Source organism: Pteronotus mesoamericanus, unplaced genomic scaffold (assembly GCF_021234165.1).
Source record: "Pteronotus mesoamericanus isolate MK-2021 breed Mesoamerican mustached bat unplaced genomic scaffold, CSHL_Meso_final contig_105, whole genome shotgun sequence".
In the NCBI taxonomy this organism is placed as follows: domain Eukaryota; kingdom Metazoa; phylum Chordata; class Mammalia; order Chiroptera; family Mormoopidae; genus Pteronotus; species Pteronotus mesoamericanus.
Window position 1 is genome coordinate 1,012,403 of NW_026555006.1, and position 72,089 is coordinate 1,084,491.

Genomic DNA, 72,089 nt, shown 5'->3' on the forward strand with positions numbered 1-72,089 from the left:
TTTGTCATAGGCATTGAGAGTTTTTTGATTACTGCTTCAATTTCATTGCTAGTAATCAGTCTGTTTAGATTTTATAATTCTTCATAGTTCAGTCTTGGAAAGTTGTATGCTTCCAGAAATTTATCCATTTCTCCTAGGTTGTCCACTTGTTGGCAAATAATTGTTCATAGTATTTAATAATTATTTGTCTTTCTGCAATGTAGGTTGTAATTTTTCCCTTTTTAACTTTTGATTTTATTTATTTGGGCTCTCAGTTTTTTTTCTTGATAAATTTGGCTAAAGTTTTGTCATTTTTGTTTAATAATGTGTCAGTTTAAATAGACATCCAAATAAATGTACAGTAGTAATTGGCTGATATGCCTCTGACTTAAGAAACTATAGAGCTAACCTGTTTTTTTCACTCTATTTTTCTAGCAACATACATTGAAGAACTTGGATAATTTCTTTTTTAAAAAAAGATTTTATTTATTAATTTTTAGAGAGAGGGGACGGGAGGGAGAAATACAGGGAGAGAAACATGGATTTATGAGAGAAATATCAATTGGTTGTCTCTCGCAGGTGCCCCAACCTGGTATCAAACATGCAACCCAGACATGTACCCTGACCAGGGATCACACTGGCAATCTTTTGCTTTGCAGGACAACATTCAACCAACTGAGCCATGCTGGTCAGGATGGATCATTTCTTGTGTAGTGTTTTCCATGTCTACATTTTGCTGTTTGCATATCTGCCGAATCTTTTTCTTATATCCTACAAATTAGAGGATAAAATAGAGGTTTAATCAGATTCAAGGTTATTCTTTTTGTCTTTCTGTGATATTAGCAGCCATTGGTGTTCAGTGACTAGGCTATTAATATATTGTTACATTATTTAAGTAATCAGTTTATTGGCAACTATTCCAACACTGTGTATTTATTTTTAAATTAATATTTTATTGACTAAATTTCTTTACTTATTTCATATATATTATTGACTCATCTACTTTTTAATATAGTCTCATTTCCATTTGAATTTTTCTTAAATAATTTTCATATAGTCTATGGTAATGGTGAATTCTTTATGTCCTTGACTATTATTTTCTCTTACTTATAAGAAAGTATTTAGAATAGGTAAAATTGCAGGCTAAAAACACATTTATCCATTAGGATCTCATATATATTGTTTTTGTTCCTTCTAACACCTAGTGATATGCATAGATATTCACTGTTCATTTAATACTATGTTCACTTAAGAAAGTTATACCAACAAAACAATGAAAATTACTCATGATTTTGTGAATTTAAATTCATTTGCAGTAAATTCTTAGGGGAAATTATATATTTGAATAATTGTTGGCCCCATACATATCAAAATTTTTCCATAAAAATATCAGAAGAATTTTTAGCTTCCTACCTATTACTTATGATTCCTGGCTGAACAAAAATGGAGAAATGGTGAAATTCATTTAAGGAGGCAGGATGAGCAGAGTTAAATAATGTTAAAATTGAATCAAATCTTTGTAATTTTCAGTGAACAAAATAACGTAAGGATAAATTAAACTATGTGTACAACAATGTTACAACATGAGCTTGGAGAGAGCTGCACTGTGCTTTTTTAGGGTGGTAGAGATAGAGATGTCAACATAAAAATTGCCCTACGTGTTGCAGGAGGACAGTGGGGAATCTGAGAAGAACAGCTACGATTCTTTGTGTTACTAGCTGAAGTGCAGAGCAGAAGTCTGAAGATCAGGGCAGAAAAAGAGTCAGCCTTTGAGCACTTGAGATGAGACAAGTTAACCTTAGTGTATAAATATATAACTTGATAAAACATAGTTTGGGACTTAGATTGTTTTCCTTCTGAAAAGAGGATGAACCTTGGATGAATAAGCAGGCAGAAAGTGGAGACTTACAAGAGATAAAATATAAATGTATGCTGGAAAAGTGACAGATTAGTCATGACTAACCCTGTCCACTTACCTCTCATTGTCACATACAAACCAGAGATAAATATACTATAATATATCATCATGGAAAATATTATTATTATAATATCCCATATCAAGTCGTTGTAGACGGAAAACACAGGATCTGGAAGAGAGACTGAGTAAGGCATAAAAATTAGAAAATTAGTTAAGTGAGAGCTCGGAGAAGAGAACATTCTGGAACCAGTATTTAACATAACTTTACTTGGTCAGATAACTTATTCTTTAGAAGTTATATTTTAGTTCTAAAATACACTAATCCCATCAACCATAACAACTATATAAAATAGATCCTTTAATATTTTTTTGTTATCTTACTAATTTTGAGTTGATGTTATAACAAAATGAAAGTTAGATGAGTAGATTTTATGTTTGGGAGAGTTGTGGATATTGGGGGATGAAACAGATTGTCACAGACAGAACGGACATCCCTCAAAGAGACCCATTCTCCAATTCCTGGACCTGTAAATGTGTTACATTACATGAAAAAAGAGACTTTGCAGATAAAATTAAGGTTATGAAGCTTAAAATAAGGACATTACCCAGGAATATTTAGGTGGGGCAAATCTAATCATGGAAGCCCAAAAAAGCAGAGACTTTTCTCTGGCTGCAGTCAGAAATATGTGGCAGAAGAAGTAAGAGATTTCAAATGCTGAAATGGACTTGATCCACCATTGCTGATAGAGTATGATAAAAAGCATGTGAAGAAATCCAGGCAGCCTCTTGGCCCCCTGCTGACAATCAGCAAAGGAATGGGAGTAAAGTCCTATAACTGCAAGGAATTGATACTGTCCAACAAACTAAATAAATTTGGAGATAGAGGAGTGAGGCTTTGAGTATAATATATCCTGGTGTAAAATTCCTTTTCATCATGAACTGTGAAACTAAAAAACATTACCTGCTTTAAAATATAATGGTGCAATAAGCATAGGAAAACAGTTATAGACATTCTCAATGAAAGGTAAAGAAAATGAGAAGTAGTTATTACACTCAAGCAATTTCAGAATTCAACTGGGCAAAATCCATTAGGTTTCAAGTTCTAAGGATAATCCTTTGTGACTCATGGCTCTGACCTCTGGGCCTGGAGTCATTGTTTAATTTTCATAAAGGATGGTACATGGTAGTAGGCTGAGTAATGGTTTCCAAAGATATTCCACACCTAATGCATGGTACCTTATGTGGTAAAGGAGTATTTGCAGGTGTCATTAAGTTAAGGATCTTAAGATGGAGAGATTATTCTGAATTATTTGGCCAGGCCCAATGCAATCACTAGTACCCTTGTAAGAGGGAGGTAGTTTATTTTACACACAGAGGAGAGGATGTAAAGACAGAGCAGAGAGAGATTTAAAGATGTTATGCTACAGGTTTTGAAGATGGAAGAATGAGCCCTGAACCAAGAAATGTGAAGATGAAGCTCTAGAAACAGTAAAAAGCAAAGAAATGGATTTTTTGTAGACCATCTGGAGGATGCAGAGCCTTTGTGACACCTTGGATTTAGCTGAGTGGCACCTATCTTGCTCTGAGACATTAAGTTTGTGGTAATTCAATACAGTGGCCACAGGAAAGTAGTATGTGTTTGCAGCTTAGTAGTTTTGTTGTCCTCTTTCCTGTTATAAAATTTTGGAAGTTCAACAGTCTTATTTTATCGTTCTTGTCCCTTATAGCAGAAATTGGTAGTGTTTCTGCTGAAAAAACATTCTTAAGAGCCTTGATGTTTTCCTATGTATGGCATAGGGACAAACGCCATTAGATGAGAGATTACTCAACACATCTTTCCTGCAAAATATCATCTTTATTTCTGGTTTCTGCTGATATTGGTGAGGGTACCCATAAATCACACATCTAATATAATCTAATCATGCAACCCTCTGCATGATTGAATACTCTGATTTTTTGTTCCATCCAAGACTTCAGCAAAAGATTTCCCAAACACACCCTTTGTTTTCTCTATAAAGCATACTTCCCTGACAATGGTTCTCCTAATTTTAGCATCTTTTACGGTCAGAATTACTGAGAACTTCCTACATCATCAAGTCCTGGTTCCTTTCTGCTTAACAGTTGTTATGTCAACCTTTTTTTCTCTTACATTTTACTATAAGCAGCAAAAAGAAAGTAGACCACGTCTTCACATGGGAAATTACAAAACACTTTCAGAAGAATAAAAATAAAAACAGAATGTAACAAAGTGTATGGGAAGCATATAAAACAGCACTTAAAGGAAAAATTATAATTATAAATGTCTAGACTCAAAAAGAAGAAAAGTCTCAAATCTATAAGCTAAATTTACACCATAAGCACACTACATTCAAAGCAGATAGAAGGTAAGAAAATGACAAAAATTTAAGTAGAAATAAGTAAAATAGATAATAGAAAAAACAATAGAGAAAATCAATGAAACCAAGAATGAGTTACTTGAGAAGATAAACAAAATTAACAAACTTCATTAAGATAAAAAAGAAAAAGAGAAAAGACTCTAATTAGTAAAATTAAGGGTGAAAGTGGGGACATAATTTCCAAGATAACAAATAAAAAGGACTTTAAAGGAACATTCTGAAGAAATGGATACTAAAATTTTAGATAACTTAGAGGAAATTGACAAATTAATAGAAAGATCTAAACAGTGAAACTGACTCAGGAAGGAAAAGAACACGTGTATAGACCTATAACATGAAAAAAATTGAAGTAATATGTTTAAAAATTCTTTGCAAAGGAAAGCTCAGGCTCAAATGGCTTCACATGTAAATTCTACCAAACATTTAAAGAATTTATACTAATCAGTCACAAACGTTTTCAAAATATAAAAAAAGACAAAACTACTTCCCAAATGATTGGATGAAACCAGTATTACTCTTATATTAAAACCACACAAAGATATCACGGGAAAAAAATTGCAGACAAATATATCTTATAAATATAGACACAAAATCCTGAACCAGAAGAAATTATTTCTCAATTTAAAAAATAACAATAGCAAACAAAATTGTGCCTTATATAAAAAATAACATTTGCCATAACAATATGGGGCTTGTCTCAGGAAGGAAAGGTTAGTTTAACATCTGCAAATTAATGTACATAATACTACAATAAATAAAGAATCAAACAACATGATTATCTCAATAGATCAGAAAAAGCATGTGATAAAATGCAAGCCCTTTTCATGATAAAAACAATGAAAAAGTCAGGAACAGAAAAGAACTTTCAATTTGATTTCTTTTTTTTTTTAAAGTGTTCCATGAACACACCCACAGCTAACATCAAAGTATGTAGTGAAAGAGTTAATGATGTCCTTTTATGATCAGGAACGATACAAGGATGCCTGCTCTAACCACTTATTATATATTCAATGTTCACTGGATTCCCTACTTAGAGCAATTAGGCAAGAATAAGAAAGAACCAGTATCCAGATTGTAAAGGAAAAAAATAAAATCAATTCACAGATCATATAATGTTATATTGTAGAAAATCCTAAGGAATCCGTGCATAAACACACACAAAAAAAATTAGGACAAATAAGCCATGAATAACTGAATTTAGCAATGTTTCAGGATAAAAGATCAATATACAGAAATCTGTTGTACTTCTATAGTTACAGATTTTTACTTATTTATTTTTAGAGAGAGGAGAAGGGAGGGAGAAAGAGAGGGAAAGAAACATCAGTGTGTGGTTGCTTCTCACATGCCCTCTACTGGGGACCTGGCCTGGAACCCAAGGATGTGCCCTGGCTGGGAATCAAACCAGTAACCCTTTGCTTCACAGTCTGGCACTCAGTCCATGGAGCCACACCAGCCAGGCGTACTCCTATAGTTAGTAATGGTCAAGATAAATGTGAAATTCAGAAAACAGCATTAAAAAGGATAGCATTTGACACACAGAAGCAGGAGCAGTGACTCAGAGATCCAAAGGCTCATTTGTTGCAGGGACAGTGAACCAACTTCAAGGAACAGCATTTCACAGACATGCTAACTTGTCATTTAAAAGCAAGGCTCTTGGTTACAGGTTCTAGATGGTGGAGTAGGAAGATCTTGAGCTCATCTGCTCTCATTGACATCAAAACTACAACTAATATAGAAAAGCTATCTCTGAGAATGACATGAAAACTAGTAGAACAGATTTTATACACCTATGGTTATAAAGAAAAAGCCATATTGAGAGGGGTAGGAGGGAGGGGTACAGACTGAGTAGAGTCAGACCCACCCTAACCTCATTTCCTGTGGAATGCCCCACAAATGGGAGACATATCACAATCATGGAGGTCCCCACTGAAGAGAAAAGGGTTTGAGCCCTGGCCTTGAGGACCAGCACCAGAAAGAGGAGGCTGTAACACTTGGCTTTGAAAATAAGTGGGCCTTATGACTAGGAGAGCCAAACGGCTATAGAAAACAAAGGTTGTGTTCTTTCTGAGTCCCAATGAAAAGGAAGCAGTTTGAAAAGCACCTGGGTCATATATGAAATTGACACATTTACTAATTTTAGGGTGCATGCTGGAAGGACATGGATCTGTTAGAACTTTCTGCAGGGACGGAAGTACTGGCGGGTGCCATTTTTTCCCTTTCTTTACCCTCCTTCCACCTAGCTGGTCTGATGTCAGCAGGTGCTATTTATGACACTCTCCATTAATCTTGCTAACACTATTCACCTCACTCTGGCATTTTCCTCAGGTGCCACCCAGCAGGCACCTCTCCAAAACAGCTCCTGTGCTGTCATACCTGGTGGGCAGCCTTTGTTGTCAGCGGCACACAGCAGTGTGTCTGCAACAATCAAGGCTGGGGCTTGCAGCCAGCCACACTTAAAGCTTACCCTGTATATCAGCATGACCACAACACTTCCAGCTAGGCCTCACAGACAGGAGGGCCAGGGACCAGCCTCAAATGCCAGTGTGTTTTTAGCAGTTGTGGCCCAACTACAACAGCAGGACACACTTGTTCACACAGGAAACACCTCTGGAGCACTCAGCTCTGCTGACAAATGGGGAATCCACCACTGGACCCCACAGGACACTTTCTAAATAAGGCCACTTTTCTAAGACCTATAAATGTAGCCGATCTACATAAAACATAAAAACAAACAAGCAAAAGGAGGAGACAAAAGAATATGTTCCAAACAAACAAACAAACAAACAAACAAACAAACAAAGAACAAGAGAAAATCCCAGAAAAAGAATTAAACAAAACAGAGGTACCTGTCTACTAGATTAAGAGTTCAAAGTAATTTGTCATAAAAATGCTCATCAAACTAGGCAGACAAGTGGAGAACTTCAACAAGGAGATAAAAACTGTTTAAAAAAACCTATCAGAAATGAAGAATATAACAATTGAAATGAAAAATACACCAGAAGGAATCAACAGCAGATCAGATGAGAGAGAAAAATGGATCAGCAATCAGAAAAACAGGATAGTGGAAATCTCCCCAACTGGAAGATTAAAAAAAACAAACAAACAAAAGTTTGAGGATAGCATAAGGAACCTCTGGCATCACATCAAGCATACTAACATTTGCATCATAGGGACTTCAGAAGTAGAAAAGAGAGAAAAGTATAGAAAACCTACTTGAAGAAAAAAATGGCTGAAAACTTCCCTAACCTGGAGAAGGAAACAGCATGGAAGTCTAAAGAGAAAAGAGAGTCCCAAACAAGATCATCGCATAGAGACCCACATCAAGATACATCATAGATAAATAGTAATGGAAAAATAAACAATGAAAAAGACACATTATAATTAAAATGTTAAAAGTTAAAGATAAAGCAAAAATCTCACAAACAGAAAGAAAAAAGCAACTAGTCACATACAAGGGACTGCCCATACGACTATCAACTGATTTTTCAACAGAAATTTTGTAGGCCTGAAGGGAGGGGCACTATATATTCAATGTGATTAAAAGAAAGAATCTACAACCAAGAATACCCTACTCAACAAGGCTATCATTTAGAATTAAAGGAGGGGTAAAAAGTTTCCCACACAAGCAGAAGCTAAAGGAGTTCATTACCACTGAATCAACATTCTAAGAAATGTTAAAGGAAATTCTCTAAGCAGAAAAGAAAAGGCCAAAACTAGAAATAAGAATATATATATGAAAGAAAAAAGATCTCACTAGTAAAGGCAAACAGTTAATAAAGGTAGTAAACTAATAATTTATAAAGCTAGTATAAAAACAATTAACATGACAGTAAGTACATACCTACCATTACTTTATTTTTATATATTTTTATCCACACCTGAGAAACAAAGGGAGAGAGAGAAATAGATATAGAGAAACATCACTCAGTTGCCCTCTGTACGCACCCTTACTGGGGATGGAACCTGAAATCTAAATATGTGTCCTGACGAGGGATCAAAACTGCAACCTTTTTGTGTATAGGATGATGCTCCAACCAACTGAATCACTTGTCCAGGGCAATAATTACTTTAAATATAAATGGATGAATGCTGCCTACAAGAGACTTACTTCAGATTTAAAGACACATAGATTGAAAGTGAATGATAGAAAAAGATATTTCATGAAAACAAAAATGAAAAGAAAGCTGAGGTAGGAATACTTAGACCAAATACACTTTAAAACAAATACTGTAACAGGACACAAGGGTATGGCATAATAATAATGGGATAAATCCAACAAGAAGATATAACACTAGTAAACTCTATGCATCAAGAAAAGAGCACCAAAATACATGCAGAAAATATCAACAGACATAAGGGAGAGATTGACAGTAATAGAATAATAGTAGGGAACTTAAACACCCCACTTACAATGATAGATAGATCAGCCAGACAAAACAGACAAGGAAATATTGGCCTTAAGTGACCGTTAGACTAGATGGACTTAGTATATATGTAGAGAACATTTCATCCCCAAACAGAATATATGTTCTTTTTAAGTGAACGTAAATATTTTCCAGGATAGAACACATGTTGGGTCACAAAATAAGCCAATGAATTTAAGATGGATATCCTATCAAACATTTTTTCTTACCACTATGGTGTGAAAATAGAAATTAAATATAAGAGAAAAACTGGAAAGAATGCATGTGGAGGCTGAACAACATGCTAACAAACAACAAATGGGGCAACGAAGAAATTAAAGAGAAAATCAAAATATACCTTGAGACAATGGAAATTGAAACAACATTAGAAAATCGGTGGGATGCAGCAAAAGCCATTTCAAGGGGGGAGTTTATGGGAACACCAGCCTACCCAAAGAAACAAGAAAAGTCTTAATAACCTAGCCTTACACCTAAAGAATGTAGAAGAAAATTAACTAAAGCGCAATGTTAGTAGAAGGAAGGAAATAATAAAGATCAGAGCAAAAGTATATAAAATTGATGCTGGAGACCTCATTCTCCCTGATTTTAAACTATACTACAAAACTATAGTAATTAAAACAGTATGGTACTGGCACAAAAACAGGCACATAGGTCAATAGAACAGAATAAAGAGTCCAGAAATAAACCTGTGCTTATATAATCAATTAAATTTAGAAGAAAGGAGACACAACTATACAATGAGAAAAAGTTTCCATAAATGGTGCTGGGAAAACTGGACTACTTTCTTACATCATATCTAAAAATATATTCAGTGAATTAGATACTTAAATTTAAGACTTGACAACTTAAAACTAGAAGAAAACCTAGGCAGAAAATTCTTTGACATCAATCTTAGAAATAAGTTTTTGGTTGTGTCTCCTTGAGCAAGAATAACAAAATAAATAAATAAATAAATAGGACTACATTAAACCAAAAACATTTTGCACAGTAAAGAACCATCAACAAAACACAAAGGCAACCTACTGAATGGGAGAAGTTATTTCCAAATGGTATACCTCATAAGAGCTTGATATCCAAAATATGTAAAGAACTTACAAAATTCAGCATTAAAAATCCCACCAAATAATCCAATTAAAAAATGAGCAGAAGACTTGAATAGACATTTCACCCAAGAACACATATACGTGAAGAACAAACAATGAAAAGATGCTCAAAACCACTAATTATTAGGGAAATGCAAGGAAAAACCACAAAGAAATATCCTCTCACACTTGTAAGAATGGCTGTCATCAAAAAGACAAGAAACAAGGGTTGGCAAGAATGTGGATAAAAGGAAAAGAAACCCTTGTGCATTGTTTGTGGTATTGTAAATTGGCACAGCTATTGTGGAAAACAGTATTGAGGTTCCACAAAAAAATTAAAAATAGAACTACCATACAATTCAGCAATTTTAGTTTTGGGAATTTATCCAAAAACAACAAAAACACTAATTTGAAAAGCTAATATGCACCCCTATGTTCATTACAGCATTATTTACAATAGCCATGATATGGAAGCAAACTAGGTATTCATCCATAGATGAATGGAATAAAGAAGATGTGATTTTATTTATATATGTATTTATGTGTATATATATGTATTTATACATGTATATATGTATGTATATACATAAATATATTTATTTGTGTATACACACATACACACACACATATATAATGTAATATTACTCAGCCATAGAAAATAATGAAGTCTTGCCATTTGAGACAACATGGATGGACCTAGAGGGTATTATGCTCAGTGCTATAAGTCAGAGAAAGATAAATATTATATTTCACTTACATCTAGAATCTAAATCATTAAACTAATGAACAAACACAACACACCAAAAAGATTCATAGATAAACAGTACAAACTTACAGTTGCCAGGGGGTTGGGTGATGGGGGAGATGGGCAAAAAGGTGAAGGAGATTAAGAGGTACAAATTTATAACAGAAATAAGTCACAGGAATGTAACATACAACATAGGGAATACAGTCAATAATATCAAAATAATAACCTCGGAAGATGGTTACTAGACTATTCATGGTGATCACTTCATAAGGTACATAAATGTCAAATCACTATGTTGGACACCTAAAACTAAATAATATTGTCAACTATTGGAAGAACTTTATATTTCAGAATGAAGAAAAGAATAGAATTCCTAGGATTAAAATGACAAAATAGAGTGGTACACTGCAAAGCATGAAACATTGTTGAAAGCAATTATATAAGATTTAAATAAACAGAGTGATATCCACATTCTTTTTACTCAATGTTTATAACAGAATTATCAGTAGTAGCCAAAACTGAAAACACCTCAAGGTACATTAATTCAAGAATGAAGAAATAAAACATTCTGTATTCATGTAATGGACTATTATTCAGCAATAAAAAAGAATGAAGAACTGATACATACTAAAACATGAATAAACTTTTAAAACAATATGCTAAGTGAAAGAAATCAGTTAAAAAAGAATAAATATTGTCCGATTCCATTTATATGAAGTGTTTAGAAAAAGCAAATTAAAACCAAGATGAGATACCACTACAAACATTAATCTAAAATTAGTAAGGCTACAGGAACCAAATATTGGAAAACACGAGGAATAAATGTTCTCTTATCCATTGCTGGTGATGTGTAAAATGATACAGATACTTGAGCTGATATAAAGTTAAACATATACATAACACATGGTCCAGGTCGATTTCTAGGTATTTATTTTTTAAAATGCTGATCACAGCTAGTGGTCATTAAACATAAAAATCCACTTATCATCAGGAATATTTTATATTTGCCTCAGACGTCTCTTGAGACAGTTGAGTTGGTTTGTACCTTGGTCTCTTTAGGAGTGAGAACTGAGACTTAGTTGAAATTAAAACCTCCAGGGGATATTTGACTTGTGTTTACTGTTTTTTTCTCCACATTTTATCCAGGTACTTGATTTGCTTATACAAACATTAATTTTCCTTTATTACTGAAAAATATGGTCTTTTTATCCACTGGTTTGATAAGTTTGAAAACAGGGTTTTGCAATTTTCACTGGAAAGAGTTGGGAAAAAGGCTGATGTATGTTGTTCAAGGCTTACCGAGCATGAGGATGAGGATGGGAACTGAGGGACAGAGAGTCCTGCTGGTGAACGCCCTAATTCTCTGAACTTCTCTGTGATTTGAAAGCAATGCCTCAAGTAAAACAAAGAGTTTTACTCCTTTGTTGAATGCTAATTATCCTGTATATCCATTTCTTTAGAATCCTCTAGATAATTAAGAATTGTAACAATTAAACACAATCTGATTTTAAGCAATTATTTTAAATATTTTATGTCTCTTAGAAAATCAAATTTTTACAAAGATTTTTTTGTTGTTAATAAATTGTAAATGTAAACATGTACTAGCTAAAAACAAAGAATTGTCAACTGTCAAAATCATATTTTTGAATATTATTATATTAACCTGCCAACTTTACCTCTGATAGTCTCATTTCATAGACAATAAGTCCAAGGAAGGATTACAGTGTTTCATAATCCTTCTGAAACCACATGCAAACTAAAGAGGTATATGTGAATATTACTCTCAAATGGAAAAAATTTATGTCCAGAGTAATATATTCAATATAGATGCTAAGCCCAAAATAGATAAGAAACAGTGACCTAGAGTCATGAATAGACAGCATTGGTGGCCCCACTAAAGTAAGTGAGTGGTTGTATCCAGCCATATTTTCTGGAGTCAGAATGTGTTCCCTCCTTATAGCAGGAGGCCCTATGTCCTAAAGCACAGTTGAGAACATCAGCAGCAGTTATAGGACCTTCAGTCCTTGACACCCACAACAATCTTAGTGCTGGAATTTGATCCTCTGTAATGTCACCCAAACCACTGTTCTTCCTGGTGATGATGAAAGAGTCACACAGCTTTGGATAAATAACCAAGATTTCCAGGAAAAGAGCAAGTCGCCATTACTGACCCCACTTACCTCTTTTCCGGAATACCATATACATAGAGGGTACTATACAAAAGACTCCAAAACATAGCATTTGAGCAACACTTGTGCTCAACAAATGAATGACGTTACATCGGGACGCTAGAACAGAGAGAGAATTAACAAATGAGGAATGCAGGCATTGCGGGGCATCACTGACCTAAGGAGCATTATCAGAGAAAGCATAGTCATTGCCCCACGCACACTCAACCTAGAGGATTATGGCTGAGGACGCGCATTTAGCTCGTGGGTGGTGGCAGGGCCTTGCAGAACTAGATCTGTAGCTCTCATAGGGCTCAGAGAGTTTCTTTCCTAGCTCTCAGCCCCTAACCTAGCACAAGATTAATCTGTCTGGGGGCCTGGAGAGAGGCCCTAGGAAACTTCATCAGATGTGTGGGGCTTCTGAGGGTTGTGAGACTGACCAGATGGAGCTGTGGTAACACTGAACTGGCTGAAAAAAACCCTATGCTGTGTCCACAGACTCTGAACATACACCTTTCAGCTTGAATCCTACTGTCAAGGGGCTGATTTCTATAAGCTAAACACATATGATTAAAATGCTTTTCCATATATGACTAAAATATGTATCCATTTATTCTTTGATTTATGTCACCTTCCAGAGGAAAGTAAGGTACAATCAGGTACTTTCTAAAGAGACTCAATTGTAGTAAAGTTATGATCTCAGTTCATTAAAAGACTTTCATGGGGAAGCTGGAAAAAGCTAATTGGTAGATATGATGTATCAGTAGGTTAGATTTTCAAAACAAAGAAAATTCCCACAATAACTATGCAACAGACTGCCACGTGAGTTGATAACCTCCTCAGCCATATAAGCTGTGCAGGCAGAAACCTGCAACTAAATACTGGAGAGAAACACAGCGATTAGAGCATGAGAATTGGAGACAAATGCATCTGTGTTCCCATCTTGGCTCTGCCACTTGTGAGCTATGTGAGCCACAACATCTCATCTAAAAAATGCTGACAAAAATAGCACTGCCTTTAGGATTAATTTGGATAAATTCTGTAAAATGGTTATCACAATGTCTAGCATAAGGTAGGCGCTGAATAAATATGGTACCAAGTCTTAAGGATCTGGTAAAAAATGAGCACAATGGATTGTATCTTCTCTTTTGATTCGTCTCCATTAAATCATCCACTCAGTCTCCAAATTCACATCCCTTATCTAGCAGTTAACTGTATATGAGTTAGTTTGCATCGTCATATCCTTGTACCTGATGGTCCACTGTACCATTCAATGATATATTCATAAAGAAAAATGATATAGTCATTTAGTTTAGCCATAAAACCCAAGGAAACAGTATGGTTAAAAAGGATTTATTAGTTTAGAGACCTATTTCTTTTTCATGTTAGTTTTGTTCAAGTCCTTAAATGAAGGTAGTATCTTAAAAATTAATGGGAATCTGTGCAGGCAAAAAGATTGTGATCAAATGAAGTGTATCCTAGAACAAAACTCAGGATTCATCCATCACTAAATTATTTTGACTGAAGCAGAGGTTGGATCCATTTCATTTTGAATGAATATATTCTTATCTAAGACAGAAAGCACTCCTTTGGGGGCACAGAAATAACTGGAGGCCTAAGCAGCTCAGGAGACATACTGACTTCATTCCTCAAAAAGCCTTGTCCTGGGAAGCTCATAATTGACAGGTGTGAAGTCTAACTCTTCTAAAGTGAGAAACAAGCCCTAAGTCATTCTATGTAAAGCTTGGCATGTATTGACAAATGTCATACAGCTTTGGTTAAGCACCCCACGTGACTTGGGCATCACATAAAAAGAGATGCCCTAAGTGACTCCATCCTTTTTGCAGCAATTACCTGTTATTTTGAAACATTGAAAGCCTAGGAGCACAGCAATCAAACTGAATATCACACATAAAATTGAAATTAAAACAATCAGCAAGATGTGGACTGGATAAAACAGGGTATCTGAAAGAAAGAGGAGAATAATTTGAAGTTTAGTAAACCCATGACACGTATAACTGTTGAATTAGGAATTTTACTGCTAATAAGGAGGATTCCCTTTCAGATCTTGTATTTTCTTTATTTTTATTTTTATTATTATTACTTCTATATTTGGGCCAGAGCTAAAGATCAGTGGAACTATTTTACTGGCAAGTACAGAGCCTGGGATTGAGTGTTTTCAGGCTAGAATTTAAACTGAGGCTATGGTGGAAAGAAGTCTCTCTCTTTTCTCTTGCTAATGTTCTGGTACAAAGGTGTCCTGATTATAAAAGAAAGAATCCAGCAGAACCCTGGCCAACATAACGCATGCTGGAAGTTGAGAAGCACAATGGCTGTAAGACAGCTTCAGAATTCTCTCCAGGGAGCTCTTAAGGTAAAAAGGTAATGAAGACAAATAGATTTTTCTTTCTTTTTATGGTTTGCATTTTTAAGTTCTCTCTAATACAGTATTTTCTTTGAAAGTGTTTGTTTCAGTTGTAGCATTTAACTTCTAACCCATATGAAATTTATTTTTGTATAAAGTTATATGTAGGAGTCTTGTTGTTCCTGAGGTATGGTCAATTATTGCAACATAGGAACTTTTTCATCTTTTTAATAATGCATTAAGTTCATACATTATAATTTGGTATACAGTATTTCCTTATGACCTGGATCTCATTCTACCTTTCTTAATTTTTATTATTGGTACAAAGGCCTTTCCCTGTGACAGTAAATTATAGTTTGTGTTCATAAATTATCACAAATGACTTAACTGTTAATTGTTGATAATCACTTTCTTCATTTAAATACATTTCAGACAAATCTTTGGAGGTCTTTTTTAAAAAAAAGTTGGATAAAGTAATTTTGAAGTTAGTATGGAAGAATGAATAACTGTAAATGGTAGAAGTTTAAATAAATAAGGAGGTAGAATTTTTTAATCATATTTAAAAAACTGACTATAATACATGGGGATGTAAAGTACAGCATAGGAAATAAAGTCAATATATTGTAATAACTGTGTATGGTGCCAAGCAGATACTGGATTTATCAGGGTAGTCAATTTGTAAGTTATATAAATGTCCAATCATTATGTTTTACACCTGAAGCTAATATATTGTACGTGAATTATAATGAAAAAATAATTTTTTTTTAAAAACTGAGTATAGTGAAGTAATTATATTGATTTTGTGTTGTTTTTGTCTTTACAGATGTAAATATTCCCATTCAAAACACAATATTCCTCCACGAATATTTATGTTCCTTTGAGGTCTTTTAGACAGAATATCTGTTGTTTTCAAGTAGGTTCTGTATCTGGCTTGTGATTCTGTGCATTTTATGGCTAATCTTAAGCACATGCTATTTTTTCCAAGATTTTTCTTAGGTGTTTTAGCTCTTATTATTACGTCTTTGTTCTAGTGCATAATTAAGAAAATATCTTACATATTTGTCTTTTGGTTGCACATTTGCCTTTACTATGTATATGGTACTTTTTAATGACAATAACAACAATTTTTGGATAGCTTGCCAGGAAAAGCGAAGTTTACCATGCAGTGTTTACGCAAATTTCATGTTTATGTTAAATTTTAACCTGTTCAATGCTTGTGAATTGCATAAAGGTGTGAGACTTTTATTTAATACATAAAATGTGAAAAATAATAACAATATTGCTCATATATAGCGTTCATGAAAGTCTTCTTCTAAATTTATTAATGTTTATATAATTTGATTTTAGTTATTCATTTAATTGCATCAGATAGGGTTCTTTCTTCCCCCAAATATTATGCTTATTTTAAAACCTATCCCAATTTGAATTCTATCTGAAACTAATATTTGAATTCATCTATCAATATTAATTTACAATTATTAATTAACAATTATTAATTTACATAGGAAACAACTATCTTTAGTGAAACAGTAAGAGACATTAAGAAAGTTAAATAATTTCTAATGGAAATTATTATTTTTTATTGATAAAAGGGTGAGTTCAAAACAAATACTTCTAAATATTTCTCTTTGCCTGCTGTGTTTGTTTTTTCCCTACCTCTTTCCTTATTCCTTCTCAGCTACTTTGCAGGTTGCTCTTATTCATCCAAAGGACATCTAAAATGTATGCTCCAAAATTCAGTTCTAGGACATTGGTTTTTCATTTTTTCTGTTCTCATTCCTTTTGTGATTAAAGACATTTACATTACATCTCAAGCCTAGTCTCTTTCACAGAATTTTAACACATGTCTAACTTCTAGTCAACATTTTCATTTGTATGTCTTGTAAGACATGGTCTTGTCTCTAAGCTGTGCTCATCTCACAAACTTCCCCATCTCAGTAGATGAAAACTTGTCTTTCATGACTCAAGCCCCTACCTTCAGAATTATTCTTTACTCTGTTTTTTCTTTCATCACATATTCAATCCATCAGCAAGTCCCATCAGCACTGAATTTAAAATATACATAGAATCTTACCAACTATTACTATTTTTTCTGCCACATCTATTTCCCAGATCATTGTTATAGACTTCTATCTAGTCAGGGTAACAATCTTTTTTTTCTAGTCCATTTTCTAATCCTCCAGGAAGATTAGAGAGCATATTTAGGATAAAAGATTGTGCTTTCATTCAGACTAGAAGTCTCCCTGAAGTGACATCTGAAGACTCACCACTCTGTTCCTGTAATCAGCCTAGGTTTCTCTGCATAGGTGTTAGCTAAGGGTACCTTTGTCACACATAGGACATAGCCTGTTCCTAATGCTTCTGATGTCCAGCCTCTATGCTTCTGACAGTGATATATTGACCAACAGTCAGAAAACCTGTGTTTTAGTTCCATATTTTACTTTCTGTTGATTTGACTGGCTTCTCTCAACATCTATTTACCTATAAAAAGCCATAGTAATCCTTTCTAACTGAATATTCAGGAAGTTCTAAGGACAGTGTTAGTACTGAATATTAAATAACAGTAAGCAAAGATTTTTGCTTCTACTAATACATTTATACTACAACATGTCACAAAAACCCATGAAGTATGATTATACATCTAAGATGAGAAAACTATAGTCAGAAAGGTGAGTGACATCCTTTAAGTCACTGAGCTAAAAACTTGTTAAGGTTACACATGAACATCATGAATGAAAATGGGGTTCTGTAATAAATCAGTGACCAAAAGTAACCTCACAGGGTGATTTGATCATAAAGTCCTAACTGGGCAGGTCATGGTGAGTAATTATACCCTAGGCCTATAACTTCTTTAGTAAAAGGTATATTTTCTCCTTAATCAAGACATATCCATTGTTCTTGTGCATCTAGATTAACAGACCTTTGAAACACCAGACTAATATTCTTTTTCAGACTCCTGAGAGGCATAACCACACTCAATGGATCACAGTCTTGTTAACTACCATGTAACCTAATCATGGCAATTCCCCCCGCTTGCTTTCTCCCACCTCCATGTAATTTTCCTCATGTTTCCTCAATTCCAAATGTATAAAAAGAATGGAAAAAATGTCATTCTTGTGAGCATTTGAAATCTTATTTCCAGGCATGTTCAGCTCAAATAAACTCAAAAAAATTCTCTACAGGTTTGGATATTCTTGTGTGAGCAATATTGTGAGGGTCTAATGAGATAATGACCTTCCCTTTACAGCTGTAATGTATATTTTGGTTATGGATTGTCATTATTCTTCTAATTAATTTTTATCTTCTAAAGCCCTCCTCTCAGACCCGGCTAGTGTGGCTCAGTGTCTTGAGCACTGGACTGTGAACTAAAGGATCACTGGTTTGATTCCCAGTCAGGGCACACGCCTAGCTTGTGGGCCAGGTACCCAGTAGGGGGTGCTCAAGAGGCAACCACAGATTGATGTTTCTCTCTTCCTTCCTTCCTGTCCCTAAAAAAGTAAATTAAAAAAAAAATATAAAGCCTTCCTGTCAGCACCTGACAATATCTGTATACCAAAATCCATAAACAGTTTTAAAGAGTCACATTCAAATACTGCTTGATAATGTACAAAGCTTTTTAACATTAATTATTTCATTTATTTTCTCTATATGTTGCTTTATTGACAACCAAACCCTACCAAACACTCACCAGCTAAAGAGATATTTATTTGCTTCCCTTCACCTGACAGAGGGTTGTGAATGTAGCAAATCACATTGCTTTGTGATGCACTTCTGAGGAAAAGAATCATCTTCATATAGAATAATCCGGCTCCATCCAGTGAATAGGATTTTGATGAATATGGAACTACCTCTCCCTTGTTGTCTCTCCACTCCATCTGGGGCTGTGGGAACCAACCTCCTGAGTTACACTCCACCATAAGTCCACCAGTACTAAGTTCCTCAATATAGATCTGTGTCTCCAAGCCTAATGCTGGGTAAATGAGATAGAAATCAAGATAGTTATTGTACTGAGGTTGAGTCATAGATAGAGAACAGACTCACAGCTCTGGAGATGGGGTTGGGGTAGAGAGATCAAGCTAAAAAGAACAAAAGCTTATGAACACGGACAACAGTGTGGTGATTGAGGGGGTGGAGAGGACTGGGTGGGGGTGGAAAAGGGTATAAAGGGGATAAATGATAATGTAAAAATAAAATAAAAAATAAGCTATTATTAAAAAAAGAAAGTTGAAAGTTAAAGTGTCTTATTAATCTTGTTTTCTGCAATGTAAGAAGGGGTAAATACTCAAATCCATATCCAGCTTACAAATTAGACTATATTTGGTCACCCAACACTGTTTATGTATTGCATAGTATATTTTTGCAGTAAATAGAAGAGGGTTCCTTGCTATTTACAACACAAAGTATTTTGAAAAATGTAAAAGAGACAAGAAATAGAAAAATAATAATATATTTTCCACATATTTCAGTTCATGGGGCCACAAGGCCATTGATATGCATGTTCTACCATAAACCTACCTGCTACACTCAGGTTCATGCTGGCCACATCCCTGAAGTCACTGTCCTTAAACGAACACTGGTATGGTCCATTATCAGAAATGCTGACATTATGAAGTCTGAGAGTCACTTTGCCATCCCCAATGGCCTCTTTCACAAACTCTATGCGATCCATATATTCTGGGGTAACATTCCCAGTCACTTCACGGCCATCTCTGTATAGGTGAACAAGCTTGGAATGATTACCCTTGAACCAGGACACCTCCATGTGTTTTGCACTTCGTGGTGGGGACAACTGGCAGCTAAGCTCAGCCTGCCCTCCTACTGTAGCCACCAAGTGTCCTGTGGGAGTGATAACGGTCCACTTTTCTGTAGAGAAAGATAAAAAAACTAGGATAAATTTGAGGCCAACAGCATCTCTATTGCTATATATTCAAGGACATACTGTATTCTTCCCATCTGACCTTGCCATTTTAAATGTCCAGCTCTGAATATATCCCCTTATGTTTAAATCAATATTTTATTTATTGAAAAGACCAATGTTACTACATTATTCTCTTTAAAATATACTTACTTGGGTTCTGGGAAGATGGCAGCGCAGACAGCACCAGGGATATGACTCCTACTTAGACAATGATTGCACTGGCAGAATTTCCCTGAGGTAAGTATTTTGGAACTTAGTCTATTGGAGGCCTTCAACTTCCAGGGGGAAGTTTGGATGGTAAATTGTATTAATTTTGGTCAATTTCAGTTCATACCACAGTAACACCTACCCATTTCCAACTATCAGCCCCAGGACAGGCGGCTGTGCAACTCTCCCTGGAGCAGTGTTCATATATTTTATGGGAGCCAGAGCAGGCAAAAAACAGAACAAACAAAACCAAAAAACCCTGTCCTTCAAGTACTGGGGATCTGTGCTGTGCTCACTGATTGTTGCTTCCAACCATAGATATTGGAAGCCAAAGAGACAAGTGGTCGTGGTGATGTAACTTCTCCTGTTTTTTCAAGCTCTTCCCCTCTCTAACTGAAGTGACAACCAGGGAATTTAAAGAGTCAGAATTTTTTCATTCACTCCTTCTGATACAGAAAGACCTGATCAGATCACTGGGGAAGATTAAGGCGGGACTGTAGGGCTGTAGGAAGAGGTTGCAGTGATAAACAGTCTAGGAGTCTAGGAAGGGACTGACTGAGAAGCTGAACCCTTCCTGAGCGTGTGGAATCGCTGGCCAGAAGATTTAAAATAAAAGGAGGGCAGAGACTGGCTCTTGGGCGCTCTTCCTTGAGGGTGCCTACATGACCGTGCTGCAACTGCCTGCATTTCCCAAAGGAGGATATTTTGGATTTTGGATGGGAGAAGAAACTCCAGGCACAGCCTAGGATCAGGCTGGCCTGGTAGAAGGTGGCAAGGTTATTTTTCTTCGGGTGTTCTAGAAGGGATGGGCTCTGAGGGAGAAGACTGCCATTCTTCTAAAGTTTTGTAGCTTGTGTTACCTTATATTGTTTTAGTATGTAAACTAATTCTGTAGAAATTAGATAATTAAAAACCAACAGGGGGAATGGTAGCTAAAGAGTTTAGCCTTAATTGATAGGTTTAAGTAGTTAAAGCTGTAACTAAAGAGTTAAAGATTTTCTCCTCAATTGATAGCCTTAAGTGACTAATGCATGTGGAAAGCTGTTACTCCAAAATTGTATAGCTTTTGAATAAGACTCCTTTCCTTTATCACCAAACCTTTGCCTCTGGAATTTTCCCTAGAGGGTGGCAGCGGGTGGTTAGCACCCCACATGCTGTTTGGTAACAATTCATTTTTCTCTTTTCTCCTTTTGGGAAGCAGACATTAAAGATTAGAATATTCAAAAGCAAGTGCATATATGGGGGAAATTAGAAAGTTTGGACCACACATGCCCAAGAAAAGGGACAGCCTTATAAAAACCTGAGGAGATCTGAAGTTTATACCTTATAGTGATCCTTGGCACACAGACAGCTTACAACAATAAAATAAAACAAAACAAAGAAAATAAAACAATAACAAAAAGCCAAAAATCCCTGCAAAAGGAGGGGATTTTGAGTGTCCAGTTTTCATTTAAAAAATTCACAAAATATACAAAGAAACAGGAAAATATGGCACATTGCAAGGACAAAGACAAACAGAAACTTGTGAAAAAAGACCTGATGGCAAATCTATAAGTAAAGACTTTAAAAGACCTGTCTTAAGATGCTCAAATAAAACTACAGGAAGAGGTGAGAAATCAAGAAAAAAATGTATGAACAAAATGAAAATATAAATAATAACCTAGGAACCTGAAAAGAAAATAAAAAGGAATTCTGGAGCTAAAAAACACAACAGAAATGAAAAATTCACTGGTGGGTTACAAAGGCAGATTTAAACAGAAAGAAAAAGATCAGTGAACTTGAAAGCAGGAGAATGGAAATTATTAAATCTGGGGAACAGAAAGAAAAAAGATTGAAGAGTGACCAGCGCTTAAGGGATTTGTGGGACATCATTGACTAGACCAATATATTTATTGTGGGAGTCCCAAAAGGAGAAGAGAGAGAATGAGACAAAGAGAATGTTTGGTATAATAGGCTGAAAACTCCCCAAATGTAATAAAAGACATGACTCTAAACATCCATGAAGTTCAATAAAATCTAATTAAGATAAACTCAAAGAGAATCACAAATAGACATTTTCAAATCAAACTTTCAAAGAACAAAGACAAAATCTTGAGAGCAGCAAAGAAGAAGCAACTCATCACATACGAGGGATTATAAGCAGAATTCTCATCAGAACTTTGGAAACCAAAGGCAGGGAAAAATATATACAGAGTGCTGAAAGAAAAACAAAACAAAACAAAACAAAACAAAAAACTAAACACTGTTAATCAAGAATCCTATGTCCAGCAAATTGTCCAGAGGTGAGTAAGAAATTAAGACATTCCCAGAAAAATGTGAGGGAGCTTGTAACCACTGTATCTGCTCTACAACAACAAAAATAATGCTCAAGGGAGTTAACAGTGACCTGAAACTGAAGAAATGAAGTACTAAATAAAGGTAAATACATGAGCGATGGTAAAAGCTATTATTGTTATAACAATGGTTTCTTTTTCATTTATCAATTTTTTTTTTTTTTAAAGAGAGAGAGAAATATGACTGGGGATTGAACCCACAACCTTGGTGTATGGGGATGATACTCTAACCAAATGAGCTACTTGGCCAGGGTGTAACAATAATTTCCAGCTCTACTTTTTGTTTTCTATGTCATTTAAGAGACTAATACATTTTTCAAAAACTTATTAGTCTAAAAGCTAACACTATTGTAACATTGGTTTATAAGTCTACATTTCATATTATATAATATAAGAGACTAATGCAATTAAAAGAGATATTAGTTTGTGTCTTAGGGCACAAAATGCACAAAGATGTAATTTTTTACTGTCAACAAGTAAAAGGGATAGGTACAAAGCAGTTAAAGAAAAAGAGTTTTTTATATTTTTAAAGTTAAGCTGTTATATATTCAAATTAGAGTATTATTATTTTTGGATTTTACATGCAATCCCCATGATAACTCCAAAGAAAATAACTAAAGAATATGTAAAAAAGGAAATAAGGAAGGAATTTAAATGTTTCAATACAAACAATCAACTAGACATAAAAAAAGAAGGTCGCCCTGGCTGGCGTGGCTCAGTAGATTGAGTGCTGGCCTGTGATCAGAAACATCACCGGTTCGATTCCCAATCAGGGCACAAGCCTGGTTTGTGGGCCAGGTCCCCAGTTGGGGGCATGCGAGAGGCAACCAATCGATGTCTCTCTCACACATTGATGTTTTTCTCCCTCTCTTTCCCCCTCCCTTCCCCTCTCTCTAAAAATAAATAAATTTTTTAAAAAAAGAAAGCAATGAAGAAAATGAGAGACAACAAAGCTAAATGTCATACAAAAAAAATTAAAAATGACCAAAGTAAGTCATTACTTCCAAAAACACACCATACAACCATATCCTATCTGCAAAAGACTTACTTAGATTCACAAACTCAAATAAATTGAAAGTGAAATGATGGAAAAAGATAATCCATGCAAGAGGAAAAAATGATGATGATTGCACAACATAATGTATTTAATATTAGTGAACTGTGCAATTAAAATTAGTAAAGATAGTTAATGTTATTTTATCTGTATTTTACCACAATGAAAATTTATACTTGATAGAAAATAGAACCACACATGGCAAAAAAGAATAACATCGAAGAACAAGGATAATAAATAGAAAACAGCAACAAACATGTTAGATATTAATCCAGTTATATCAAGAATTACTTTAAACATCAGTGGTCTCAGTACACCAATTAAAAGACAGAGATTGTCAGAGTGACTTGAAAAAACAAGACCCGATGAAATGTTGTCTATAAGAAACCCACTTTTAATATAGAGTATCAGCTTTACAAGAAGAAAAGTGTGACAGATACAAAACAGGGAATGCTATTCAGCCTTAAAAAATAAAATTTCATGTGCTACAACATGAATGAACCTGGAAGATAATATATTAAATTAAATAAGCCAGTTACAGAAGGACAAATACTGCACAATTCCACTTATATGAGGTATCTAGAGTAGTCAAACTCATAGAAGCAGAGGGTAGAATGATAGTTTTTTTTTTTGTGACTGAAAGGAGGGAAAAATAGAGTTGTTTCCAAATAGGTGTTTTGATAAACAACACTATACTGTTTTATAGGTAATGGGAATACCTTATAATAACGAAAAATTTTTAGGATTTCCAGTCAAGAGGGAGGCATAAGTAAACACAGCTCACCTCCTTGCACAACCACATCAAAATTACAATGGAACTAGACCAACCATCACTCAGAACCATTAGGAATCAAGTTGAACGGAAATCTGATAACTAAAGGAGAAACCGTACCCATTCAGGCTGGTAGGAGGGACAGAGATGCAGAACTTCTTCTAACATTTCTTGTAAGCTCTGTAAGTGAGCTGAGCCCCCACCCTTGCTTCTTTCAAGAACTTTTCTTTCATTTTCTGCAGTTTTAATATGATATACCTTAATGTAATTTTTAGGGGTTTTTTTTGTTTGTTTGTTTTGTTTTAGTGTTTATCCTGTTTAGTGTTCTCTAAGCTTCCTGGATCTATGGTTTGGTGCCTGCATTAATTTAGGGAAATTCTCTGTCATTATTGTTCCAAATATTTCTTCTATTCCTTTCTCTTTTCCTCCTCCTCTGTTTATTCTCATTAAATGTGTATCATGCTTTTTATATTGTATCACAGCTATTGGATTTTCTCTTTCTCTTAAAACTCCTTTTCTATTTGTTTTTCAGTTTTGAAAGTTTATATTTATATATCTTCAAACTCAAGAGATTCCTTCCTCATTCACATCTAATCTACTATGAGTCCATGAAAGGCATTCTTCATTCCTGTTACAATGTTTTTAACCTCTATGAGTTTTAAAATTCTTTCTTAGAATTCATATTTGTCTGCTTACATTTCCCATCTGGTCTTGCATGTCACCTGCTTTTCCATTAGAGCCTTTAGTATACTAATTATAATTTTTATATTAAATTCCCAATTTGATAATTCTAAAATGTTACCATATCCAAGTTTGGTTTTGATGTTTGCTCTGTCCCTTTCACCTGCATTTTTTGCCTTTTAGTATACCTTGCAACTTTTTGTTGAAAGCCAAACATGATAGAATGGGTAAAAGAAACTCTGGTTAAAGGTTTTTAGTGATGGGATAAGTGTAGGGGGGAGATGGTGTTCTTCAGTCCCGTGATTAGACCTCAGTCTTTTATTGAGCCTGTGTTCCTGGCTGTGAACTTCATAAGTGCATTTCAGTCTCCCCCTCACCCCTAGGTGGGCTGAAGTTGGATATTTCTTTACCACGAAGTAGTTAGACCCTGATGAGGCACTAACAGTTTAGGCTCTGGGAAAGTAGTCTCTCTCGCAGGCAACCCTTGTTAAGAAGACCATAATTTCAAAGATGGTTACTTTTCTCCTCCCTCTGCCTAAAACATAAAGGTTTTTTTTCCCCCCTCCAATATTCACTGTAAGATCCTAGTAAAATCCTGGAGGTAAAATTCACAAAAGTTAGTTCTCCCATGACTCGGCCTTTTTGGAGTTTTTAACTCAGACTGGTCCACAGTGAGCCCCCAGCAATTCAGTAATTACAGCTTAGATCTTCCTACCCTGGTGCTGGTTCTCAGGGAGTGTTCTGGTCCGCAGGTTTTGAGTTTCTACCTCTGATATTTCTCTAACTCACCCATTTGGGGACAGCAACTTGTCTTATGACCTCACTCCCCTGTTGGACCCAAAAAGAGTTTTTGATTTTTAATTTTTTTCAGCTTTTTAACTTGATGTCAGGATGCAGTGATGACTTCCAAGCTCTTCACATGCTGAACTGGACACTGGAAGCCCGCCCTAGGTTCTTTCCATAGCTGTGATTCAGTAAGAAAAAAATAGATGTTCTCACCTGATGCTGATGTGATCACTTGTAGGAGAAGAAAGCCCACATAATACCCAGAAAAAAAAGAGCATTTAGGTTTCATTATGCCTGGAAAAAAGACAAGAAGAAAGTCATAGTCTATGAAACATTGGTAGGAATTGTCAAGGTACATGAAATTAAATAAAAAACATGAAAAGGAACAATGTCTCAGTGTTCAAGAAAATGACATTGTCCCCAAAAGTGTTCTGATCAGAAAAGGTCTTTCCAGTCCCTTTCACCCACTAAATCACACTTCACTTTTTCTCTCTCACTTTGTAACCTAACCTACTAAATGACCATTTTCTCCAATAGGTATAACAAATTAAAAGACAGAGATTGTCAGAGTGACTTGAAGAAAAGTGTGACAGATACAAAACATTGTAAAATGGAGCAGAAAGAATATTCTAAGTTAAAGAATTGGGGGAGGAAATTAAAAAATGGCACAAATGCATAAACGCATAAATGTGCATGGCAAAGTAAGGGAAGTATTTTTTAAAATTCATTTCTTTGAACAATTAAGACAAAACCAAATTGTGGTAGAACTGAGAAAGCTTGTTAATAATTTTATGTATTATTTATTAAAAAGGAAAAGCTGCTGAAATAGTAACTGGACATCCTGTGTTTTATCTGGCAACCTACTCTAATTCATAGTCACAAACATGAGTTGATTCACAGGGTCAATAAGTAAAAAAAAAATACATAAAACCAACAACCATAATTTGCTCAGACAATATATATATCTTAAAGGGAGATGTAGGACTTCATTAAAATCATAGCCATGTGCTAAAGAAATGAGTCAAGATCTGAAGGAAGAAATTCCTATGGTCCTTGACACTAACAAAATCTATCTACTATTGAAAACTATTTGGCCTGTATAAAGCCAATATGAAAACAATTAAAATTATGGTAATTTATAATTTAATATTTTATGTATCTGACAGATATGAAAAATGATTATCAGCAACACTTGCCCATTAGACTATTCATATCCCATTTTGTGGAATTATGTTGGCATAGCACCCAGAAAAAAGATTATAATTTCTAAAGAGATGTATTAATCTCTAGATGACTTATAGCTGCTCTGGTACCTCCTTCCTTTACCACTCCTATTCAGAATCAGCAACTTAAAAACCTTAAATCTGTGAAAGACAAATATTCATTTTTAAAGCCAACTATAAGAGAAATAAAAGGATATGGCTATATTAAGACTTATATCCAAGAGCTAAGAATAGCTTTATTTGTAACAGTCAACAACTGGAAATAATTCAAAATTTTATTTATGATGAATGGACAAACAAGTAATGCTACATCTATATGATGTAACATATAAAACAATAAAAAAGGAATAAGCTGTTTCTATACTTGTGGGAATCTCGAAAGGATTGTGCTATGTTAAAGAAGTCAGGCAGAAAAAAATGGTCCATACTGTGTGACTTCATGAATATAAAATTCTAGAAATTGCAAATAATCTCTATAAAAGTAAATCAGTGGTTGCCAGAGGGGGGAAAATGGAGAAGAAGGAATAATTACAAAAGTACTTGAATTTTTCATCATTTTGGGAGTGATGGATATGTTTATTATATTGATTAGTGATAGTTTCACAGGTATATACATATATAAAACAAATTATTCACCTTAAACATGTACAGTTTGTTGCATGTCAACTATACCTCAATAAATCTGTTTTTTTGTAAAGTCAACTTTTAAAATACAATTAAAATGTTAATAATAGCCTGTTAGGCAGTATTTACATTTAATAACTGTACCATTTATATCAGGTCTAAAGCATTGGCATCAATGTAAGCTTTCTTTGAGTTATTTACAAAACAGATTGGCTAAGGGATGCCATTTCTGGGTCCCAGGGCAGAGAGGACTAGTTTTTAATTATTAGCAATCCAATATTAAAAAAACTGAAAGCAGATCTTCTCTTTTGAAACACTGCACTGTCTATTAACTTTCTACATTTTAGATACCACTTTTCTGTGATGAGAAGATTGGCAAGGCATTATGGAATTAGAACTAAAAGAACCACTAATACCATGATTTAGAAGATGGAGTATAGCCTTGTCCCTGATCATTATTCACAATTTGATCACTTACTTGAGCTCCAGGATGCAGAGAAAATTTCCTTCTGGTTCTTCCGAAAGTCGTCTCAGTGTCTGAAGGTGATTTAGTAGTGTTCTTCCACCAATAGTCAGGAACAGGTAATATACAGCCAAAGTGGGCACTCTGTTAACCAGAGCTTCCATCTATTGCCTGCCAGTGGAATATTTTTTTCTGGCCAATCTGAAATCAAAATCTCTTCATAGGAAAAACAACAAGGTGTCAGTTTCACATATTATAAAATCTCAAACACATTTGCAGCTAAACCTTGCGTCACCCAAGAGGACTCTGTGCTATATTTGTCAGAGACAGGTCCCAACATGACATGCCATAGCCTGAGATCATATCTGAGCTCAGGAGTCTTTCTGTATATATTTTCCATAGATCTTTCCTTGGCGTCATGAGAATGCTGGAACAAACCTAAGGAATATTCTTGCTCTTATTAACAGTTATATGTTCTTTATGTTATCCTTGTAAACACAATTTAGTTTCATCTTACTCATCCACCCCCACTGAACACTTTTTTCTACCTCTCACACCAGTGCCGTTTTCTTCCTGAAAACCCTATTCCATTCAATTTACGGAAAAGCACAGAACAAGAACCTGGAAAATAATATTCCAAACAATGGAATTTTTAAACTAAGAGGAACCTGGATGAAGTTTAGGTAGTCTGTGCTGGAAATTATCAGCTCTAAAAAGGGGCCTGGACAGGCGACTAGTACCACAAAGCACAGGTGTAGAATGAGGCTTACTAAGGACAGAATTTAAAAGACAATAGGCAAACCTCTGGATTCTCTGTATTCCATGGAATGCTGTGTCTAGGCCAGGAATGGCTAGACTGCAGGTATCAGGGCCAGTGTTTTACAGAGAGGAACTCCCTGCTAGTGTAATGCTCTACTTTTATTGGAGGAAAAGTAAGAAACATTTATGTGACTATAAAACAAAAGTGGCTGCAGAATCAAGGAAATGATTAGTCTTAGACCGTCTGGTTATGCAAACTTAGACCTACTGAGCCATCTCTCTGCTGAACTACTGAAAGGGGAGGGTTGGAAATGAGCCTCTAGGACCATCTAGATTTCCTCAGTACCTCAGTGACACTTTTCCTCAGTACCTGTGTGAAATATTTTATATTTCAGCACATATTTCTTTTCATTATAATTCGCTGCCTGTGGAAATAGTGGAGGGTTGTTTGGAGGGCAGTGCTTCATATCTGTAATAAGAAAAGAGAGTTATTTAACCTGTGAGTAGAACTACTGGAAGTTAACCAAATTCTGTCAATTGTCCCTCCTCTCCCCAGAATGTAGCAGGACTAATCCATTCTTGGACTAGAGTAAAAAGTTTAACAGGGATCCAGAAGTTTCTATTATTTCTTCATATAAACTTTAGAATTACCTACCAACTTATAGTTTTAAAAAGACTTGCTGGGATTTTGCTTGAACACTATTGATATATTGAGACTTCTAAACTATGACTATGGGTATTGATCCATTTACTTAGGTCATCTTTAATTTATCTGCTTATTAACAATTGTAGTAACTTCTTGTTAAACTTTAGGAGGCCCCCTCTTTGGTAAACCACATAATTAAGTGCTGTCTTAGATTAGGTTTTGGGAAACTGACTCTAAGACTGTATTCAGGAAATTTATTAGGTATACATTTGGGATCAACACCAATAGTCAAGTGAAAGAAGTAGCATTTAGTAGGAAAAGTTGTTGCAAGGTAATGAAGCAACAACAAAGGTCAGTCCTGCAAGAAATTAGGATGGTTCTTGAAGGTTTCACCACCATGAGGTAGGTGGGGTAGGCCTTTATACCACCACAAGGACAGTCATTGGTACAGGCTGCCCTTGTACCTAAAGCTGATGCATGACCTTTCCTTTGGCTGAGGACATCTATTATGAAGGCACTCAGCTGAGAAATTTAACCACCTATGTTCCCAACAACTTGGGGAATGGGTGCCTTAGTCTTAAAGGGAGACCTGAGTGGCCTACCATAATGTTTGCTATAAACCATCCTGTGCACTGCTTGATCCACATACATTGTATAGTGAGTTAATCTAGGAGACCTGATGCTCTGTTTCCTGGTGACATAACAGCTAATCTTAAGGATACAACTAATACTTAGCATTTCCCCCTTCTCCTACCCATTCTTGATTTTCTCACTTTCAGCTTTTGTCCTCAGAGCAGCATCTCTGTGAGCCTATGCAGCTCAACTAGTGTAATGACTGAGATCCTTATTCCTGAAGTATGTAAGACCTTTATCACCATGACTTTTCAATCCATGGATGTTATATCTTTCCATTTGCTCTTAATATCTGACAAGGGGAATGTCAAAGGGACAAGAGGGAGCTTTTGGAACCAAGTCATGGAAAAGTTCTACATCTTAAATGTGGCAGTGGTTACATGTTATATATATTTTTAAAATGCTTCAAAGCATACCTTAAATGGCTGCATTTTACTGTATGTAAATGGCATTTCAATAAAGTTTATTTTTTTAATTGAGAAATGAAGCCCCAGTAGATCACCTGGGTGCCAAATTATGCAAATTATATACAAATAAACTTAAGTATTTGATTGTAAGAATGACTCATAAAACTTACTAGTTTATACTCACAGAACAGCTTTATTACAAGGCATAGAACAGTAGCAGCAGCAGAATATGCATTAAAAGGGATTTGGAGTTCTCAGGAGCAAGTTTTTGGTCTACCTACCACTGGGTCCCATCACACAGGATATGCATTGTCTTGAGGTCTCAAACCACCACCAGTGTTTTGTGAAGCACCCCAGTATTAGGAACCCCCATATCTTCCCATGGTAGGGGTCTCATGTCGAACTGTTCATATAAATCAATTTTACTCTGTGACCAGACTTTATTTTTGAACCCTAAAATTCCCTACTCCCAGTCTCCACCAAAATGCGATGTTAGTCTTAGCTAAAATAATCATTAATAAGCAATGAAGATAGGCTGTACTTATTGTCTGTAACAACTCACAGATCCATGGTTTTATAGCACCATATATCTTTAGTTAATAGGTTCTGCAGCATTTACCAAGGGTAATAACTCTGAAGATAAGCATTCAGTCAATCCAGACCAACTGAAATCAACCAAATGCTATAAACAAACATATTCTTTCCTACCTTCCTTCTGTAATAGTAGCTCTGCTTCCCCCTGATCATAAGCATAAATTACCACTACAAAGATAATAGGGTAGCTAACAATTTTCCTTAACTGCTTTTCTCTTAACATTAGAAACCCAAACACTGTATGGGACTTCTGATTCCAGCTATGATGAAGTAACAGGAATGGGACCTCACATCAATAAACAATGATAAAACAAGAAAAATACGTGAAATAACCTTTTCTTTTAACTTTAGAAAATGGAGACAAGAATATCAATGAGGCACATCCTACAGTTGTTTTCTGGGGGTAATTTGTTATTATGGGGAGAGGAATAGAGAACACAAACAAAACCTCAAAATGCCTGGCTAAATTGAGAAAACATAATACATTTCAGGGAGGCTAAGGTGGCAGGAAGATGTAATGCTGAGATTCAGAAAGAAGCAAACTGATCAAGGCATCTTCAAATAAAACCCCCTGAAATTTTTTGGACTATTCAACAGCACAGGTGTAAAATGAAACTGATAAACTGGGCAAAAAATGATCAACATTGCCTTAATGCCAGCACCAGGCAAAGGCAAGAAAAGATAAGAAACTATGGACTAATATCCCCATATGAACATTCATACAGAAATCCTCCACAAAATACTGTTAAACAATTCAATAGCATATTAAAAGGATTATACATCACAGTCAAGAGGGGATTAATCCTGGATTGCAAAGATGGTCCAACATAAAAATATTGATCAAAGTAATATACCACATTAACAAAATCAAAGGAGAAAAAACATGTGATCATCTTAATTGATGGAGAAAAGTCATTTGACAAAATGAAATATCCTTGCATGATAAAATACTCAGTAACTAAAAATAAACAAAAACTACCACAACATAATAAAAGCTATACCTGAAAAATCCACAGTAAACATATTCAGTGGTGAAAGATGAAAAACCTTTTCTCTAAGATCAGGAATAAGGTAAGGATGACGACTTTTTCCACTTCTATTAAACATAATATTGGAAATCCTAACCAGAAGAAATAAAAGACATTCATATTGAAAATAAATAAAATTATCTCTGTTCACAGATTATATGATCTTAAATATAGAAAGCCCTAAAGATTCCACCAAAAAAACTGTCTGAACTAAAAAATTAATTTGGCAAAGTAGTACATGTAAAATCAACACACAAAAATCAGTTGCATTTCTATGTATTATGAATAATATGAAAAGAAAATTTAAAAAAACATTCCATTTACAGTAGCATTGAAAAGAATTAAATACTCAGGAATTAATCAAGGAGGTAAACAAATTATATGATTAAAAACCCCCAAAAAATTCTGAAAGAAATTAAAGAAGATATAACTAAACAGAAACACGTCTTGAGAGCATGGATTGGAAGACTTAATGTTGCTACAATGTCAATAACACCCAAAGTGATCTGCAGATTCAGTGTAATTCTATCAAAATCCCAATGATTTTTCTTTTTTGCAGAAATAGGAAAAGCCATCCTAAAATTCACATGGGATATCAAAGTATCTCAAATAGCCAAAACCATATTGCAAACAGGAACAAAATTGGAAGAATTACACTTTATGATTTCAAAACTTACCACAACTCTATAGTAACAAAACAATGTGAGACTGGCACAAAGATAGATTAGAGACCAATGGAATAGAATAGCGAGGCCAGAAACAAACTCTCATATATATGGTCAAATAATCTTGGAAAAGAGTGTGAAGATGACTCAATGATAAAAAGAGTCTTTTGAGTCTATTAGTGCGGGGAAAACTGGATATCCACATGCAGAAGAATGAATTTGGATCTTTGCATTATATCATATACAAAAATTAACAAAATGGATTAAAGGCTTAAGCTTAATAGCTAAAAATTCAAGACTCTTAGAAGAAGACAAAGGGGGAAATTTTCATGATATTAGACTTGATAATGATTTCTTGGTTATGATGCCAAAAACACAGGTAAAAAAATAAAAAATAGATATATTTGACCACATCAAAATTAAACTGTGAACTATGGTACATTTATGCAATGGAACACTATGCAGCAGAAGAAAAGAAGGAACTTCTACCCTTCATGACAACATGGATGGAACTGGAGAGCATTATGCTAAGTGAAATAAGCCAGGCAGTGAAAGACAAATACCATATGATCTCACCTGTAAGTGGAACCTAATCAACAAGACAAATAAGCAAGCAAAATATAACCAAAGACAGGGAAATAAAGAACAGACAGTAACCAGAGAGGATGGGGGAGGCGAATAATGGGGGGAAGAAGGGGAAGGGTCCTTTAGGAACATGTATAAAGGACACATGGACAAAGCCAAAGGAGGGGTTGGGTTGAGGGTGGGAGAAAAAGTGGTGGAGGAAAAAATGGAAACAACTGTTCTTGAGCAACAATAAAAAAAGGATGAAATTAACAGAGTAAAAAGGCAACCTATGTAATGGAAAAAACTATTTGCAAATCATACACTGATAAGGATTAATACCTAAAGTTATATGGAAGACTCAAAAACTCAACAACAAAAAATTACTCCATTAAAAAATGAGTCCCTGACTGGGTAGCTCAGTTGGTTAGAGCATTGTCCTGATACTCCAAGATTGCAGGTTCCATCCCCAGTCATGACACATACTAGAATCAACCAATTAATACATAAATAAGTGGAATGATAAATTTACAGTACTAAGAATCCCCAAATTTTCCCATGGTAGGGGTCTCATGCTGAACTGTTCATATAAATCTCTCTCTCCCACTCTCTAAAATCAATTAATCAATTAAAAAATTTAAAAATGGGCAAAGAAGTTGAACAGACACTTCTTAAAAGATGACATACAAATAAGCAGTAAGCACATGAGAATATATTCAACATCATTAATCACTAGGGAAATGCAAATCAAAAAACAGAGTGAGATATATCACCTGCACCCATTTGGATAGCCACTATCAAAAAACAAAACAAAAAATAAGTATTGGTGATGATGTGGAGAAATTGAAACCCTTGTGCACTGTGGTGGGAACCTGAAACAGTACAGCTTCTACTAAGAACAGTATGATGGTTCCTGCAAAACTTAAAAATAGAATTACCACAAAATCTGGAGCTTTCATTTCTGAGAATGTATCCAAAAAAATTGAAAGCAGGGTCTTGAAGAAATGTTATACACCTGGGTTCATAACTGTATTATTCATAATAGCTAAACTATAGAGATAGAGCTCCACTTATGATGGGGTCATGTCCCAGTATACCCATCTTAAGTAGAAAATACTGTTAAGTTGAAAATGCATTTAATACACTTAACCTACCAAACATCGTAACTTAGCTTAGCCTACCTTAAATGTCCTCAGAACACTTACATTAGCTAACAGTTGGGCAAAATCATCTAACACAAACTCTATTTATAGTGCCCAGCATCAGGAGAAAGTATCAAACTACCTATCACCAGATCAGGAAAAATTCAAAATTTCAAGTTTGGTTTCTACTGAATGTATTTTACGTTTGCACCATCATAAAGTCAAAAAAATCTTAAGTCAAGCAATCTAAGTTGGATACCATCTCTAGAAGGAAACCGAATGCCCACTGATGGAACAGATAATACAAAATGTGGTAAAATACATAAATGCAATATTTTTCAGCTTAATTCTGAAATATATTATGACATGGAAGAATCTTGAGGAGATTATGCTAAGTGAAATGTCAGTGAGAAAAAATAAATACTGTGTGATTCCACTTATATGGGGTACCTAGAGTAGTCTAATTCATGGAGATAAAACATAGAAAGGTGACGGCTAGGGCTTAGTGGGAGAGGGGAATGGGACTTACTGTTTAATGGGTATAGAGTTTCACTTTTGCAACATGAAGAGTTCTGGAATTAGATAATGATGATGGTTCCACAACATGATTGTACTTAATCATTAAACTGTATAGGAACGACTCTCGATTGATTTGAATGCTATTCCTATACATCAAGATTGCAGGTTCAATCCTGGTCAGGGCACATAAAAGAATCAACCAATTAATGCATAAATAAGTGGAAAAACAAGTCAACGTTTCTCTCTCCCCCTTTCTCTCTCTCTCTCTCTCATCAATTAAATAAATAAATAAATAAAAATTGAAGGATAAAAGGACTAATGACTTTAGTTTAGCCTAAATTATTTTAGTGTGTGGAATGATATGACAATTTGAATGTTAGCATAACAAAGAGTTATTTTGCCTTTAATGGTAAAATTAAAATTCTATTTGAAGGAATAAAATTTGTATGATGGAGAGTTCTAACATAGCATAAATTTATGCTCAGATCAATGTAACGTTCCCATTCCTTTCTGCTTGCAAGTTGTTCGCTTCCTCATTAGTCTCCAACTTATCATTTATCCCATAAATTCTGGTATTTGTTAATATGCATAGTCTTTGGTACTTGATGTTTTTAATATTTTATTTGATTTGTTTTCTCTTTGGACCAAAATTTGCATAGGAAAAGATTTGGCTTTTTTCCTTCACCTTTTCCAAGTTTTTGTGATTTGTTTCTTTGCATTTTTGTTGACAATTTCTCTTTTTATGGCATTTGATCAGCCAATTTATTCTTCACCATTTTTTTTTCTTCAGAGGATTTAGTAAGGTTTTTTATTCCTTGATTAACAAAGAATCAAAGTGGAGTCTATAAGTGTTAGCTATAATCATTATGAATTGTAGACTGAGTTCATTTACCACTGTGTAGATTTTGGATTAGATGATGAGACTGAAAATTTTTAGTTATAGAGAGTAATTTAGGTGATTATTACTGTAATATAGTTGAGAAGTTATTGTACACTCAAATTATACAAGAGTCATGTTATAGTTATTTTATAAATACCCCAGAAGGTCTTTGAAAAATGAAAACAGTAATATACAACAAATACTCAGTGTCTCCTGTTGCCAGGTATTATGTCCAAGGTCCCACAGCCAGTGAAAATAGATGCAGGATTAAAATCCAAGATTTGAGTGACTCTCAAATCTGTGTTATTTTCACAGTTCCTCACTTCCCCTTTTTTAAAAACCACACTTAGACATCTCTCCCCTAGTTCTCAATAAATTGCATATATTTTCCTCATGGAACATTGCCTTTTCATTTTCTGTTCATTAACAATTAGTAAGTAACCATGCAAAACATATGTACACCTTTCAGCACACATTTTCTCACTTAGAATGTATAACTTTTGTGTAGGAGTTTCCTTTGAAATTGAGACCTCAGACTACTTATATACCAAGAAGAGGAATACACCCTTCATTTTAATGAACCAATCCAGCACCTGAGAAAACAATACATCCGACTAAACAGGCTCTAAGACCACAGTTGCAAAGCCTATAGGCACAGAACTATAGAAAGTGTCATCACAATGAACAGCATTAACAAACAGACTGAAGTGTAAATCTAAGGTCTATACAGACCAAGAGAAAGAGTACAGAGCTTAGAGTCTGAGGATCTGTTTTTGGAGTCCCACCATGTGATAGGGAACAAAACATAAAATCTTTGAGTATGTTTCATTATCTTTAGAGTAGGGATATAAATAATTATATTATTACAGCCAAACCTCTGTGTGCATGAAAGTGAAATATTTTTTCAGTAAACAAGATTCCCTAAGACAATGGATAAAGATATACAATTCCCAGTAATAGAAAAATATGGCAATACAAGAAGATGATTGCACAAAGTACCACCCAGATGATGTAATTAAAGATTTACTAATACTTCATTGTATGTATATATACCACATTGTCTTTATTCATTTATCTGTTATTGGAGACTTGGGTTGTTTGCATATCATGATTATTATGAATAATGCTACAATGAACATGGGAGTAAAGATATCTCTTCAAGATCCTGACTTCAATTCTTTTTAGATATAGACCCAGAAATGGAATTGGTAAACCATAGATAGTTCTATTTTTTTTAACTTTTCAACCTAAGTATTTTATTTTTTTAAAGTGTTTTTTTAAATTTATAAATCATGTTTATTCTATTACAGTTGTCCCAATTTTTACTCCTTTGCCCCCCTCCACCCATCCCACCCCCACTCCCCGCTCCCACAGTCAATTCCCACTCTGTTGTCCATGTCCATGGGTCATTCATACATGTTCTTTGTCTAGTCCCTTCCCTTTCTTTCCACCATTGTCCTCTTTCCCCATCCTCTCTGGTCACTTTCAGTCTGCTCCGTGTTTCCATGCCTGGGGTTTATTTTGTTCGTTATCTTATTTTGTTCAATAGAGTACACTTACAGGTGAGATCATATGGTATTTGTCTTTCATCAACTGACTTATTTCACTTAGTATAATAATCTCCAGTTCCATCCATGTTGTCACAAAAGGTAGGAGTTCCATCTCTCTCTTTCTCTCTCTCTCTCTTTCTTTCGTTCCTTCCTTCATTCTTTCTTTCGAAATGCAGATTGATTTTATTTTTTTGAATGTCAAAGTTAATTATAAAATATTAAAAAATTTAAAACCATTATAAAGTCTCAGCAATTAAAACAACATGACACCAGCACAGAAATAATCAAGGAGATCAATGAAATATAATGAACATTCTAGAGACAAATGTATATATCTGTCTAACAATGTAATATATGATTAAGTTGACATTTCAAATCATTGGGTAAAATAAGGCTTATTCAACAAATAAGGTGCATGGACCACTATTACTTGAAATAAAACAAATATAGAGCCTTATTTCACATATTATACAAGAAATATTCAGGTGAGTTAAAAATCAATATGTAGAATCTAAGGAGTTTTAGGAGAAAATACAAACTAATTTGGTCTTACCCTAAAGTAAACTATTCAAACCCAGAAGCTATAAAGTAAAATATTGACAATATGTCTGTATTAAACATTTAAGACTGTACAGTAATATACATATAAAAAAAGTTAAAGGACAAGTAATGGAATAGGAAAGTATTTGCAACACGTCTAACGAAGGGTTAATGGTTTGTTTGTTTGTTGTTTGTTTTTAGGGAAAAAACTCAACAAACATTTAATTGAAAAATTGATAAAGAATACCAAAAAGTCATTTCAAGCTTTTTAAAAATAATATAAATAGGCAGAAAATATACAAAAACAGGTTTAGTTTCAACAAATAATAAAGGAACAATTAAAATAATATACCATTGTCACAATCAGATTAATATGTATTAAAAAATATTGGTAATATCAAGTATTGGCAACTCTGAAAGGAACTGGGTATTCACAGACTCTTTTTCTTCATCTGAAAACAGTACCTTTAGCATATTCTGCAGTGCTGGTTTGGTGGAGGCATACATTTTTAGTGTTGTTTGTCTGGGAAACTCCTTATTTCGCCTTCCATTTTAATTGAGAGCCTTGCTGGGTAGAGCAGTCTTGGTTGCAGACCTTTGCTTTTCATGACTTGGAATATTTCTTGCCACTCCTTTCTGGCTTGCAGTGTTTCTGTTGAGAAGTCACCTGCTAGCTGTATTGGGGCTCCCTTATATGTTACTACCTCTATCTCCCTTGCTTGCTTTAGGATTCTCTGTCTTTGATATTTGTCATTTTAATTAGGATGTGTCCTGGAGTGGGCCTCATTGGGTTCCTCTTGAATGGGACCCTCTGTGCTTCCTGGACTTGTGTGACTTTTTCTCTTCTCCAATTAGGGAAGTTTTCCATCATCACTTTTTCAAACAGGTTCTCTATCCCTTCCTCATCCTCTTCTCCTTCTGGTATCCCTAGTATATGGATATTATTACGTTTCAGTTTGTCCTGCACTTCCATCAATGCCTCTTCATTCTTTCTGAGTCTTTTTTCAATTTCTTGCTCTTTCTGGGAGCTTTTTTCTACCTTGTATATAGCTCGCTGATTCGATCCTCAGCTTCATCTAGCCTGCTCTTGATTCCTTCTACTGTGTTCTTCAATTCAGAAATTGTATTCTTCATTTCCTCTTGTCTCTTATTGATAGTTTCTATGTCCTTTTCCATGCTGATATAGTTTGCTGTAAGTTCCTTGTAGTTTCCCTGTAGTTTTTTGTAATTCTCTCTGTACTCACTGAGCTCATTGAGCTTCCTTAGAACCGTTGTTTGGAACTCAATATCTGATAGTTTACTTGCCTCTATTTCATTTAGTTCTCTTTCTGGGGATTCCTCCTTTCCCTTCGAGTGGGGGGTATTTCTTTGTCTTCCCATTATTTGTGAGACTCTTCTTTTTTGCTTCTGCTTCTTAAGTTGGTCTGTCTTGATTTCCTGATTTTGTGGTATGAACTTCTATGGTAGGAGACTGCTGTTTTTACTTTCTGGATCTGCCTCTGATGATGTCAGATGTTGTCCCTGTCTGACCTTAGGCAGTCTGTTCGAGACTTCCAGGAATCTACTGTCTGTGGCTGTCTCCTTCAGCTGTTAATCTCGATAGTTCTATTTTTAATGTTTTGAGAGATAACCATATTGTTTTTCATAGTAGTTGCAACATTTGATGTTCCCACTAACAGTGTACAAAGGTTTCAATTTTTCTACAACCTTTATGGAAAAGCTCCCATTTGCAATAACATGCATGAATGTGAAGGACATTATTCTAAGTGAATAGTTAATTATGAAAGGACAAATAAGGCATTCTTCCACTTATATGAGGTGTCTGAAAAGGTTTAACTGATAGAAGTGGAGAATACATAGTAGTTGCCAGGGGCTGCTTCAGAGAGGATGAGAGAAATGAGTTTTATTCAATGTGTTTAAATTTTGATAAGTAAATAAATTCTAGATATCTTATAGTTAACAATGTGGAATTTTACACCTCAAAATTTATTAAAAGTGTAGGCCTCATGTTAAGTGTTCATATGACAACACACACACACACACACACACACACACACACACACAAAACAAAGGGGCACAAGGAAACTCTGGTAAGTATTGGCCATGTCTATTACCTTGATTGCTATGATCGTATCTCAGCTGCTTGCATATGCCCTAACTCATTAAACTGTACACATTAAATATGTGCAGTTCTTTGTATACAAACTCATTAAATTATATATTAAACATGTACAATTCTTTGTATATCAATTATACCTCCATAAAGCTCTTTAAAAAAGAGCTAATAGTTAAATTACAAGGGCTTGTTTTCCAAACTTATTAACAGAAATGTTGCCTATCAGTACTAACAAAGATTCTTTGCTGCATTGTAAGTTATTCAGGGCTTTGTACTTTCTTCTATGTCCATTGGTGCACTTCCCTGTAAAATCCAGTGTCAGCAAGAACCCTGCTAAATCAGCTTAACCAGAATTCCCCCACCCACAATATCTAATCACCCTCAGTGTCTGACCAGTGAGTTCCTCCATCATCCCCACTTGATGTCTAATCACCATGCTCTGTCTTCAGCAAAGAATTCTGTCAGGTTGGTTTGGCCAAAAACCCCCTTACTCCTCCTGATGTTTCCTCTTAGTAATTTTCTATTCATTGATTTTCACCCTGCTCCTTGGTAATAAATTCTCACTTGCCCATGCTGCATTTGGAGTTGAGCCCAATCTCTCTCTCCTACTGTAAAATCCCATTGCAGTGGTCCCTATACCTATTACAGTGACACTGAATAAAGTCTGCTTTACCATCTTTAACTAATGTTATTGAACATTTTTTTCTTTAAAAGGAGTATGCTGGCTCCTTTGGGGAGATACTTCAGAACTTTATCCCCGTGGTCTTCAATGTTTTCCTCACATATCCTGTACAAGGATTTGAGCAACTCTATATTCTCTTACATATTTATATTAATAACTAGACTTTTATGCAAGCTAAAATAGTTGCAAAAGGTATAATTTCCAGACTTTTCTAAGTATTGATGCTTTAAAGTAAAGCTTCCCCAGATTTCATATCAATATAAATATATTAAGCTTGAGAATGTTTATTGATAACCCTGTCATAAATTTCTGCCATAAAATTATAAGTTAATTTTTTACTTGTGACCATAAGATTAAAAAATTCTCCTTTATTGATTTATTGTTATAATTTCTATCAGAATACAGCTCATAAGATATTATAAATATATTATCAATTTTGATAAATAACATTTAAGATAGGAAGTCAAATTTTTTAAGAAATAAACCTCTTAAGATGACTGGATGGTTTTTAAAAATAAATTTATCCTTGGATTAATATTAATTATAAATGTAATGAAACAGAATTAGGAACAATTCTGTACCTATTTGTGATGTTTAATTTTATGTGTAAGCTTGGCTAGGTTCTGACACTAAGTTTTTTGGGTGAAATAACTTCGCAGATGTTGCTGTGAAGACTTTAAATAAAGTAGAATATTTTCCATAATGTTGGTGGACCTAATCAAATCAGTTGAAGGCCTCAAGAATAAAGACTGAAGTTTCCCAAAGAAGAAACAAATCAGTCTTAAAATTATAATGTAGAACTTTGCCTGTTTTTCCAGTTTGTTGGCCTGTCCTACAGATTTTGGACTTGAGACTTCACCATGAACTTTTACCCAAATCTCTTGCCTGCTGGTCTGCCCTGCAGATTTTGAACTTTCCAGTTCCTACGACAATTACAAGAGCCAATTTCATATTTATTATATATACAGGGTGGGGCAAAAGTAGGTTTACAGTTGTTCACATGGAAAAATAATATAATAATTAATAAATAATAATACAAGAATAAACTGCTTCATGTGTGCACATCTGTAAACTCACTTTGAAACCCTGTATATATTTGTTATGTATATATTCATGTGAGAGAGACAGAGAATAACCAACACATTTTCAAAAAAATTAAAATTAATGTAATTCCTTTCTCTGATCCAAATGATAGAGGGACTTAGAATATTTTTGCATCCCTATTTTAAGAAATACTGAGACCAGATATAAATATATTAGGTATGTACTGCAGGAAATACTTGCTCCTGAAATTAAGACAGTGAACCAATTAAAATAGCTTACTTACAAAGCCTAACAACTTTTTCATCAAGATTTTGAGACTCTTTCCTCACTGCCAGCATCACCCCCGAGTCTTGCGCAGTCCTAACCAGTTCATTTTAAGATCCATCTTAAAATCACTGAGCCCATACCCTAAAGTCCTAAAGATAACCTTGCTTTATTTACTAGATTAGCTGTTTCTCTGTTGGTCATTTGGAAACATGAGATGGGCATCTTTCATTGTATTTTTACATATATACATGCTGATAACAGTTTCCCAGGAACTAGCAATATTGTGCAATTTCTAAAGCTACAGTGGAGAATATAAAGTAAGCCAGGAGTTACTTCTTCAAGAAAGGTATGAGTGGCAAATCTTTAGCAATATTGATCAGAAAAAAATGTAATAAGAAGCAATATTAAGATGGAAAATCACAATTTAATTGCAAGAGCAGAAAAAGGTAAAGGTGATAAGATTAAAAGAATGATTATATACCAATATATTTGAAACAGACAAAATGAAGAAATTCACAGAAAAGATCAACTAGTTATGGCAGAGGCTATAATACCTGCTCTCTTTTCTTCAGTCTTTCTACAAGCTTTGATTTTTAGGTGAGTACATAGCTAAATGGAATACAAACCACATTGCTCAGCATTTCTTGCAGCGCTGTAACCTGAAAAGACTAAATGATGGCCAACTAAAAATAAGTGTAAATGGTGGTTCTGCTCCAAGGAAGCATCCACAAAAAGAGGATGTGTTCCTTTCTCTTTGCTTTGTTCTTTTTGCTTGGATACTTTCATGAATCACAAGGTGAAACCCACATATTGAGAATAACAAAACAACATTTTTGAAGAAATTTGTTACTGGCGAGTGTGCAATGGATGTCCTGTATTAGTGAGAGAAAGAAAAAACTCTCATCCTATTTAAGCCATAGTTACTTGGAGTCTACTATCATCTGCATCTAAAGTCAATCACTGAAAAAAAATTGATAATATTGATAAATTGGATTTCATCAAAATTTAACACTTCTTATCAAAAACATTATTATAAAATAAGTGGGTAAGACTTAGACCAGAAGAAAATACTTGCAACATACACATCCGATACAGGATTTGTGTCCAGAATATATAACTAACATCTACAACTCAATAGTAATTTTTAAAACAACCTAGTTTAAAAAGAAGATATATGAATGGCGAGTAAGTATATAAAAATGTGCTCAATATTACTATCTACTAGGGAATTGCATTTTTCATTCACTGAACTGTACACTTAGTACATGCTTATTTAACTGTATTAAATTATGCTTTGACTATTAACAAAGAAAATATTCCATTGATTATTTCAGTTTTTTAGGGAAAAATAAACTAGTTGATAATCAGTTGGCCCAGAATGGGAAATATTCCACTTCTCACTAATTTTCCTTTCCATGGGATGTTTAACTGTCCTACACCACATTAAAATTTCCTTAAAAATTACCATAGCCAGGAAAATATTGACTAGGGAAAACCTTTAGAGAGTTTCATTTTTAAGCATTGGCCAGAAGCAGCAGTAAAACATGACAGGCTCTTCATATAGGAAAAAATTCTCAATAAAGAAAATCCCAAGGGATCAAAAAACAAAACAAACCCCTGGAATAGATAAGCAGTTATAGAAAGGCTGTAGGACACATTGTTAATATGCAAAAGTTAATTTCTTTTGGATCTGTCTTTGCAATTTTCTGTGAATATGTAATTATTTCAAAATAAAAATTCTAAAGTGGAAAAATTTATCTACTTTCTTTAATACAAATATTTGCAATCTTGCCCAACTTTTATAAAAGCTGATAATTCACCAAATGACATTAAGAACTGATGATTCACTTTATGGGATTTATTGATAGGACATAAGCCAAGAAGGCCACAAAAACATCTGAAAATGGGATTATTTTAACATTGACTTATACTGAAACATACACAAACTCACGCAACTGTAGCCTCACCTCTCCTAGAAAATTATTATGATCATTTTGGAAAAATTCCATCCAGTATTGTGTGTGTGCTAAAAATGAGTTCTTCTCAGACTTTAGTGTGCATGATAATCATTACAGAACTTAAAACACAAACACTTGGGCTCCACCCACAGAGATTCTGATTAAGTAGATCTAGATAAAGGCCAATAATTTGCATTTCTAAGGTGTTTCCAGGCAGTGCTGATACTATCAATACTGAAACTACACTTTTAAAATGATTAATAGATACCAAACTTTACTCTTTTTTTATGTTCCATAACATATATTGTGAACATTTTTTACTCTTCAAAAACATAATTTTAATGGATTTACATATTTTTAATATATTTGTGTCCTATAATTTAAGATTTTTATGTGTTGTTACAGCTCAGAGGGACCCCCAAAATTTCCTTCATTAAAGAAAAAAAACATGATAGTGGGAAATGCACCTAATATCTATGGACATTGGTATATGAACTTTCAAATACTAAATCCAAAAACTAGGCGGACATATTCATACAGTCACTGGAAGACTTTCACTACTAGAGACAAATTCCTCCATGGGACATGAACAAGAGCAATTGAGAGCGCATGTTATTTGTGGGCTGCTGGACTCCCAAGAGAGAGATTTATGACTGTCTCCATCAATGATAGGAAACGAGCTATATATTAGGACAGTATTACTCATACCTTCGTTAGGCTATATTCTACGGCATCAAATATCAGATCACTTCATTTCAGTGTTCATCTAGGACAACCGATAAATCACAGATCTTGCTCTGAGAAAATTCTTGTTCCTAAACCCCTGCCCAATGAATAACGTAATTTTTTATTGCCTAAATTCTAAACTGATTGAGAAATAATACAAAAAATTAAGGCAGATTGTAGGTTAAAATGTCATCTTTCTAAATCATTCATGTAAGATAAGGCTAGTTTCTGTACGTGGGTGAGTGGACAATCTAATAATGAACTCCAGCATTAGGCTGATTTACCTGCCCTCTCACAGGGAGAACTTAGTTCTTGATCTCAAATTTATACCATGAAGGCATTGTGGGAAATAAATGAGGAGGGAGAAAGAGGCCAAGGATATTACTCTAGTGATAACAAAAGCTCCTTTACAAGGAAGTGACCCTAAGCAGGTGGAAAAAAACACATACCTCACAACCACCACCGCCATTTGTCTCCCCCTCCATCCAATATTGTTAATCACTTAAATCATTTCTAGTGGTCCATTGTTGGAAATAGGTTATAATGGATATCTATGCATATCAACTCATATCTGCATCTCTGGTTATTTGGTTAGGAATAATTCCTACAGGTATGAAATTAGTGGGCTAGTACCTTAAGGCTTTTCATACATCCAATTGTCTCCCAGAAAGGTATAGAGATTTACACTCCCATCACCACATTGTACTGCAGTGTGAGTCAGAATAAACCTCAACTGTGTTAAACCAGTGAGAGGAGAATGGTATTCACTGCTTTAGAAACATTATTTCTAAATCTTTTAACAACCCAATGAAATGGAAACTATTATTACCTACTCTATAGAGGCAAAAACAGGATCAAAAAGGTTAAAATACTTGCTTGAAGTAACAGTTGATAAGCAGCTGAGTGGGCACTCAAATTTAGGTTTGTCTGACTCCACTCATGAGGTTTTAAATCACAATTGGTTTGAAAAAAGATTTCCAGAGTAAACGTCATGGCTGGAAGTCACATGAGATCTAAGAGAAAGAGATAATAGATGAGAATCTCACTTGTGAAAATTGCCAGCTCCATTAGGCTTTTATGAGTGTATATGTTTATCTACTAATCATCCATTCATTATGATACAATTCTTAGATCTTAGGGTGGCCACCTGAGAAGAGCATCATCATTGGCAAAGAAGATGGCTCCTCAGGGAAGCCTGGAGTATTTCCCTCCTCCCCCAGTTGCATTACAAAAACCTTCACACTGTAACCAAACACAGGTCTGGCTGTCTGCCACTTCAAAAGCCACTACTCAAGAAGTAGTTTCTGATGTAAAGTTTATTTTCAAGTACCAGAAATGAAGAAGATGGAGGACTCATGTCTCAAAGTCCGTCTCCATGTCTCAGAACAGGCAAAGATTTTTATAAGGAGGGAGAGGGGAAAGAGACAAAGAGATCAAGGGAGGCAGTTGAAAATTTCTCTATGTGCAGACCGGCACAGCCCATTCCGATAAGGCAAGTGATGGTCCAGTGTGTGTTATTCCTGGTTTAGTTATCTTGACTTTATATCATCCTGGCTCTATGGTCGAAGGCCAGCAAATCTTCCAGAGCTGGGATGCCTGATGGTTGGAGTCTATATCTTTTGAAGTTACTTCCTACGTTACTGAATATCAAAAGAATGGTAGAGTGGGTTACAATTTCCCACTATTGCAATTCCCTATTGGTACAATTCCTCACTGTCAATTTTTCTTCCATTTCTATGGAAGTTAGAAGGTTGTAGCCAAAAGATTTAAGAAAACTAGAAAAATTCAGAATCCATTTGAGTTCATAAGTGAAAAATAAAACTTTACAGAAAATTAACTGAACTAGAGTCTAATTTCCATAATTGTGTACTATAGATTCTATTGAAATACAATTTTCCTCTAAAATTATCCTTATTTTTATCAGAGCCAAATCAAGACCAATTTATTTACTGTATTAAGTCCAGTTTCAATTTGGCACTATTATCATAAATACAATAGGAATAGCAATTGATTATATAAGCTTTCTTAAGTCTGCTTTGCTGGAATGTTACAAGAAATTTTTAGATTGAGCTTTAATTAGCCTTTCAGGATGGGGAAGCCAAGCCACACTGTTGCCATAAGATTTTGTCTGTAACACGTACAGGTTTAGGTAAATTCTTCAAGTTCTCGAGAACCCCAAAATGTCCTGAGGTTCTTCCTTGCCATCTCCCAGAAAAGCAACTTTTGTTCCTTACCAGAAACGACTGCCATGAGCCATATGAATAAGCAAGGTACCAGGCTTTTTTTTACCAAAGGGCTTTTATTGGTTTTCAAAGTCAACCTTTATTTCTTAAAGTTTTTTTCTGACATCCAGAATTTAGGCATGTGTTTCTCAGACATAACATTCCAGTCAAAGTCTTGGTTAATAAAACCACAATAAGAAACTGGAAGAAATCAAATTCCTGTTGAATCCATGCAAATGAACATATTGCTATAAAAATAATAATACTCACTTATTAAGAGTTTCCAAATTCTGGAGGGATGAGATAGGGAGAAAAATATGAATACTTCAATATTGCTACAATTTACCAAATTACTCTGTGAAAACAAACATGTTTTATAAAAATCAACAATGTTTTTAACAGTCACAGGAAGAGTAATGATCCTCAGTTCATTCAGCCCCACAATCAATTCTTGTTTATTATGATTATCCAACAACACCTTTGCAAACCCAGTCATTTCCCAAAGCCCCACAAATCCCCATCTACTCCAAAGGTATGATCTGAAAATTTATTTTCAGAAATTCGTATTTTAGAATAAGTTAGAGTCCTTTCCATGGATCTTTCTGAAGATGTAACATTTTTGCAAATACATCAGAGTAAAATAATGACTGTGTCTAAATGACAAAAAAAATTACCTAAGATGACATGGCTATCGATCAGGTTACAATGCAATTGACAAAGAAATTTGCTCTCTTTGTATCAACATTTTAAGATAACACTTAAAATTACAAATGAAAGTGTATCAGACTAAGAAATCAATTAATTTGTTCCCCACTGTCAATTTTACCTAGGGCTTCTTTTAGGAAATAACAATTGGTTTTGGAAAAATCAAAGGGAACTTTTGGTTTTCTCATTTGTCTTTAAAATCACCATTCACTACTATCTGCCTATGTGCCTCTCCTTTTCATTCTTATTCTTTTTTTTTCCATTTCCATTTCCCTTATTGAGAATTCCTTCTCCAATGTCCTTCTTTCCTATATGTCCCTTTCCTTTATTTTTTCTCACCTTTTTTTACATCTACTCTCTACACAATTCTTTTTCAACTTACACAGACCCTCTACAACTTACACAGAGACTCTGCAACTTTCCTAATCCCTTTTAGTTTGCACTTTTAACTTATCCAGAAATAAGCAACTTTAGAACAACCCACTTTCAATTCCATTTCTTTTGCCATAATTTGCATCTTTTTTTACCCATACCATAAATTTTCCCAACTTAATTAGAATTTTCAATTTTTAGTGACAACTAAAAGTAATTAGCATTATTTAGATTTAATTTATTTATTTTTGGAGAGAGGGGATGGGAAGGAGAAATAGATGGAAAGAAACATCAATGTAAGAGAGAACCATCTGACAGTTGCCTCTCATCCATGTCCTGATGGGGGACCAAACTCACAACACAGGCGTGTGTCCTGACTGGGAATCGAACCAGCAAACCTTGCAGTTTGTAGAATGATATCCGAATGAGCCATACCAGTTAGGCAGTAATTAGCATTCTTTAGACTGGCAAATTTATGAATACATTTCATGACTTTCAGAAATAGGGTGTTTCCCCCATTGGCAACTACATTCACATTTTCAAGAGACATAACAAAGAGAGCATTAACCCATTTTCTGTAAATCCAGGTAAAAAAAATATTTCATGTAAATAACTTTAAAAGACATCAGTTTAGCTTAAAACATTTATTTGGATTCTTTCTTAGTGATTATTGCATTCTTCTAAGTGAGCTCAAAGTGAGCTTTTTAATTATCTAGTGACCTTGACAAGTATTAGGAGGCTGGAGAAGAAATGGGGAAGATATCAGGCTTGAGCTTGTTCCCAGGAAGGAAGCAGCTCCTGTACCCCCAGGAGGAGGATTTAGGGTATTCAAAAAGACTCATTTTTTTCCTTTCTGAGTTTTACTGTCTGAGAGGTGAGCAAGATGTTTTTCCCCTCTTTGAACCTCAATTTAAATCCTTTCTGAGTAGAATCCTTATGATGTAACAACACAAAAGTTTGCACATAAGAGATATTATCCCAGTTACCAGACCTTTGGCAAAACGATTCTAATTAGTCTAAAATGAGACCTATGCCTTGGCTGGTGTGGCTCAATGTTTTGGGTACCAGCCTGTGAACCAAAGGGTTGCTGGTTTGCTCCCGGTCACAGTACATGTCTGGGTTGTGGGCCAGGTCTCCAGTTAGGGGAGTGTGAGGGGCAATCAACTGATGTATCTCTCACACATCAATATTTCTCTCTCTCTTTCTCCCTCCCTTCTCATCTCTCTAAAAATGAATAAATAAAATCTAAAAAAAAAATAAAAATAGTAAAATGAGACCTAATGGACTATCTGATGAGATCAAGACTGAGCAGCTTTTTTCAAAACAGAAACAAAACATCATTTAAAGCAAAGACAAAGTTCAAACAGGTGAGTACTTCTCTAAAAGGAGGGACTGGGACTAGCCTTACAATTTTACCTCATAACAACTGGTACTGCAAACAAACCTAACAAGCTCCAAATGGCACAAAGCTCAAATGGTGGAAACAGGATTCCTGGTATGTACAAAACAGCAACAATCAAGCCAAACCTCCAAAAGATAAGAAAGCAAGCAAAGGACAACTGTGATCAAAACAGACAGATGAGAAAACCAAAGTTTAATTTCAGACAGAGGGGCTCTCAAATAGAAACTGACTTACTCCCCTGGAAGAATGGAGAAACAAAACTAACAGACAATTAAAAAGCAGTATTATTCTCATCCAAACTTCTCTGAACAATAATATTCTAAATAAAAAACACAACTGCTAAGACACTCCACAAGATGTAGGCAACAAGGAAAGCAGACAATACCCCAAAATCCATATACCAAAACCAAAAGAGTACTTAAACCAAATCCCACACTGGGGACCTGGGATTTTTCTTGTCACTGAGCTATGCCTATCACTGAGCTGTGCTTATTGATTCCTACAGAATCTCAAATGGTTCAAAGAGCCCAAATGGTGGGACAGAGGCTCCTGGTTATGCACACCAGGAACCAACCCAGATTTGGAGCCCATTAACTCCCCAGACAAGAGGCCATGGACTCCCCTGATTGGAGTCCATCAACTCCCCAGTGACCCATTTCCTTTCACCAGCAAAGCATTTAGAAGTAGCTGATGCCTTAAGAGGGAGAGCAGGGAGAGTCCCCAAGATAAGGAACACTAAGCAGCTGCTGGGAAATTCCTGCTGGGAAATTCCTGCAGTCCCTGCCATTGGGTCAGCTTGCCACAAGCAGCTAAGACCCCCAGCTCAGGGCCTCTGGGCTCTAACAGGGCCCACATAGTCCCACATGGAGGTGCCAAAAACTAACTAAATGCAAGTCCAGCTGCCTGCTGCTGCAACAGCCAATACTCGAGAAGCAGGTGTTGATGTAAAGGAAAGTGGTTCATTCTAGTGCCAGCAGCCCAGAAGATGGGGGCCTCTTGTCTGAAAGCCCATCTTCCTGGGAAGAACAATAAAAGATCAATATTATGTACTTTTCTAGAAGTAAAATCTGATAGCATGAAGATCTTTCACTCTAGCAAGAAAATTCAGTCACTCTTTCAACAATTAGATATTGCCTGTGTGTCTGGGATTATGCTGGTGTGGACAAAAAAAGAGGGGGGATGTCTGTGGAAAGTAACCTGAAAGGGTGATCTGATTATAAATCCCTAACTGGGCAGGTCAGGGTAGGTAGTCACAACCCTGGACTATAACTTTTCAGTAAAAGTATTCATCTTTGTTTTAAGCCAGCCCTCTCCATTGTGTCTATGCCTCTAGATGAACACATCTTTGAAATAAATGGTAAACACCCCCAAGAGGGTACATAATCTTGTTACCTATCCTGTAATCCAATCTCTGCCTAGCTTTCTCTCACCTACATGTAATCTTCCTTATGTCCCTTCCTTGATTTCAGATGCACAAAAGAAGCTGTAAAGCTGTTACTCACTAGAGCATTTGAGCTCTTGCTCCCTAGCATATGTCTTCAGTTTAGCTCAAATAAACTCTTCTAAAAATTCTCTACAGGTTTGGATATTATTACATCAATAACTGTTTATTTGATATTGAAATTCAACTGGGAGTCTTATATTTTCTGGCCACACTAGTTGAGAGTTTGTTACTGCAGAAAAAAGATGCGGAAATATGTGATCCCTGGATAACACTCCTGCTATCACTGTTTCCAGACCGCCCTCTCTTGTTATCACAGGTGTAGTGGAAACTACAGGACTCTCTCTCCCCACACACTTTGTTATCCTTCTCCTCCTTCAGAGGGTAACACCAAGTTCAGGTATGACTGTCTCTCCTTTCTGTATGAGCCCTGGGAATATCAAGTGTACAGAAAGAGTGAGGACCAAACAAAAGGGTCAAGTTCTTTTGACCATTGTTCCTCAGGTTTCATACCTACCTACTTATGTAATGAAGATGTGCAGTGTAGGCTACAGCTTATGGTTGGGAAGATTTCTAATCAGCAAGTCTTCTTTATCATGTACCTGGATTTGTGTTAGGTTACAAGGAGAAGAAGCAAGTGAAGAAGAACTGATATTTGCCCTTGAAAACCAATATTCATGTTGAAGAGACACAGTTTATGTATTACTCATACAGTACCAAAATGGTCCAAGATATGGAACCATATTGCAGTAGAACATCTGCTAAAGAAGGATGAAATAAGCTGGTGGGCATTTAACAGGTAATAAAATTTGCCTTTGTAAAGGGATCTATGCAAAGCAGAAATAGGTATAGCTTATTTAAAGACAAATAAAATTTAAGACAAGTGACATAAAAAATAAAATTTTCTATTAAATGTTACCTGTTAACTGTCAGAAATCTTACTGATGTACATTTTTTAAAAATATTCCTGAGTAGAATTGCTTGTCAAAGTTTTGTGCTATTTTGTTATAATATTGCAAATGTTCTTCTGAAATAGATACCAACATACATTTTCACCACCAGTATATGTGAGATGTCAGGTGGTATCACTATTTCAAATACTACAGGTATTACAGATAATAGATCTTTTTATCTTTTCTAAAAATTAGATGAAGAATGAATCTCTTAGTGGTTACATTTTACCATTTTATTAGTGAGCGAAATTGAATATTTTTTAAAAAGTCTATTTCTTTTTCCCTGAATGCCTGCATATGTCCTTCCTCCAAGCCTCCTTTGCACTGTTGATCTTTCTTATGTTGGTTTTTAAGAGCTCTGCAGGTTTGGACATTTCTTACATCAACACTGGTGATACTATGATGAGCAAAACCAGGCCAATCCCTGCTCTCTGAAGTGCATAGGAGGAACGTAAGTATATGAGACCACAAGCCCAGGGTTGGGTACAGAAGGACATGGGCCAAGGCAGCAGCTTGTGCAAAGGCCTTGCAGTGGAAGGGGGCACTGAGCACTGCCAGGAATGAAAGACCAGAGTGTAGAGAGCAAAGAGGAGGGAGCCCCAAGGTCAAATGAACCTGTCGGATAGACCACATGTGGACTAGTCAACTTTATTAACATTACTGGAAAACCCCTGAAAAGGTATTACACAGAGTGTAGGATTTGGGAGTCATATGCTCAGAGAGACATTTGAAAAGTTCTCTCTGGCTTTAAGGTGGGAAATAGATTGGAGGTGAGAGGAAAAGCCACACCTTGCCCCGCACTGAACAGAGTAAATGTGAGCACTTCACCCCTATTTTAAAGCTGCTCACTGTCTTTTCCTCTGTCTGCATTTTATCCCTGCCTGTAACCAAACATAAGTCTGGCTGCCTGCCGCTACAAGAGGCAGGTGCTGATGTGAAGGAAAATGGTTTATTTGCAGATGCTCTCCATCTACAAGATGGGGGACTCACATCTCAAAGTCTATCTCTTGGAAGATGGGTAGCTCATGTCACAAAGCCCATCTCCACGTCTCAGCAGAGGCAGAGGCTTTTTTAAGTAGAGGGGAACAGAACAAAAAGATCAAGGGAGGGGATTGCAAAGTTCTCTGTGTGCAGGCGAGCACAGTCCATTCCGAGAAGGCAAGCGATGGTCTGGTGCGCGTCACCCTGGTTCGGTCATCCTGGCTTCACGCCCTCCCAGCTTCATGCCATCCTGGCTCCTCGGTTGAAGGTCAGCAAATCTCCCAGAGCTGGATTGCCTGAAGGTCAGCATCTGTAGCCTTTGAAACTAGTTCCTAGGATTCTTACACAAACATGCTGTTCATCTATAAGTCATACATTAATTAGAGTCAGCACTTACAGAAACACTGTAAAAAGAATTGTGGGGTGGGTTACAATTTCCTACCATTACAATTTTTCACCATTACATACCCAGTGCTGCTTTAGAGAGATACTCTGTTCTCCTCTCTTCATACCCTTTGGAGCTGAAGCCTAATCAGGAAATCTTGGCTTTCATTGTCCTTTCTTGAATTACTAGCCCAGTAATTTTACACTTCTAGGAATTATTCTTAGTCAAACAATCAGACATACAGATATAGCAGATATGCATTTAGTGGGGGGGAAAGTAACAGGAAAACCACTTTCTTCCCCGTCCTATTTCTTTCAATGTTTTTTAACATTAAAATTCTAAACCAGTTTTTTAAAGAAGCTTTCTCTTCTTCCATTAGTAAAGCAAGGGTATCACTGGGTTCATTCACAGCCAGAACTCTACTCTTCACTAGTTTTTGTGGTTTGAAGTGGAGTATAAAAATTATTCTATCTGGTTCTAAAGATAATCTAAAGATTATCTTTAATCTGGCATGTAAGACAGTGAGAGCAATGGTTTTGGAGAATTTATGGAAAAGGAGCAAGTGTTAAAAAATGGCTAAGAGATAACATTACCAAAACAGACATTTCTTCCTTTTTCAATTTGGTTTTCCAAAGGGTAGACGTTAACTTTGTAGTTTTTGTAATTAAAGACAGGGTGGGGCAAAAGTAGATTTACAGTTGTTCATATAGGATATAATACAATAATTAATAAGTCATAATACAAGAATAAACTGTTTCGCATACTCACAACTGTGAACCTACTTTTTCCCACCCTGTATAATCTCAATAGAGTCAAATAAATTCTAACAGGTAATAACTTTTTTCTTTTGATTCTCCGAATAACACATTAGTTCTCTTTGATCACCCTTGGCCAATGTCTTTATTTAGATCATGCAATACATTTGTTAAGAACATGGCCAAGAACTGAGCTAAATGGTTACATCACTCAAGACTTAAATTCTTAGTGGCATAAACTTTTACAAGTCCACTAAACACACTTCTCTAACGTGTTTCCGAGAAAGCCCCATTTTAAAAACTGTCTTTGTTCATTCCATCACATAATTGGTGCAGAAGAACTACTTGATTATTTCCTTAGTAAATTCTCTGATACATGTCGGGCAATTTCTCCTGAAGATATAAGCAGCACAGCAAGTCTAACGTGTCTTGAGCATCATTCCTCATGTCTCTCCTCCAGTACTCACAGTGCATCCTCAAGAAACCGTGAGTCTCCTTTGATGTTTAAGCGTACGTGGTATATGTTTGCTCTCCATTAATTCACTTGGAAGGGAGCGAGCGGCCCCTCCTCCTGCTCCTCTTGCCCCTCCTCCCTGGGTTCCACAGCCCCCCATTCCCTGTAGGGACATCATATTCTCTCTCCTAGACCAGTGATATGAGGTGATGTCCTTCCATGACCAGGCCCTCTCTACTCTCCCATGAGTGCAGACTTCCTCTATTCAGGGGCCTATCTCCTTTTCTTATACCCAGAGTATGGTTAATTACAATGTTAATGGGCTGAACATGCCACTAGAATCTCTTACCAAGGATGGCTCATGCTATCCTTCTGCTCAGACTCTGTCTTTTCTCCTTTTCTAATAAAATCCTTCTTCTTTCTTCCGGCTCAAATCCAACCTTCTTTAGAAGACTTTGAATAACATCCCACTTGATGCGATGTATCCTCCTATAAGTCCCTCTTCAGTGTGATATAATTATTTCAAACTAAGAGACCCATAAGGAACATTCAAACCTGAAGAGAATTTTTATAATTTTTTAAGCCAAACTGAGGACATATGCCAGGGAGCAGGATCTCAAATGCTCCAGAGAATAACAGTTTTGCAGCTTCTTTATGCATTTGAAATTGAGGGGAAATAACATAAACAATAAAAAATAAAGGAAAAAATAAATTAAGGTGGGGACAAAGATTGGAGAAAGCAAGGTGTGGCTTGAATTCCAGGATAATTAATAAGATTATGCGGGCTCCAATTTACAATAGCCAAGTGCTGGAAGCAAAAGTGCCCATCAGTAAATGAGTGGATCAAAAAACTATGGTACATTTACACAATGGAATACTACACAGCAGAAAGAAAGAAAGAGCTACTACCCTTCACAACAGCATGGATGGAACTGGAGAGCATTATGCTAAGCAAAATAAGCCAGGGAGTGAAAGACAAATATCATATGATCTCACCTATAAGTGGAACCTAACCAACAGAACAAACAGGCAAGGAAAATATAACCAGCAACATTGAAAGAAAAAAGAAACTGATAGTAGCAAGAGGGAAGGAGGAAGGAGGGTAACAGGGAAAAGAAGGGGAAGAGTCAAATCAAAGAACATGTATAAAGGACCCAGGGACAAAGCCAAAGTGGGGAAGGATTGAGGGTAGGAGGTGGGGGTGGGTGGGGCGGGGGAAAGCGGTGGTGGAAAAATGGAGACAAATATATTTGAATGATAAAAAAAAGACTTTGTGCTCTCTTGAGGGTCAATATCCCCTTGGAGGAGTATTAGTTCCACATTTCAAAGGTGTGTTAACCTGGCTTAAAACCTTTCATTAAAGATGTTAGGTAGGCCTGGGGCATGACTACCCACCATGACCTGCCCCATTAGGAGTTTACCATCAGCTCACCCTGCCAGGTGACTTTAGACAGAACCACTTTTTTTTTCTTTTTGTGGTCCCCTCCACCTAGATTAGAATCTAAATTCTCCACCACGAACAAACCATTTGGCCCCCGACCCTTGGTTTTCTCACCTACAGAATTGTATAGGGATGCTTTGAGGATTAAGTCACATCATAAGGTGCTTTGCTTCAGGTTCAGCACTCAAAAATAAAAGCAAGCATCAGCATGATTTATCTTACTTGCATTTTAGTGTTTCTGAATTCACCTTTGCTTCCTTCCATACTCTGTACCCCTCTTCTACTGTGAGCTTTTCAGGAGAACAACCTAACTTATCTTTAAAAGCCCAACCTCGAAAAGGGACTGAGACAGAGAGTGCTCAATTACTCCTGGATAAACAAAAGTTTTCTAGAATTCTGTGCTGCCCAGTCTAGAAGCTGCTATTCATATGGAGCTATTCATACTTAAATTAATTAAATTAAATTATAATTTTTGTTCCTCATCACACTAGGCACATTTAAGGTGTTCAATATCCACATGTGGTTAATGGCTATAATTTTGGACAGCATGGATATAGATTATTTCATTCACAGTGGAAAGTTCTTCTATTGGACCACACTGGTGTAATGCTAAATGCAGAGACATACTGTCCAACAACAGCTCAGATTTTCAGAAATACCCACCCAATGCTAAACACTGCTGGCATATAAGCCACACATAACATATAGTGCCTGGAAATGCCACCAAACACCTCATTCTTCATTAAATGTGGACTGCCACAGACAGCGCTGAAACCTCTTTTATTGCTCCACCTCCTGTCCAACTCATGGAATTGCCTATTCAAAGTAAGTCATTCATAACAATAAACACCTACATCAAGAAAAAAACAGATAAAATAAACAATCTAACTTTATACCTCAAGTAACTAGAAAAAGAACAAACTAAGATCAAAGTTATGAGATTTAAATAAATAATTATCAGAGCATAAATAAATAAAATAGAGATTGGAAAGACAATATAAAAGACTAATAAAACTAAGAGTTGGTTTTCTGAAAAGAAAAACAAAATTAACAAAACTCTAGCTAGACTCACCAAGAAAAAGAAGGAGAACTCAAATAAAATTAGAAATGAAAGAAAAGATGTTACAACTGATACCACAGAAATACAAAAGATCGTAAGAGACTACTATCAACAATTATATGCCAACAAATTGGATAACCTAGGAGAAATGAATAAATTTCAAGAAACAATCACATACCAAATCTGAATCAGGAAGAAATTAAAAAATCTAAACAGATCAATAATAAATTGATTGAAGATAGAATCAGTAATCAAAGCTTCCAATAATGAAAAGCCCAGTACCAGATAGCTTCAGCAGTGAATTCTACCAAACATTTAAAAATTAATACCAGTACTTCTCAAACTCTTCCAAAAGTTGAAGAGGAAAGAACACTTCCAACTTACTTTTGTGATGCCTGCATTACTCTGATCCCGAAGCCGAACAAGGACATTGCAAAAAAACACAAAAAATAAAAATGAAAATGACAGGCTAATATCCTTGATGAACACAGATGCAAAAATCCTCAACAAAATACTAGCAAACCAAACCCAACAGCACGTTAAAGGAATTATACATCATGATCAAGTGATATTTATCCCTGGAATGCAGTTATGGTCCAACATATAAATCAATAAATGTGATATACTACTTTAAAAAATAAGATAAAAATCTTTCAATTATTTCAATAGATGCAGAAAAGCACTTGGCAAAATTCACTATTTTTCGTGATTAAAAAGATCTCAACAAATAAGGTATAGATGGAATATATCTCTGCAAAATAAACTTCAGTAAAGACTCAGGATACAAAATCAACATACATAAGTCAGTTGTATTTCTATATGCTAAAAATAAATAATTCTAAAAATTAAGAAAATAATCTCATTAACAACAGTAAAAAGAAAAAAATTCTTGGGAAAAAAGTTCACCAAGGAGGTAAAAGCTCTGTACACTGAAAACTATAAAATATTGATTAAATAAATTGAAAAAGACAGAAAAAAATGGAAAGCTATACCTTGTTCATGGGGTTGAAAAGTTAATATTGTTTAAATGACCATATTACCCAAAGTGACCTATAGATTCAATGCATTTGCTATCAAAATTTCAATGTCACTTTTCACAGAAATAGGAAAGGCATCTTAAAATTCATGTGAAACAAAAGATCCCAAATAATTAAAGCAATTTTGAGAAAGAAGAACAAATCTGAAGGCATCTCACTTACTGGTTTCAAACTATATTACAAAGCTATAGTAACCCAAGCCATATAATTTTAGCATAAAAACAGACACATACATCAATGGAACAGAATAGGAGCCAGAAATAAATCCTCACATACACGGTAAATTAATTTTTAAAATGTTGCCAAGAATACAAAATAGAAGAAAAGAGAATTTCTTCGACAAATGGGGTTGGCAAAACTGTATATTCACATATAAAAGAGTGAAATGGACTCTTTTCTCACTCCATACCTAAAAATCAACTCAAAATTGATTAGACTTAAAGCTAAGATCTAAAACCATAAAACATAGGAGAAAAGCTCCTTGAAATTTTTCTTGGCAATTATTTTTTTTGAATCTGACACCAAAACCACAGGCAATGGCCAAAATAAACAAGTGAAACTACATCAAACCAAAAACTCCCTGCACAGCAAATGAAACAACACAGTGAAAAGGCAACCTATGGAAGAGGGGGGACGAATATTTGTAAGCTGTATATCAGATAAGGGGTTAATATCCAAAATACATAAGGAATTCTCACAACTTAAAAGCAAAACCAAATAACCCAATTTAAAAAATGGATAAAAACCCTGAGTAGACAGTTTCCCAAAGAAAACATTTCTATGTCTACAAATGGCCAACAGGTACATAAAAAGATGCTCAACATAGCTAATCATCAGAGAAATGTGAATCAAAACCATAGTAAGATGTCACCTCACACTTGTTAGGATGTCTTTTATCAAAAAAACAAGAGATAACAAGTGTTGGCAAGAATGTGGAGAAAAAGAAACACTTGTACCTTGTTTCTGGGAATGAAACTTGATGCAGCCCTGATGGAAAACAATATATTCTCAAAAACCTAAAACTAGAATCACCAGGTGATCTAGCAATTATACTTTGGGTATATAACAGAAGAAAACCAAACTCAGTATTGCAAAGAGATATCTGTACTCCCAGGTTCACTGCAGCATTATTCACAATAGTCAAGACATGTAAACAACCTAAGTGTTTGCTGATGGATAAATGGATAAAGAATACATATATAATTATACATATTATGTATATTTATATAATTTAGCCTTAGAAAAAGATCAAAATCCTGCCCCTTCCACTTGCAACAACATGGATAAACATGAAGTGTAAACATGCTAAGTGTAATAAACCAGACAGAGAAGGAAAAATATGTGGAATTACAACAACAAAAAAAGTCAAACTCATAGAAACAGTGAGTAGAAAGGTTGTTTTCAGAGGATTGAGAAAATTGGAAGAGGTTTGTCAAACCTTTCAGGTATAAGGTAAATGAGTTCTGAGTGTCTAACATACAACATAGTGACTATAGTTAATAATACTGTATTATATACTTACAATTTGCTAAGAAAGTAGATATTAAACATTCTCCTTAAAAAGAAAAGGTAATTATGTGAGTTGATAGATGTGTTAATTATGCGACTGTGAGAATCATTTCACAATGTATAGGCATATGAAATCATTGCATTGTACACTTTAAATATGTTACAATTTTATTGGTAAATTATACCTCAATAAAGCTGGGGGAGGGAGTAAGATTAATTCTTGCAGGTCCACAGTCCCACAGAATCTGCAGAGGAGGCAATATTGTGGGCAATTTTAAGAGCAATTTCTTAAATTCAGTGGGCTCTCTGAATTACCTTCTCTCTATGCCAAAGGCTCATGAAACACGCATACAAATCTCTCCATCCTCTGATCTCTGATCATGTTATTTTCACTAGTTTGGGGAAGAGAGATGTGGAGGGGCAGAAGCAATTTGCTCAACATCACACAAAAAGTCCGATGAAGAATAGAAAACTCAAACCTGGGTTTGACTGACTCCGAAGGGCCTGGCTCTCTCCTCTTGCTCCAGCTGGAGCTGAGCCTTCCAGTGTGGGAAGGGATCTGATCCCCACTTTCCCCTGAAACAAGGGAAGGGCATCCAGTGCAAGGAGGTGGGTAAAATCCTGAAGCTGGTGAATGCGCAGGGAGCTTTTGTCACAAACCGCACCTGTCTTTGCCCAACGCCCATTAGTGAAATGATAACAAGCTGTGGTAGACAGGTGGAGTGAGTCTCTGACATTCAGAAAGAATGCGTGGTTTCAAAAAGTAGATAAATTTAGGGAAAGCCATCCATGTAGAGATTCAGAATTTCAGAGATTTACAGAAAGTCACAGCATTTCAAGGAATTTCAGCATATTTGAGAGGCAGTCACAGTGTTCCAGAGGAAGTTTGCAAAAGTTTCAGAGAGAAACAGAAAACTATAGGCATTTGCATATTTTCAGAGAGATATTGGGAAAGTGACACAGAGAACTTAAAAAAAAAAATCAAGTTTGAGAGGAGAGAAATGGAGTCAGAGATCTTTTTCTGACACACAGGCTTCTGCATGCCAGGACTGTCTGAGAACGTTTGACATTTTGCTTCAAAATACAAAGCCCAGTGAATCCCTCATTTATCTACATGTATAGTATGTGTAAGTTTAGCTCGAATACAACACCAAAAGGGTAGGAAGGAAGTGAAGACAAGACATTCACCTGCGAGTCTCTGCCCAGAGGACAGTGGGCCAGAAGACGCTAAAATTTGTCCCAGTCCGCCCCCTGGTGGCCACCTCTTGTACTGCACATTCTGAAAAGCGCAGCCTTTCCACGTCCTGGGACACAGAAGTGTCTGAGTTCCCCACTCTCCAAGCCAAGGCCTTATAAGAGAGTTCATACATGAATCACTCTCTTCTCTGAATTCCTATCTCACTTTAAATAGTTGTGTGCATTTGTCCTGCATTTGACAGTTGCCGCCAAGAGAGCACTTCCCATGAACCCAGTAGTGAGCAAGAATTTTTATATTCTTTCCTCTGATATTCCCAATTTTCAAGCCAGGTGTGTGGAGACATTGAGCTCCAAAGAGGCGAGCTGCCTTGCCTAAGGTCACACAGCTAATAAACTGAAGTGTTGTCATTCGAACGTGTCTGTCTCACTTCAAACCCATCATTCTTTTCTCTGTTCCTAGCGCTGAGCCCTCCTCACCCAGACCTATCTGCTCTGTTGCTGCTGCCATGGAGCTCAGCTTCTCCTCTTGGATGTCTGCAGAGAAGACAGCAGCTGTCCGCACTCCCAAATGCTGGTGGGCAGAGGAGCGTACAAGAGCCTGAGCTCATCGGACTCGAAATTCTGTGTGTTCATCAAGATCCCCCCAGCATTTCCTAGATAAGCTGCTAGTCATATGTATGAACATGTGTGTGCACACATGTGCCAGTCACGCCTGTACAGGAGCTGGGGCCCAACACCAAGCCCTTCTTCTAAACTGTAGACAATGGCTAAGTTTCTAGTATCAGCCCCACCCCTCGTCCTGTCTCGAGAAACCTGTTCGCCCAGGTACACGGTGACAGGGCTGCCACAGCAGCGAACGCTGAGCTGTGGTCTTTACCTGACTCCTCCAGGGGTCCTGAAGAACGCTGAGCCCAGAACAAGTTCTCTCCTTCCCAGGACAAGGACAGGTCGAAGGACAAACACTGCCCCTCAGAACCCAAGGCCGAGTGGGCTGGGGTGGGAGTTCAGGGCCCTCCTGCCACCCCCCCCCCGCCCCCCGCCTCACCTGGGGGAGGAGCCAGGGCTCCTGCTCAGCCTTGACTCCAGCTGGCGGAGGCCAGAGCCACACCAGGCTTCGGAGCTGCTGGCCGGGAGCCTCAGGCTGAGACTGGGCCCAGGAGGTTTTGTCCAGGCCAGGCTGCACAGGTAGGAGTCACCTGGGTTTGGCAGGGATATGTTTTTAGTAATGAGAGTGTGCAACTCTCTTTCTTCTCTTTACTCTCTTTTCTCCAACCTTAGGTCTTTGTCACCATCTTTCTCCGACGTACTCTCCTGTACAATAATCCTTTCCTCTTGGAATTAAGCATGCAGCCTGTCCTTGTGGAGTCTTCCCCTTTCCCATTGTGTGATCTGAACCTGGGAGCACTCCCGATGCCTTGACCTTTAGTGGCTGGCGGAGGGGACAGAAGCATGTGCCTCTCCTGGCCGCAGGGGACAATGTGGCTTTCTCCTCCAGCAGAGCTTCTCCTCCAGGACCAGGTCGTCTTACGTCTCTCCCCAGCACAAAAGCACGGCCACCACCTTCCACAATGCTGGAGAATGGCGCCCCCTGGGGTTGTGCAGTGGGGCAGCCCTGACAGAGGGCCTGGCGCAGAGCGTGCTCAGGGAGTGACTGCGATCAATTACACAGAACTGCGTTGGTTCTGAACTGAGAGGAGCATAGGTAGGTGGCAAAAAAAATAGTGTCACCAGGCCGTGCAGGCTGAGAGCTAAGCAGTGGCCAGGGAGGGAGAGATGGCCGAGGGCTGGCGTGGTGAGAGAGGGCGTACAAGGTCTCTGCTACCTGAACCCAGGCCCCAGTGGGGCTCCTGCGCCCAGCCCAGCCAGCGCTGTGCCCCACTAGAAGGGGCAAAGCAGAGCTGATTTCTACCCCACCACCAGAAGGATGCCCTTTCCACGCTGTCTCCAGTAGACATAGGACTAATAAGAAAGGGGCAGGTAGTGTAACAGTCTTTAGAGTGAGTCAGACTTGAATTGAAAATCCAAAGAAGCCATAGTTACGGGATATCACCCATGAGCCCCAGCTTCCTTACCTGCAAAATGCGAATAATGAGGCCAACTCATAGCAAACATCAGAATTGCAATTGTATTTTTGGACGTGACTTACCCACTACCAGAAGTCTAGTACTGGTATTGGTAAACGTTAACTGGTAAACTGGTAAATTGGTAAACTGGTATTGGTAACCTGATATTGGTAAATGTTAGTTCTTATCCTTCATTGTTCTGGAAGAGGAAATTCTCAGTAGGAGGTTGGTAGGGTGGTTTTTCAGGAAGAACTTGCAGGTAGCCAGACGTAGAGTGAAACCTGCCCAGGATTCTTCCAGGAGGCCAAAGGAGATAGACAAATGCCCAGGCACAGCATGAGGGGGTTGCCCTGCCATGTGGAAAACTCCAGTCTGCTGTGAAGGTTGGTGGGCTCCTGGGCTGAGGCCCCCTCTGTATCATGAGATGAGCTGCCTCTCATCGCTCATGTTCAAGGTCTCAGCATTAGCGCTTCATCCCCTTAGCCAAAGGCTTCCCGCCGTGGTTACAGTTTTGGTCCCTCTGAGACTGGAACAAACCCAAGGCTGCTTCTCACTACAGCTCTGTGAGGGGGAAGAGCACTTGCAGGCACTGGGAGCTGACAGGCGGGACCCCCAAGGAGTGGGGAAACGGCAACATGGCGCATCCTAGACCCACCACTGGCACCAGGGTCAGGGCCGAGCCCCAGGGGAGAGGAAGCTACAGGCATCTACATGCTGCCAGTTCAGTAAGAACTGCCACGGCCCCTCCTTCCATCCTTTCAACTAGGTGCCCCTCTCTGTGTAAACTACCGCGCCAGCGCCTCAGTCCATCCGGCCCTATACTGGCCCCAGCGGGGATTCTCCTCAATGCGTCTCAGCACACCCTCTTCCCGAGCCCTCCAACCCCCACACATTCTCTCCAAACTCTAAGCTCCAGCCCTGCCACATAGCTATTTCCTGAACACATTACTCCTGCTTACAACTCCTCTGCCACGTCCATACTCTTCCCTCTGCCTTGAGTACCTGCCTGCCCCGCCCACCGCTCCCCCCTCTCACTCCCATATAGTCTCTTACAAACATTGTCCGTTGTTCAAGCACTGACTTTGCTCCAGTCTCTGGGGACATGAAAATCAGGGAGATACGCAGGTCCCTGCTCTTGAGAGGTTCAGATCTTAGGGAGACATGCCCCATATCAACAGGGACTTTTAGAAAGAAAAATAGAGAGCAGGTTGGGGTTGCGGATGTTCCCCAGGCTAGAGGGTCGGAGCAGCCTGCGGAGGAAGGAGGGGTAGAGGACGCAGCCCAGACAACGTCCTGGGTGGAAGGCGGAGGGCGGCCCTTCTGGAACCACAAGTTACAGTGCAGAAGGGTGAATTGCGAGGAGGGTTCTGACCTACCGTCTAGGTCATGGGAGAAGGAAGAGCTCTGTGCGAGCAGGACGCCAGGGAGGACGGGGCAGCCTGGTCACTATGACAATTATAGGGGCTCTGGCAGTGATGACACAGAGGCTTCTGGTCCCCAAGGGCCCTGTGCTTGGCTGGGGGCGAGCGGGGCAGGGGGAGGCTGAGGAGGGCAGGCAAACGCATCCTGAGGGTGGGGGATGGAAGAGGGGAGCTACCTACAGGGTCTGGTATGTTGGGGGGGACCTCAGAAGACAAGGCCATGTGGCCGGTGGAATTAGCTGTCCCCTAGATTTCGAGCAGAACACAGTTTCCAGAATCTTCAATGCAGGATCAGCCTAAAGCCTAAGGGGGACACAGGCTGCGGAGCCAGAAGTAAGGCTCCTGGTCTTCATTTCCTGTGAACTGCACGTGGAATAGAGGACACTGGCAGGAAGAGCCTACAGGCAGCTTTCTCAAGCGCCTGACCCCAGCAGCTTGCTCACAGAGTGTATGCAGTTCTTCCTCCAGGCCCGGGGCTCTGTGAGCGTCCTGGTTCCAATTAAGCGACAGCGATGTCTGCTGTCACTTTAAGTCTCAACACACAGTCTCAACTCAGATATTATTCCAAAATTATATCTTCCAGTGCCATGTTATTCAACATTTCTATTGTCATTTAAAGTTAAGACTGCCTCTCCCTGTGGGGCCCACCCTCCGGTGGGCTGGCTGCCGGGTCTGTGGGCCTTGGGCAAAGGGGACGCGACGGTCAGCCAGGTTCGCTTCTCTCTCACCTTGTCGGGCTGATCCCCAGGAGCTGTGGGGCCCAGGAAGGTGGAGAAGTCAGGGGCAGGAATGTTCCAACTTGGCTGGGCTGCCCCTAAGGCAGCTCTGGAGAGCGGGTCTCACAAGTCTCAGGCTGACTCTTCCCTGCGGGTGCTCTGGCGGGGCACTCAGGCTCCCGCCCCCGCCCCCCGCCCCCCGCCTTGGCCCTGCACCCCTGACCCACCCTCCCCTGGCCTCCATGAATCCCGAGGTTCACTGCCAGGCTCTGCCAGCTGAGCCCCCTCTCGACAGCCCATTGGACAGGATCTGAGAAGATCCCCGTGCCGTCTTTTTCATGCATGTGGCCCACATCTAATACACACAACCCCCCCCAAAACATCCACACATTCTTCGCCCAACCCCAGGGTGCAGCCCAATCCCAAATCAACACTCCCGTCCGTCCGTCCATCCACCCCACAGTGAAAGCAGCCAGCCCGCCCCAGGCTCCCACCCTCCCCGTACTTCAGGCAGAAGCAGCCTCATCCTCGGTGAGGCGACACTTACCAAGCTCCCCAAAGCCCCTCAACCCAAAACTAACTTGGGCAACTAGCCCTCACACACTTTCCCCTTTTTGTTGGGAAAAACGCAACAAGGGTTTATCCAAATAAATGTTTACAAAATCCTTTTATATCCTCCTTACAGAGCAGAACTGAGAATTGTCAGTCCAGCTCCTAGCATTTCCTGTGCAGATCTGCCCCTCATCTTGCAATTTTTATGTGTATCGTATCTTGGTAGAAACTTCCATTTTACCAACCTGTCACACTTCTGCTGAGCTCTTTTTACGGCCTGGCCCAAATGACCGCCCCTCCCTCTAAGCCCTGCCCAGCCTCCTCAAATGGACTTTGTTGCTTCCTCCTCTCAGCTCCTTGGCTAAGAGGAAAGGGATGGATGAATGTTGACCTACTTTGTGCTGAAGACGCCTGTTCCGTGTGACCGCCTGGTTTCCCGCAGGCTGGGCCCCACTGCGCACGTGCCGGTGTCTTGGCCTTACAGAGCAGGTGCACCACAGGTGCATGCCCCAGGTGACAACGACATGACCGGACTCTTCAGTCTCGGGAGTTTTCTGAAAGATTTCCTGGGTAAATGAGGTCTCATTCTTGAAGGCCAACAACTGCCTAAAAAGTTAGGCCACTCTGAGTGAAACTCATCTGCTTGGATTTCATACCCTGTGCCTTCTAAATAGAAAACCTGTGCTCACACTCTGTTTCCTCAGTGACTCTGGGTCAATGCATTTCCACCCTCAGCTGCTCTTCAAGGTGCCCTTTGTTGAGAGTGCACGGAGCCTAATTTACAGGCCTGTTCGCCCTGCCTGGCCTGTCCGCTGTGTCACTTTCTGTGTCACCTGGTTTACTGACGCTTTGTGCACCGCCCCGCCATCATAGCCGTCCTCCCGCTCTCCCTGCACAGCCCTGCCCGCCTCTGGCAGCTTCCTTCCCGCCGCTGAGCTGTTTCTAGTTTGTCGTGGGCCGGAGCGCAGGGCAAACACCAGAGCTCGGGGGAACGCAGCAGCGGACAGGCGCGGAGTGGGGGCCCAGGGCTCGCTGACACAGCGAAGGCTAGGGCTTTGGGCACAGGCTGTACGATATGTATTCCAACGATGCCAAAGCGTTTTTTGCTCCTTCCTGGAACTTTCTGGGCTCTGGATGCTAAATCGCCTGGTTAGGTAGCTGATAGGCATGGCTGCTGTGGGCCCAAACCTGCTGGTTTTAGGGTGAGGTGAGCTGTGCGGGGGTGGGGCTCAGCCTCAGGCATCTGTGAGGATGGGGTTGGGGGACAGGGTGTGTGAACAGTAGAAAGCACCCTGAGGGCCAGGGAGGGCCTCTCTTGGGGAAGGAGGTTGTAGGGGGAGGTCACTCACTGGCACTGAGGGGCAAGCAGGGGGCAGGCCATGCTGATGGAGGACACCAAGCTCAGAGTCACTTAGCCACCCGCTCGCGGTCGCCCTGCCGTTTACTGAGAGGTGCCGCTGGGACTAGAAAGCAGCCACCTGGGTCGCCCAGCAGATCGTCTTCCCCGGACCCAGGGTGCTCTGTGTTCTTCCCAGGAGCGCTCATTTGTGGTAGCCCAGCACAGGCGTGTGACCGAGAAGATAGGACATCCGGCCCCACTCCCTGGCTTCAAATAAACATGTCTCTTCCCGGGCTTCAGTCTCCTGTGCTGTAAAAAAAATGGGACGATGGCGCCTGGTGGACTGGAGGCAGGAGCATGTGAGGGGTGGATGCTTCGCAAGGGTAAGAGCAGGCTCCCTCCTCTTCAGTCTCCTCCCATTGGGCAGAGGAGAATGCACAGAAGCGACTATGCATTTTCCTGAATCAAGGCCCAGCTCTGCCTTTACTTTCCTGTGTGACCCTTTCTTCCCTGGGCCTCAGTTTCCCCTCCACTCAAGCAAGAGTTTGAACACCTTGACTTCTGAAGTTCTTCTCAGCTGCAGGATTCCACTCTGCTCCTTTCCTCCTGCTCCTCCTCCCCTTCCTCTACCTCTCCCAGGTGCATGAGAGTGTACGTGTGCCTGTGCGCGTGTGTGTGTGTGTGTGTAGTGGGGGCAGGGACAGGGAGACAGTCCTGCAGATAATGAGGGTGGCAGTCCGGGGAAAAGGGTGGCCAGGCCTTTACCTGCCCTTAGGGCCCAGAGCTTTCTCAGCAGCTAATGCCACTTGGGGCTGTTTAATCATTAAAGGAAAGGAATGAAGCCAGGAGCGCCTCAAAGTCCAGCCTGGTAGTGAGCGACTCTCCCGGGCAAGCAAGGGGCTGGCAGGGATGGGGCCTGGAGCTTCAGGAAATGGGGTCAGGACGGCGACAGCTCCACGCTCAGCTGTGAGCCCCGGAGTCAGCCTGCATGCCTACGACATCGGGGTCCTGGTCGTCTACTTTGTCTTTGTCATTGGCGTGGGGGTCTGGGTAAGTACTTCCAGAGGCTAGGGCTGGAGGTGGGGTGGGCGGGGGCAGAGCAGAGTCACACTCCCATCTCCAGCTGGTCCTGGAGCTGGGGGCAGGTCGGCACAGCAGGGAGGGTCAGGGAAGCACAGCAGAGGGGGTGGAAGGGCCTTCAGGAACTACCCTCACCAAGTCCTCCTTTCAAAGCTGGGGGGGTGGGGACTGAAGCCTTGAAGGGTGTGACTTGCCTGAGGTCACAGAGCAGCCCGAGCAGACCAGGCCTGAGCCCCGCCTCCGCCTCTGAGCTCCCTGTCTCTAGGCATCCACTGCCTTTGGCCCCACCCGTCCCAGCCACTGTGAGCTCCATTCCTTCCTTCTTCACCAAGCAGAGACCCCCAGCTCTGCAGATGCTTGGCTCCCGGCCCACCCCACCACCCAGCAGTGAGCGTCCTGGCAAGGAGCAGTGCTTTCTAAAGGGGCTGGGGCTCCTGTGCTCACAGGGAGGGAGCCAGGAGGATCCCAAGGTCCTCCTGTCTTCCGCTGTCCACCACCGAAGCCTCGGTGCCGTGGGTGGGGCCAGGCTTTGAGGTCAACAAGCCCTGAGTTCAGATCTCAGCCCCAACAGCTAGAGCCACGTGGCGCTGGGAACATGCAAAGCTTCTTAAAGCCTCAGTTTTTTCATCTGGACAACGAGATTAGGAGCACACTGTAGTGTGGTCATGACCACTCAGTGACATGACCCATTTAAGCATCTGGCATGGTGCCTGGCACTTAGCTGGCAGCAGTAAGCGGCTGCTATTATCACGGAACTATTAGAAAGAAGTGCCAGCACCTTTAGACTCTGCTGTAAGGCAGACGGTAACTGGAGTCCCAGCTGGTCCCTTACTGGGCTGTGGCAAGGGAGGAACCTTCCCTGGGCCTCAGTTTCCTCATCTGTAAAATGAACAGTCCTGCTCCCAGAGCTGGCGAGAGGAGGAGACAAAGAGGTGTCCCCTGGCTCCTGGGAGAAGCACCCGCGTCTTGGGTAACTGGACAAGTTGCTCTCCATCTTTGGGCCTCAGTTTCTTCATCTATGGAATTAACTCTTTCTGCTCATCAGGCCTCCCTGAAGACTAGAGATGACACTGGGAAGTTCAAGGAAAGGTTTAACAAGCACCAGGCCCCCACAGACTGATCTCTGCCCACTGAGTAACTGACTACTTTTCCCTGGGGAAGAGACACTTCTTGAAATTTCCCCTTTTCCTCCCTCTCCTCTAAGCGTTCCTTTCTCCTGTCTCCAGAACCAGTCAGAGACCCATTGGCTTCAGCATCTTAATAATGGCTTTGAGTTTATCCTTCACTCCTCATTGCCCTGTCCTTATCCCCGCATCTACAAAGTTCTTTTGTTCCCCACTCTCCTTCTTCAGAGCGAGTCCCCCAAACAGGCCACTAGCTGGCCCCCTACTGGTGCTAGAGTGGGGTTGGTTCCAGGGTCCCGGATGGGCCTAAGCGGTGCGGCCTGACTTCAGGCTTGGGCAGGAGAGGCCCCCAGACTCCTGTCTCTGCCCGGGGCCCAAAGACCCACTGGAAGACGCGCAGCCCCCAGTGAGGAGTCCTGCGGGGAGGAGGGGGCAGGTTGGTCTCCTTGCGGCTACTGGACATCTGAGAATGAGGTACCAGCCCCTCTCCCGAAACCAGCTCAGATGGAAGGAAGGAGGGGGAAGGGACGACATTGCACACAGCAATAATCCCGTGCCTGCACAGCACCGCGCCAACGTGGAGGCCTTGTAGCACCTCCATTAGTCCCTTTGTTTTGCCAACTGGCTCTGGGAGACAAGAGTGGGGCTGAGAGAGAGGAGGTGACCCCCAAGGATGCATACAGTAAAGATGGTGAACCCCCCTGCCTCAGTTCTCACCCTCTGCACCCCCATATTTCCTGGGCCAAGGAACAGAGGTGAGGGCAAGGGTTGGGGGAATCTCGAGAAAAACCTCACCTCTGGTCACGTCCTTTCCAGTCGTCCATTCATGCGAGCCGAGGAACCATTGGTGGCTATTTCCTGGCAGGGAGGTCCATGAGCTGGTGGCCGGTGAGTTACCTTCCTTCCTCCCCTCCCCCTCATCCAAGTCCTTGCTTAGCTTCTCCCACCTGGACCATATGGGTCTCCTGGCTCTGGGCTCATTCTCTCTAGTCCACCTGCACCAGCCACCTGAGCGATCTTATTATTAGACACCTCAGGCAAGCGTTCACAGGGAGCCTTCTAACGGGCCACAGCCTGGACCTAGAGAGATGACCCAGAATGTTCTTGCTCCAAAGAAGCTGAGCTGAGCAGATAGGCTTGTAAACAACAGGCTCCCTGCTGAGCTAGTGGGGGGCAGAGGGGTGTATGAGCACTTGCGGGAAGCCTCCAATCTGCAGACAGTGCAAGTAGGGTTAGCAAAGATTTTCTCGGGAAGGTGACACATGAACTTAATACTGAAGAGCAGTTAAATGAGGGAAACCCTACACGTGAAACCCCCAACAACCTCAAGGAGTTGAACCTGAGACCTTTGTGTCCCGTCTCCCATCGGGCCACCGCACTTGTTTCTTCCCTTATCTGTTCAACTTTCTACTCCCCAGGGGCCCTTGGATCTGTGGCCTGATCACGGCTCACCCCACCACCCCCCGGGGACCCGGTTCCCCATAACTTTCCTTCTTTCCCACGTGGCTAGTCCCTCACTGGGTGGCCCGCAACCAGTGTCATTATTTTTCCTAACATTAATTCTTTTCTTTGTGAATTGGCACAATTAATATTCATACCCTCAAATCTTTGTGGACATGGACATGAAGTGTATTAGCGCACATAAAATGCCTGGCACAGTGCCTGGTACATAGTAGGCACCCAATAAATGTCAGTCCCAACCCCTCTTTCTCTTTGTTCCCCCGCTTTCTCTCCTCCCTCCTCTCTCAGATTTCCCAAGTCCTGGCCCTGCTCTCCCCGCCTCGTCTCAGCTCCTGAAGCTCATGGTCCTGATTCCAGATTGATTCAGATTAAAACTGACCCCTTGTGCCTTGCAGATCGGAGCATCGCTAATGTCCAGCAACGTAGGCAGCGGCTTGTTCATCGGCCTGGCTGGGACAGGGGCTGCCGGAGGCCTCGCTGTGGGTGGCTTCGAATGGAATGTAAGAAAGCTGGCCTGGAGGCATCTCAGGGATACCGGGGCTCTGAACCCACCCCACCCCACTGCTGGCCTTAGCTCTGAGAGGAACCTCAGACATGGGGTTCCTTTGGGGAGGCTGAATGGTGAATGGAGAACCCATTTTATGAAGGAAGAAACCAAGGTCTGGAGGAGATAGAGGGACTGTCAGAGGTCACACAGGACTGGGGTCAGGTCCCAGGTCCCTTACCTCCCTGCTCAGAGCTGTCCTCTGCATGACCTCTCCGTAGGCGGCCACCCCTCCATATACATCCAGGACACGGACACCCTTTTCTCCCCCCTGTCCTAGGCAACCTGGCTGCTCCTGGCCCTCGGCTGGGTCTTCGTCCCCGTGTACATCGCAGCTGGCGTGGTCACAATGCCGCAGTACCTGAAGAAGCGGTTCGGGGGCCAGAGGATCCAGGTGTACATGTCTGTGCTGTCTCTCATCCTCTACATCTTCACCAAGATTTCGGTGAGGGCCCACGCCAGTGTGGCTGTCCTGTCTCCCTGAAAATGCTGGGTATGGGGAAGGGTGGGTAGGTAGAAGGAAGGATGGGGAAAGGAAGGATGAATCCATGGACCTTCAATGCATGCTCTCCCTCAGAAGCGGGCAATCAGAGACGGATGAGCAATGTTTGCTGAGCGAAGGACAGTCTCTCCTTCCAAATACCTCATCATCTAGAATTCATTCATTTGTTCACCCATCTTTCCATCAATTGATTCTTCACTCAGTGCCATGCATTAATTGCCTACAATGCTTCAGTTAAAAAGGTCCTTATTCTTTCTCTATGGACCTAAACTTAGAAAGTAAACCTGTGTCACATGACATGCCCAGAGGGCCAGCTCTCAGACCAAAACTAAAGTTGGGGTCCGATGGCCAGTCCAGGTCCCCTGCCCTTTGCCTCACTGCAGTCCTGTAACAGGTTCATAAAGCGGTCAAGGGCTGGGGTTGGCAAGCACGCACAGAAGGGAACTGGACCCTTCAGTTGCCAGGTCCAGGGTTGGGTACAATGATACTGCATCTTGTTCCACAGGTGCTTG

The 72,089-nt window shown here is 38.5% G+C and overlaps 2 protein-coding genes across 2 annotated transcripts in view; one reads left to right on the forward strand and one right to left on the reverse strand.

Annotated features, from left to right (window-relative positions):
* Positions 1 to 632: 632 nt before the first annotated feature.
* On the reverse strand, positions 633 to 28,333 carry LOC129069610 (putative selection and upkeep of intraepithelial T-cells protein 1 homolog). Its single transcript, XM_054572278.1, has 8 exons — positions 28,157 to 28,333; positions 26,045 to 26,125; positions 19,596 to 19,943; positions 18,769 to 19,050; positions 14,570 to 14,680; positions 12,728 to 12,835; positions 1,956 to 2,078; positions 633 to 750 (listed from the first exon to the last, which is right to left on the reverse strand). The coding sequence occupies exons 2-8, from the start codon at positions 26,118 to 26,120 to the stop codon at positions 647 to 649; spliced, it is 1,152 nt and encodes a 383-aa protein (XP_054428253.1). The 5' UTR covers positions 26,121 to 26,125; positions 28,157 to 28,333; the 3' UTR covers positions 633 to 646.
* Positions 28,334 to 67,194: 38,861 nt separating this feature from the next.
* The window catches only part of SLC5A9 (solute carrier family 5 member 9), an 18,875-nt gene continuing 13,980 nt past the window's right edge, over positions 67,195 to 72,089 (forward strand). The window contains exons 1-5 of the mRNA XM_054571916.1: positions 67,195 to 67,249; positions 67,726 to 67,916; positions 69,887 to 69,958; positions 70,927 to 71,031; positions 71,356 to 71,520. Of these exons, the coding sequence (XP_054427891.1) occupies positions 67,195 to 67,249; positions 67,726 to 67,916; positions 69,887 to 69,958; positions 70,927 to 71,031; positions 71,356 to 71,520 (588 nt within the window). The remainder of the gene's footprint in view (positions 67,250 to 67,725; positions 67,917 to 69,886; positions 69,959 to 70,926; positions 71,032 to 71,355; positions 71,521 to 72,089) is intronic.

Bases quoted from the DNA above. Each gene is read 5' to 3' on its own strand.
- LOC129069610 (XM_054572278.1), bottom strand. From the start codon at position 26,120: ATGAAACCTAAATGCTCTTTTTTTTCTGGGTATTATGTGGGCTTTCTT. The intron at 19,944-26,044 runs GTGAGAACATCT...CTTTCTCTACAG, and splicing joins AGTGATCACATCAGCATCAG to AAAAGTGGACCGTTATCACT. The intron at 751-1,955 runs GTAAGTGGACAG...TCTAATTTGTAG, and splicing joins TTTGTATGTGACAATGAGAG to GATATAAGAAAAAGATTCGG.